The 61156-nt window shown below is 38.9% G+C and overlaps 1 protein-coding gene across 3 annotated transcripts; it reads right to left on the bottom strand.

Annotated features, from left to right (window-relative positions):
* Window positions 1-2799: 2799 nt before the first annotated feature.
* Window positions 2800-60867, bottom strand: ATF7IP2 (activating transcription factor 7 interacting protein 2). Of its 3 annotated transcripts, none has more exons than XM_039244359.1 (11): window positions 60802-60867; window positions 44974-45824; window positions 43571-43695; window positions 38348-38482; window positions 37516-37614; window positions 34836-34987; window positions 17557-17630; window positions 16379-16440; window positions 15384-15450; window positions 4905-4990; window positions 2800-4314 (listed from the first exon to the last, which is right to left on the bottom strand). In XM_039244359.1, the coding sequence occupies exons 2-11, from the start codon at window positions 45812-45814 to the stop codon at window positions 3901-3903; spliced, it is 2055 nt and encodes a 684-aa protein (XP_039100290.1). In that variant the 5' UTR covers window positions 45815-45824; window positions 60802-60867; the 3' UTR covers window positions 2800-3900. The 3 variants fall into 3 exon arrangements, with proteins under 3 accessions (XP_039100290.1, XP_039100289.1, XP_039100291.1); XM_039244358.1 differs by lacking the exon at window positions 60802-60867 and adding an exon at window positions 60470-60527; XM_039244360.1 differs by lacking the exon at window positions 60802-60867 and adding an exon at window positions 47925-47977.
* Between the last annotated feature and the right edge of the window lie 289 nt (window positions 60868-61156).

Raw genomic sequence — 61156 nt, 5'->3', positions numbered from 1 at the left:
TCTTTTGCATAGAGAGAGATGCATAATTCGCCCAAAGGGAGCTGGCCTCAAGCTGTGGCGGTAGTCACTTTAATTTGCAGGTAGTCCTGAAAATACCCTATGACCCAAGTAATGCCCACCACGTGTGGTTTTCACCGCCTGCGCTGTATCTGTACCCTTCCTTCAAGGCACTCTGGACATCAATCCCAGAACTCCCTTACCATTAGGCACTCCCCAAACAGAGTATCTCCATGAATCCAAAGAATTAAAACTGTATTGCAAAAATCAAGTATTACCTGCCTTTTGTGTTATTGTGGCCTAAATCCATTCCATCCGACTGCACACACTATGTGCTCCCAAATCCAGGGGAATAAATACGTAAATCTCCAGTACAGAACTATTATCTTCACGGATCAGACATCATTTCCCTCCACCAAAGAAAGAAAAGAACTTGCAGATGTGTCCTTGCCCCCGTGATGGGTAATAGTATCTATAGGCGTGTCCCTTCCTATCAGCCTTATTTGTTCAACTTCCTGTAACCTTTAAATAAGGTAAAGTGACCAACATTCAGAGATGGATGGACATGTCTACATATTAGCCATTACCACACATCCAGAGGGTGGTGTACCTTCCAGCTTCATGAGATTTTTGGCAGGGGAGAGATGCAACTACTTGATTTTTATCCACGTTGAAGGAAACCCAAAGAGTCCATCCCCCTAAAAAAAAAAACCCCGTGCCATTCTGGTGTAAGGCTCATGGGGAGCTGAAGGCCACTGAGAAACAGCAGACCCAAGAAGACCCCTTTGCTTTCCCCCTTTCTGCCTAAAATCGGGGCCTACATCTCACTTCGTCCTAGGTATGAGATCTTCTCTTAGGCTGGCTCTCTTCCGGTGTCCCTGATAGGGTAACAGTTGAGAATCTTGCACCTGCACTTTCCAAAAGGCAAAAACCATTAATGCTTTTGAAGCCACCAACTCTAAGATGCTTGCCATCAGCCTTCCTCCCTCGTCCTATTATTGTGAAAGCTTTTCCTTACGCTTGTGTACTTACCAACATTCCAGAAGATTTCCTGTTGGGGAGGTGTCTCACTTTGGTGAGGGCCCACCACAGTCTGGCCTGCGGTGGCAAGTCTTCGAGCGTGGCGTGGCACGTGAATGTCTACTCGGCATCAACCCAAGGGCACAGTCCTCCCCTAAGTGAAGCCCTTGTCCTGTGCTGCGGGACGCCCTCTGTTGCTGTGAGCCTGAAACGGGACCTCACAGAGGGCAGCTCAGCTCATGAAACTCAGTTCAGAATCTGGCTTTTCCAGGAGAAGTCAAGATGGCAGAGACGTAGGGGGACCCGCATTTCCCTCACCCCTCAAACACAGCAGTATTGAAGTCGAACACTTGGGATACCAGGAATCCAGTGTGCAGAGTGACAGAAAAATCACAGGGGTACAGACACGTGGTGGGACAGAGGTGCGTGTTTGTGGATTGGGGAGGTGAAATGGGCAGTGTAGGCGCAGAGTGGGGGGTCCCCTTCAGTGGAGAGTCAAAGGGAAGAGAAAGAGAGGCTGTGGAAGTGTGGGATTGTATTTGGGTAAGAGAAAATGACCACGGAAGACAGAAGAGAAGCGGTTTCTACTTTGCAAACAGCCTTAGGAGTTTAGATCCGAGTTTTCAGGGGTGCGTGACTTCCCTGGGACTGCAGCCAGCAGTGTGTGCGTCCTGGTGGGGAGGGGAGCCAGCGATCTCGGGGTGCACTGGGAGAAGGCAGCCCCTCCCTTGAGTACTTGGGAAGAGGGTGCATTGACCCCCACCAAGGTCAAAAGACCCTGCAAGGCCCTTTGTCCGCTGGGTGGAGTGGCGATATTCCAGAACCAGGTCTGCACACAATGACACACAAAGACACCGGGTTAAGTACCTGGGAGGCAGGGGAGACTGAGGCAGGACAAGCCACCCGTCATGCAGCTCTGTGAGGACGGCCTGAACAGTGTGCTTTGAAACATGCAGCTCAGAGAGGAGATTGGGTGTCATTTTCAGGGAAAATGGGTGCGGCTTCAGGGAACAGCACAGAGGCCCCCAGTGGGACCCTCTCACACCAACCCCCGCCCCTCCGTACCTGGTAACTGCTCATCTACCAGAGTGAAACTGACACTGACTGAACCAGACTGCCCCTCCTTCGGACCAGCACGGCCATGGGCCCTGGGGACCAACAGACAATTGTCCTGTGGTTTTATGTTAGTCTGTTGGGGTTTTTTTTTTCTTTCCTTTCCTTCTCTTCTCCCTTATCTGTCTACTCTCTTCTTTCTTCCCCCTTTCGAATCAGCCTCAGAGTTTCTGATTTGATTTTTGATCAATTCTTATGTATTTTTTTCCTCTGCTCTGGCTGTTTGTTTAATCAGGCGTTTTTAATTTAACACCTATCTGGTATCTCCTTCTTATTTTCCTTTCTGGATTAAGCCTGCAGTTTGATTCTCTGCCTGGTTGTTTTTTTCTTCCCGTCATTTATTTGTTTGGGATAAGATTTCTTCCCTCTGACCCCCCCCCCCCCGCCCACTCCTTTCCCCCAGGGTTACTTCAATGAACAAATCAAAGCACACCTGGTGGAAGGTCCAATCTGCCACTACGTGCAGTGAGAGAGAGCAGCCACAGACACAACAGAGTGCACACAACATACTCCAGAAACACTTCCTGAAGTGCCAGGTCCTGGACGGTGTAGACCCCTTTTTAATATGGTAGTAGTCACAGGTGCAGGCCACAGAACAAGCTCTTAAAACACAGAAAGGGCAGAATCTGACTTTTCCACTAGTAATGTTTTAGAAGATAAAGACAAGGGGACTGTAAAATAATAGCTTTATTTATGACTGAAGATGTGAAGATAGTCACAAAATGCCAAGGAAAACCATTCCTCGTTCCAGTTTTGAAATCTCAGAGCTCTGAGCTCTGAACGTTCACTATATACCAGGGAAGGACGCCTCTCTTCAACGGACTTTCCTTCCTACTAAGAGTTCAAGTTCATTTTCTCAACACCCCACCGGGCCCTGACTTCCACTTCTCCAGTCTGCTCACTGTTTCCCCAGGAACTTGTACAGCTGCAGCCTCAGGTTAGTGCCTCTCAGAGGGGTGCATGGGGCATAACTCTCGGGGCCCCTTAGTGTTACGTTCTTTCTCGGAGTAATGACGGCAGCCAGGAAATGAACAGAGAGTAGCACTAAGGAATCAGCAAATAAAGGCCTTGAACCTAAGGTGGACAACTCCACTTCCTGGAGCTGAAACAGGGGTGAATAATACTTTTATCAGAGATACTCTCTGTTATGTGTACATAGCACATGATGGAGAACTAATTTTATTATATATATCTAAATATACAAACAGATTTAGGGAAAAACTCTGGACTCTTTCCCCAAATGACTGACACAGCCAAAAAGAAAAAAAAATAGGGAGTGGACGTATTACTAGCCCTTAGGATTCGAACAGAATAAGAAGACATTTATTGTCATAAAATCTTGGGGGGGGAGGCACCCTAGGGATGACCTGCCTCGGCAGAGACCTCATCTGTCTTGTACTTACACTGACCACAGAAGCAGGTCACCAAACACTGACTGCCAGCAGCAGGCACGGAGCTGTGTCCCAGGGCTTCAGAGATAAAAAAGCAGCTGCTCCACTGTCACCAGAGGTGATGTGCACAGCACAGCTCAAGTGACATGCGTCCATGGGAGTGTATGTTCTAGAACATATCCGCTGGGAGTACTTACTGGACGCCAATCAGAAATTCATGAGAGGAGAGGTCACTTACAACATAGGGATGAGCCTGTCCCCATACACGGCTCACAGTCTGAACTGGCCCGTGGCAAGGAGTGTTAGAGGAAAACCATAAACTCAAAAATGAAAACACAAAACGGTGCGATACAAACCATAATCACCAAGGACTTTTCATTTAGGTGAGATTGTCAGGAAACCCAGGGATAGATTTTATATCACAGAATGGTCCATAGCGTCCAAAAATGTCTTTTGATTGGACGGTAAAATAGTACTTGTTGGAAATTAAAAACTGAGATAGAGTACAGGCCATCGGGAGTGGCAAAGCTTTAATTTCTCCGATTTTCTTCCAAATCAACTTATTATTCGGGTTCTCATGGCAGAGGAAGAGGTGATAGCTTTCCACAGGAGCGCACTTGGGGTTGATTTTGGTGATGTTCCAAGTCAGCGCGATGCCCCTGGGTTTCAGCACCCGTTTCACTTTGAGCTCGGTCTTCTGGGGAGGAAGCGTGTCTCGGATTTTGTCTACGAGTTCGGGCAGCAGTGCTGGCGGTTCCGGGAGGGGCGGCAGGTGCTCAAAGGACTCAGGAGCCTAAAAACACATTTATAAAGTTTAGCGAGCAGGCTCAGCGGCCTCTGCTAACTTAACCGCATGCGACGACAATTCTAAATCTACTTCCCAGTTTTCAATCCATTTATCGAAATCCTAGAACTAAAGGACAATTCAAGACTATGTAGGGCTAGAGTTGGTCTTTTCAAGCGTAAACTGCTTTTGGCGCTAAGATTTGTACACTCTGGAGTATCGCTAATCCAGAATGGTTTGGTCCCAGGCATTCTGGATCAATATTCTGGCTCATTTCCATCCTGTGTTCCCAAACACTGTGCTAGTTTACATGAATGCTGTGTGCGTACATAACACCCACTCCCCTTCCACCCTCATCGACAATGGCCACTGCTCTTAAAAATCTTTTGTTCAGTAAAAAAATAAATAAATAAATAATCTACCTCTGTTTAACTTCTATAGCTTCTGGAAGACTCAATTATTTTGACTGCATAAATAAGTAGATAGATGTATACAGCAGTACAGTTTCAAAAGCACAAGCTGAAATGGAAGCCAAATGTGTCTGCAGAGGCAAAATGGGTACTTCCCTCAATCTGGAATGAACATCCCTTTATCAGTACCTGGGCTGCATTCTGTGCCACTAGCGTTGTCTCATTTGAGGTTGAAGCCGCTTTTGTAGGGGACTCCAAGGTGGATTCTGGATTTTCTGTGAACACAAGGTGTAAGAAGTAAAATTTATCTGCTAGAATCAATTCCATAGCCTTTACACAAAGCTAGTTTACGTCTTGGGTGGTAATAATTAAATGTGCACTAAAATTACAAAACTATGATGTTTTGTGAAATAAGATGACAAACTTTTGATAAAAGTTCAAGACCCAAAGGTGCCAAATATAGTGAATTTTCCTTAAAATGGGACAAGAATTCTCCTTTTTTTTTTTTTTTAACATTTATTCATTTTTGAGAGAGAGAGAGACAGACAGACAGACAGAGGTGTGAGCATGGGAGGGGCAGAGAGAAGGAGACACAGAATCTGAAACAGGCTCCAGGCTCTGAGCTATCAGCACAGAGCCCCACGTGGGCCCTGAACTCACGAACCGTAACATCATGACCTGAGCCGAAGTCAGATGTTTAACTGACTGAGCCACCCAGGTGCCCCAAGAATTCTCCTCTTAAGATAAACGCTGAAGTCCGTATGTCAGCTGGAAGTAGCAAAAACTACACTTGGGAGAGGGCTCCTGGCTCAGGACTCTTAGAGGTGGCTTACACTCTCTTAGGCCAACAGGGTATTTGCAAACAGCCATCTGCAATCCTGTGTAATATGTGTATAATAATCCTGTGTAATATGTGACACACACAAGTCCCAGGAAAGCAAATGACATATCAGGCAGTCTGGAGATGACAGGACTCTCTGCTGGTGAGGCTGTGTCAGCCTAGAGGGCATCAGATATACCGCTGACCCTTGAACATCACAGGCTCAAACCAGGCGGAGTCCACTTAGACGTGGCTGTTTTTCACTAAATGCGATACAGTCCTGTACCTATATTTTCTCTTCCTTATAATTTTAATAACATTTTTCCTCTAGCTTACTTATTGTAAGAAAACCATATGTAAGGCACAGAAGACACAAAAAACACAAATACTATTTATGTTATAGGCAAGGTTTCCAATCAACAGTAGGCTGTTAGTTGTTAAGTTTTGGGGGAGCCAATAGTCATATGCAGATTTTTTCTTTCTTTTTTTTAAAGTTTGTTTATTTTGAGAGAGCAAAAGAACAAGTGCGAATGGGCGAGGGGCAGAGAGAGGGAGGCAGAGAATCTCAAGCAGGCTCCGCACTGCCAGCGTGGAGCCCCATGCTGGGCTTGAACTCACGAATCATGAGATTATGACCTGAGCCAAAATCAAGAGTTGGATGCTTAACCGAATGAGCCACCTGGGTGCCCTTATGCAGATTTTTTTTTCCTTTTTTTAATAAAAATTTTTAATGGTTTTTTTTTTTTTTTTGAGAGAGAGAGGGAGACACAGTATCTGAAGCAGGCTCTAGGCTCTGAGCTGTCAGCACAGAGCCTGACGTGGGCCACAAGCCCACAAACTGTGAGATCACGACCTGAGCCAAAGTTTGATCTTTAACTGAGTCACCCCAGTGCCCCCAGAGATTTTCAACTGTGTGGAGGCTGGTGTCCGTATCCCCCACATTGTCCAGGGTCAACCATAAACTGTGGACTGTGGTAAGGGAGATGGGAGGGAGAAGGGACAAAGAGGAGAATGGAAGAAAGAGAGCTGGTGAAGGGAAGAAAAAGGAAAAACAGAGAAAATGTGAGCAGAAGGGAGAGACAGAGGGTTCTAGTTGGCCCAGCACAATGTTTCAAAGACTCACCCATGTAGTTGTATATAATAACATTCTGCTTATTTTTTCTTAAAGTAAGCTCCCAGTGTGAGGGTTGAACTCACAACCCCGGGATCAAGAGCCACGTGCTCCACTGACTGAGCCAGCCAGGCACCCCAACATTTTGTTCATATTTGTTTATTTTAAATTTTTTAAATGTTTTACTTATTTCAGAGAGAGAGAGAGAGAGAGAAAGCAGGGGAGAACCAGAGAGACAGGGAGACACAGAATCTGAAGCAGGCTCCAGGCTGAGCTAGCTGTCAGCACAGAGCCCGACGCGGGGCTCAAACCCATGAACCGTGAGATCATGACCTGAGCCGAAGTCAGTCGCTTAACCAACTGAGCCACCCAGGCGCCCCTGTTCATATTTATCATTGAGTAGATTTAGCTGTATAGATATGGTACGGCTTGTTTATCCATTTGTCCACTGATGGACATTTGCTTTGGGGCTGTCATGCAAAAAGTGGCTATACCCATGTGTCAAGTCTATGTGGATGTGGGTTTTCAGTTCTCTTGGGTAAACAGCTACGACGGGAGTAACAGTATCACACGGTAGGGGCTGGTTATTGTATCGAGGAACTGCCAAACCACTTCAAAAGTGGTTTTTCCATTGTACATCCCTCCACTAGAGCATGAGAATTCTAGGCAGGTCCACATCCGTGCCCACACTCTGTATTTTCAGCTGTTCTCCTTTGTAGGCTCTCTCGTAGCTATGCTGTGGCACCTCATTATGGTCTTCATCGCCCTAGTGAATAACGATGCCGAGGACATTTTCTCGTGCCTATCCACCGTCCTCACAGCTTCTGCAGTGAAGTGTCATCTACTGGTTTGGGTTTAATTGGTTCTTTTTCTCCCTAGCATCTTAAGGGAGAAGCTTATTAGGGTTTCCATTTTAGACTTTCCAATTTTTTCTAATATAAACATTTAATGCTAGTAACTTCCATCTAAGTAATGCTCTATCTGCACCCCCCCAGATTTTGCTGTTTCAATTTTCATTCAGTTGAAAATATTTTTAAATTTCCTTTTGGATTGCTCTGACTCCTTGGTTATTTAGAAACGTGTTTGATCTCCAAATACCTAGGGGTTTTCCAGGTATCTCTGTTACTGATTAAGAATTTAATTCTGCTGTGTTGAAGAACATACTATATGGGACTACAGTCCTTTTAAATACACTGAGACGAGTTTTATGGTCCAGAACTCAATCTATCCCATTGCCATGTTTCATATGCACTTAAAGAGGGTGTATTCTGCCGTGGTTGAGCTGAGCGTTCTTCAAATGTCAATTAGGTTATGCTGGGTTGGTAGCATTGCTCAGGCTTCTACATAGCCTATCAGTTACTAAGAACAGAAGGGATGGAATCTCCAATTATAATGGCTTATTTTTCTATCTGTCATTTCAGTCTATCAGTTTCTGTGTCACAGACTGTGATGAAGTGCATACACATGTAGGTTTCCTAGGGCTTCCTGATGAAATGACTGCTTTATTGTTACGAGACAGTCTTCTTCACCCCTGGTAATACTCCGTGTTCTCAAGTCCGTTTGATGATAAATACTGTCACTTCAGCTTTCTCACGACTAGTGTTTGTATGCTTTTGCATAGCTGTCTTCTTCCATCCTTTTAACTTTAACCTATCCATATATTTATATTTGAAGTGCATCATATAATTATCTTACAGTGGGATCTTCTTATCCAGTCCAACTAGGTCTGCTTTTGAATGTAGTGTTTACTAACACTTATTCTAATTATCAATATGGCTGGGTTTAAATCTACCATCTTGCCTTTTGTTCTCTATTAATTTCATTTGCTCTTTGCATTTTTTTGTGGATTCTCTTAGATTTAAAAATTCCATTTTATCCTATCGTCTATTAGCTATTACTTGCACTTAAAAAAATTATTGCTCTAGGTATTACCATATTTATCTTTAATAACTTATTAGTCTGTCTTCAAATAACCTACTACTCAAAAGACCCTCACCACAGCATACATCCATTCCTGTGAGCATCTTATGCACCACTGTTGTCATTTATTAACTTGTATATATATTATAAGCTCTACAATATGGTATTATATGCTTTCACGTAGAACACTTTCCGTCTGCTATCATTTTCATTTGCTAGAAGAACTTCCTTTATTTTTATTTCCTCCAAAATTTTATTTAAATTCTAGTTGGTTAACATATAGTGTAATACTAGCTTTAGGGGTAGAATTTAGTGATTCATCACTTACATGTAACACCCAGTGTTCAGCATCACAAGTGCCCTCCTTCATACCCAGCTCCCAGCCCCCCACCCACCTCCCTCCACCAACGCTCAGTATTTTTCTCAATCATTAAGAGTCTCTTACGGTTTGCTTCCCTCTCTCTCTTTTTCTCTTCCCATATGTTCATTAGTTTTGTTTCCTAAATTCCATAGGAATGAAATCATATGGTATTTTACTTTCTCTGACTTACTTCACTTAGCATAACATACTCTAACTCCATCCTGTTTTTGCCAATGACAAGATTTAGTTCTTATTGATAGCTAGTAATAATCCATTGTATGTGTATGTGTGTGTACATACAGTACAGTTTGGTTTTCCATAGTTTGGCTATTGTTGACAATGCTAATAAACATCAGGGTGCATACACCCCTTTGAATCTGTATTTTTATATCCTTGAGTAAATACTTTATAGTGCAATTGCTCGGTTGTACAGTAGTTCCATTTAAAAAAAAATGTTTTATTTATTTCTGAGAAAGAGAGACAGCTGGGCAGGGGAGGGTCAAAGAGAGAGGGAGACACAGAATCTGAAGCAGGCTCCAGGCTCCGAGCTGGCAATCAGCACAGAGCCCGACGCAGGGCTCAAACCCACGAACCGCGAGATCATGACCTGGGCCAAAGTTGGACGCTTAACCAACTGAGCCACCCAGGTGCCCCTACAGTAGATCTATTTTTAAATTTTTGAGGAACTTCCACACTGTTTTCCAGAGTGGCTGCACCAGTTTGCATTCCCACCAACAGTGTTAAGAGGGTTCCCTTTTCTCCACATCTTCACCAACATCTGTTGTTTCCTGTGTTGTTAATTTTAGCCATTCTGACAGGTGTGAGGTGGTTTCTCAATGAGGTTTTGATTTGTATTTCTCTGATGATGAGTAATGTTGAGCATCTTTGCAGGTTTCTGTTAGCCATCTGGATGTCTTCTTTGGAAAAGTGTCTATTCATGTCCTCTGCCCGTTTCTTAACTGGGTTGTTTATTTTTTGGGTGTTGAGTTTGATAAATTCTTTATAAAGTTTGGATACTAACCCTTTATCAGATATGTCGTTTGCAAGTATCTTCTCCCATTCCTTAGGCTGCCATTTAGTTTTGTGGATTGTTTCCTTTGCTGTGCAATCGCTTTTTATCTTGATGAGGTCCCAATAGTTCATTTTTGCTTTTGTTTCCCTTGCCTACGGCTATGTGTCTAGTAAGAAGTTGGTATGGCAAAGGTCAAAGAGGTTGCTGCCTGTGTTTTCCTCTAGGATTTTGCTGCTTTCCTGTCTCACATTTAGGTCGTTCATCCATTTTGAATTTATTTTTGTGTATGATGTAAGGAAGTGGTCCAGTTTTCCCAAATACCATTTGTTAAAGAGATGGTCTTTTTCCCATTGGCTATTCATTCTGCTTTGTCAAATTTAGTTAACCATATAGCTGTGGGTCCATTTCTGAGTTTTCAATTCTCTACTGAGAATTCTCCACATCTGTTCCAGATGTGTCTCTGTTTGTGCCAGTACCATATTGTCTTGATGGCTACAGCTTTGTAACATAGCTCAAAGTCTGGAATGGTGATGTCTCTAGCTTTCTTATTCAGGATTGCTTTGGCTATTCAGGGCCTTTTGTGTTTCCATACAAACTTTAGGATTGTTTGTTTGATCTCTGTGAAAAATGCTGGTGGTATTTTGGTAGGGACTGCATTTCCCATTTCATTATGTCTTCTTCAGTTTATTTGATAAGTGCTCTTTGGTTTTCAGAGTATAGATCTTTTACCTCTTCGGTTAGGTTTATTCCTAGGTTATCTTATTGGTTTTGGTGCAACTGTAAGTGGAGTCGATTCCTTGATTTCTTTTTCTGCTGCTTCATTATGGCATATAGAAATGTAACAGATTTCTGTCCGTCAATTTTATACCTGCAACTTTGCTGAATTCATGTATTAGTTCTAGCAATTTTTTTGGTGGAGTCTTCCAGGTTTTCCACATAGAGTACCATGTCTGCAGATAGCATAAGTCTTCTTCCTTGCTGATTTGGATGCCTTTTCTTTCTTTTTGTTGTCTGAGTGCTGAGGCTAAGACTCTGAGTGAGTCTGGAAGTGAGAATGGTGAGAAACTATCTTGTTTCTGACTGCAGAGGAAAAGCCCTGTTTTTCCCCTTGAGGACAATACTAGCTGTAGGTCTTTTGTATATGGCTTTTATGATATTGAGGTTATATTCCATCTGTATCTACTTTGTTGAGAGTTTTTATCAAGAATGGATGCTGTATTTTGTCAAATGCTTTTCTGCATCTATTGAGAGGATCTTATGGTTCGTATCCTTTCTTTTATTAATGTGGTGTAACACACTGATTAATTTTTGAATACTGAACCAGCCCTGCAGCCCAGGAACTGGGCTTTGATTGTGGTGGATAATTCTTTTAATGTACTGTTGGGATTCAATGTGCTAGCATCTTGCTGAGAATTTCTGGATCCATGTTCATCATGGATATTGGCCTGTAATTCTCCCTTTAGATGGGGTGTTTGTCTGGCCTTGGGATACTAATATTATGTTAATAACTCTTCTTTAAATGTCTGTTAGAATTCCTCTTGGGAAGCCATCTGGCCCTGAACTTTTGTTTGTTGGGAGATTTTTGATTACTGACTCAATTTCTTTACTGGTCATGGGCCAGTTCAAATTTTCTATTTCTTTCTGTTTCAGTTTTGGCAGTTTGTATGTTTCTAGGAATTTGTCAATTTCTTACACATTGCCCTATTGGGCAAATTCTCACAATATTTTTCATAGTATTCTCTTATAACTTTTGTATTTCTGTAGTGTTTGTGGTGATCTCTTTCATTTGTGATTCTATTTATTTGGGTCTTTTTTCTTTTTGATAACTTTGGCTAGGAGTTTATCAATTAATTATTTTAAAGAGCCAGCTTTGTTTTGTTGATCTTTTCTGTTTTTGTTTGTTACCTTATCATTTATTTCTGCTCTAATCTTCATTCTCTCCCTTCTGCTAGCTTTATTTGCTGTCCCTTTTCTAGCTCTTTAAGGTGTAAAGTTAGGTGGTGTATTTGACTTTTCTTGCTTCTTGAGGTAAGTCTGTATTACAATATTCTTCCCTCTTAGTAATGCCTTTGCTGCATCCCCAATGTTTTACACTGTTGTGCATTAATTTTCATTGGCTTCCATTAAGTTTTAAATTCTTTAATATCCTGGTTAACCCATTCATTCTTTATCTTTTTAAGTCTATTTATTTTGAGAGAAAGCACAAGTAAGCATGAATCGGGGAGGGACAGAAAGACAAGGAGGGTCCCAAGCAGGCTCTGTGCTTTTGGTGCAGAGCCTGATGTGGGGTTCAGACTCACAAACCATGAGATAATGACCTGAGCTAAAACCAAGAGATGGATGCTTAACCGATTGAGTCACCAAGATGCCCCAACCCTTTTATCCTTTAGTAGGATATTCTTTCATCTCCATGTATTGTGATCTTCCCAAATTTTTTGTTGTGGTTGTTCAAGTTTCATAGCACTGTGGTCTGAAAATATGCATGTATGATCTCAATCTCTTTGTACCGTTGAGGGTTGATCTATGACCCAGTATGTGATCTATTCTGGAGAATATTCTATATGCACTTGAAAAGAACGTGTATTCCACCACTTTAGGATGAATTGTTCTGAATAAATCTGTTAAGTCCATCTGGTCCAATATGTCATTCAAAGCCATTGTTTCTTTGATCTTCTGCTTAGATGATCTGTCCATTGCTGTAAGTGGGTTGCTGAAGTCCATACTATTATTGTATTATTATCTGTGAGTTTCTCTATGTTTGTTACTAATTGATTTGTGTATTTGGGGGTTTCCAAGTTGGGGGCATAAATATTTACAATTGTTAGATCTTGTTTTTAATTTATTGTATTTATTGATTAACTTATTATTTATTTTAGAGAGAGCACACACGTGTGAATGGGGGAGAGGAGTGGAGGGGGGAAGAAAGAGATAGAGAATGTCTTAAGCAGGCTCCAGGCCCAGCACAGAGCCCAAAGTGGAGCTCGATTTCACAACTCTGGGATCATGACACCTGAGCCAAAATTAAGAGTCGGATACTCAACTGAATGAGCCAGTCAGATGCCCCACAACTGTTAGATCTCCTTGATGGACAGATCCCTTAATTATGATATAATGCCCATCTTCATCTCAGTGTTTCATTTAAAATTTAGTTATTCTGATATAAGTATGGCTACTCTGGCTTTCTTTTGGCATCCATTAGCATGATTGATGGTTCTCCATCCCTTCACTTTCAATCTGCATATGTTTAGGTCTAAAGTGAGTCTCTTGTAGGCAGCATATATAAATGGGACCTGTTTTATTTCTCCATTCTGATACCCTGTGTCTTTTGATTGGAGCATTTAGTCAATTTACATTCAGAGTGATTACTGAAAAGCTATGAATTTAGTGTGTGTTACCTGTAAAGCTGGGTGTTTCTAGTGATGTTCTTTGTCCCTTTCTGCTCTGTTGCTTTTGGTCTTTTTTCCTCCATCCCACTCAAAGAGTCTGCCCCTTTAATATTTCTTGCAGGACTGTTCTGGTGGTCACAAACTCCTTTAGTTTTTGCTTGTATGGGAATCTCTCTCTCCTATTCTGAATGATAGCCTTGCTGGATAAAGTATTCTTGGCTGCCTGTTTTTCCCATTCAGCATGTTGAACAAATCATTCCACTCCCTTCTGACCTGCCAAGTTTCTGTGGACAGATCTGATGTAAATCTTATCTATTTTCTATGATAGGTTAAAGACATTTTTTCCCTTGCTAGTTTCAGGATTCTTTCCTTGTCTGTGTATTTTGTGAATTTGACTACAATACGCCTTGGTGATGGCCAGCTTTTGCTGAATTTAATGGCAGTTCTCTGTGCTTCTTGGATTTTGATGTCTGTTTTCCTTCTTCTGGGTCTAATATGCTGTTTGTCCCAGGCACTGAACTTTAAGCACTTTTTTTTTTCTAATTTGGTCTTATTTTTTATCTTTTATTTCTCTTATTATGTTCCTGTTTACTTTTTATCTTTGAGCATATTTCTTTTTTTTAATTTAATTTTTAATGTAATCTCTACCCCAATGTGGAGCTCAAAGTCAAGATCAAGAGTTGCATGCTTCACTGACTGACCCAGCCAGGTGCCCCACTTTGGGCAGATTTCTATCAGCTCTTTCAAAGTCCTTGTTGGTGAATTCTGTCATGTCTGTCATTTCTAAGTTTGTTTCGAATAGACTGATTTTTCTATTGGCTATGATTCTATTTTTTTTTTTTTTAATGTTTTATTTATTTCTAGGAGAGAGAGAGACAGCGTGAGCAGGGGAGGGTCAGAGAGAGAGGGAGTCACAGACTGAAACAGGCTCCAGGCTCTGAGCTGGCAGTCAGCACAGAGCCCGACGTGGGGCTCGAACCCAAGAACCGCGAGATCATGACCTAAGCGAAAGTCGGATGCTTAACCGACTAAGCCACCCAGGCGCCCCATGATTCTATTTTTTTAATGTTTGTATCTCTAGGGACTTTATCTGCCCAACTGCTACATTTCAGACTGAAGTCCCCTAAGTTAGAGGTCTGATTTATCTTTTTAAGCACTGAATGAATCTGTGTTCTGACTTCTTCTTTTACTATATCTCACACCCTGTACCATGTAGTTTAGAGACAATCTGTAATCTTAATTAAAAACCAGCTGATTATTATAGACTCCAATTCATTTTCAAATTTATATTTCTAATTTTCATCACTAAATTGGAAATTGAAGAGTTTCTTAATTCTATCATGAGGTACCTGGAGATTTCAATGGTTCCAACCGTTGCTTGGGTCCACAGTTGAAAGAGAAGGAATTAGACTATATATTTCCTATGCTAATCTCCATTTTAAAATAGTATTTACTAATGCTAATAAGTAGTATCTCAAGATTTTATCAAGAGTTTCAAAAACATTCAAGTGCAGTTGTTAAGAGCTGAAACTTTGTAACTAGCCCCAGATGACTACATTTTACTTCTTTCTGCTTAAATCTGAGAAAGAGAGCACTGTTGTTACTTTTCCTCTACACTTTCATGTATGTCCTAGCTCCCTCTCGCAGTGCTATTGGTATAGCTAAAGAAAAAAGATGTCTACCAGAGAAGAGATTCATAATAGACCCACCCAACACAGATGTCTTTCAATGAGTGAATACAAACTATTATACATCTACACCATGGAATACTACTCAGCAATAAAAGGGAATACTACTGATACACAACTCTGATGACCCTCTGAGGGAATTAGGCTAAGTAAGTAAAAGAAGCCAGTCTCAAAAAGATACATATGTATCATCATAGATGGTTGTGTAAATGGATTGTGGTGACCATCACATGAATTTCTAGGTAATAAAACTGTACAGAGCTATACACACACATAAACTAACACACTAAAACAAACTTTATAAACCCATCAAATGCTTTCTGAATTGTTACCTTCCATCTTTGTTAAGAAGGAAAGACAACTCCTTTACCTGTGTTGCATTTTGATTGGGCTTCTTTTGTCAGATCGATCACAGAATCAAATTTCTTCTCTACGTCCTGAAAAGTTGTTGTTAAAAAAACAAGATTTTGCCTCCATTGCAGAACATATTTTTTAAAAATAAAATAAATTATTTTAAATTACCATTTAAAAGCTACAGACTGAACATTTTATAAGTCCTTATGGTTTAATTTAATTCTACTATGAAAGAGAAGCTCAGGAAATACTATATGGTATTTGATAGTGTGACTAAGAAATGTCTGAGTTAATTTGGTAAATAAGTATGGATGTGAAATATGTTTATCAAGAAGTGTTTGCTTTCATCTTTTTAAAAAATTTTCTCTTTTTTTTTTTTTTTAAATTTTTTTAATGTTTTATTTATTTCTAGGAGAGAGAGAGAGAGCGTGAACAGGGCAGGGTCAGAGAGAGAGGGAGTCACAGACTGAAACAGGCTCCAGGCTCTGAGCTGGCAGTCAGCACAGAGCCCGACGCGGGGCTCGAACCCACGAACCGCGAGATCATGACCCAAGCGAAAGTCGGACGCTTAACCGACTAAGCCACCCGGGCTCCCCTAAAATTTTCTCTTTTTTTAATGTTTATTTTTGAGAGAGAAGAGTGCACGAGCCTGAGTGTGTGAGAATGGGAGGGGCAGAGACAGAAGGAGACAGAGGATCTGAAGTGGGCTCTGAACTGACAGCAGAGAGCCCAATCCTGATGCAGGACTTGAACTCATGAACCATGAGATCATAACCTGAGCCAAAGTTGAATGTTTAACTGACTGAGCCACCCAAGTGCCCTGTTTGCTTTTTACTGTTTAAGCTAGACTGGAACCTGGGTATGTCAACTAGTCAGACATTAATTTCACAGAGAATGAATCTCCCAAAGGATGACTAACAAAACTAAGTCATCCAACATGTAGCAACACTAAAGTTCACAGAACTAACATACTCAAATAAACAGCATTCAGAGACGATATTTATTACCTACCTTCCCTTCTGTTTCAGCATCAGATGAACTGTTAGAACTTTCTGATGTAGTTTTTCCAGTATCTGAAAGACAATTATTAAAAAACCAACATTTGACAAATTTATTACAATATTAAATATTTATGAACTTTGTAATATATGAAAGCTAAAACACAATAATGAGGATGCTCATTAACCATTTACTACATAGCCAACAAAAGTATTCAGTGGACATACCTATTTCAGAGACCAAGGAGCCAGTTCAAACAAACAAAAATCTAATTTTGGTTCAAAAGATTTTGTTCTTCTGTAACTTTACAACTACATTAGTAACTCTTTTTTGAAAATCCATCTGGAAATCAATATGGCATTTGAGGAAACAGACTTGGAAATGTACACATTTTTTATTCACAGTATCTCTAAACTACACCAGAGATGGCTGAGGAACATTCTATCCAGAACCAGTAAAAAATCTCAGATAAATGCTTACTATCCCTTGTAACTATCTGATTCACACTCTTAACAGTCCAAACCCTGAGGGCAATTCGGGAGATACATAAATGGAGCCAAAGCTTTCTGAAATCACAATGCAAATACTCTAAAATAGTAAAACATGAAAAGGAAATGGATAATTTTGAATGAGAACTTCTGGGCTAACAAGAAAGCCATTTTAAGAGAGAGGAAATTTACTAGAAATCTGAGGTTAAAGATTTTTACAAATGTGCAACAAGACAGAAACTTTAAAGAACAGAGTATTCTCAAAAAACTAAAAGTTAAAATATCAAAGATGCAAAAGGACAGCCAAACTTTAAATCTTAAGTGGACTGTAAGGTAACTTAATAGGTAAAACAAAAAGACAAACAAAAAACAAATCTCTACCACCAACACAGGCCAGAGCAAACATGCAAAAATTATGTACATGAAAGGGTAAATAGTCTTATAACTAACAAAGCCATTAAATACAATAAACAAATAAAAGGCCATAAGTTGATAAACATGAGGTTAAAAAGAAACTTCTATTATATGAAGGAATTATTTATTTATTCAGATATTAACCACAGATATAAATTAAAACATTTTTGAAAGTAGAATTAAAATATTTATTTTATTGAAAGATAATATTCAATTCTCTATTTGAAACAAAAACTGACTTTCAGGCTTTCTAATTTGATAGATCATAGTTTAATCAACTTAAGATACCTGTTGGATTTGATGTAATTGGAGCTGTCAAATTAGGACTTTCCACAGAAATCAACATAACACCATCATTGTTACTAAAATGATAAAGAAAATTAAAAACAAAAATAAACTAAGCATGCATCATTAGGCTGAAACATGTAATAGATGGTCAGAATTCTGACTTAACATTTCATAACTGACACACTTTAACAATTGTGGGCGGAGGGGAACAGAGATGACAAAACCAAATACCCAAGAATCCCTGTGTGTTGCCAGTTACACAACCCAAAGCGTCCATTAATGGATCCTTAAAACTTACTACAGACCTATTTACAATGAATTCAAATATACAATCTACAAGTACACAATATACATAAATGTTCAAAACATACAAAAGTCACTCTAGCACATATACTTGCCTTCATGAAAATGAAAAGTATAACTGAAAGAAACCCATTAAGACTCTTACAGATACAGGGCTACAACAAATAAGGCTATTAAAAAATTAGTTCTGCCACTATTCTACATTTTATCACTATACTAGAAATATCTACCACACATTTACTAAACACAGTTGGTAAATGATGCTGATTATGGTTACAGAATATGTCTTCAGCGCCCATCTGACCGTGACTCCACTTTCATGAGTTTATATTATTTTTTAAAGTTTATTTATTTGAGAGACAGGGAGAGAGAGACAGGGAAAGAGAGAGAGAGAGAAGAGAGGGAGGGAAGGAGGGAGAGAGAATGAAGGAGGGGCAGAAAGTGAGGAAGAGAGAATCCCAAGTAAGCTCTTGGCTGTCAGCACAGAGCTCAATCTCATCAACTGCCAGCCAAAATCAAGAGTCGAGTACTTAACCGACAGAGCCACCCGGGTGCCCTAAAATCAAATAAGACTAAACATAATTCTTTTTTCTTTTTTTTAAAAAGCAGGCTCCACACTAGGCATAATTTCCCACAGGGCTTAAACTCACAACTCTGAGATCAAGACTTGGGCTGAGATCGAGTCGGACACTCAACCAACTGAGCCACGCAGGGGCCCCTACTACTTTCATGAGTTTGATATTTAAAATCAGTATCTCTGTTAAGAAAATCCTGACAAAAATTTCATTAACCCCATAAAATTGTTAGATGAATTTTCTATGCAGTTATACCACTTTCTAAATTAAAAAAATTTTTTTATATGTTTATTAGAGAGAGGGAAGGGACAGAGTAAGAGTCACACATAGAATCTGAAACAGGCTCCAGGCTCTGAGCTGTCAGGACAGAGCCCGATGCAGGGCTTGAACTCACGAACCGTGAGATCATCACCAGGCCGAAGTTGGATGCACGGTTCACTGACTGAGCCATCCAGGTGCCCCTACACCACTTTCTTATAGATGTTTTAAGTTTTAGCTTTTGTACTTAGGTCTATCATCCATTTGAAATTATTTCTGTATATGGTGTAAGGTAAGAGAGGAAGTTCACTTTTCCCCTCTGGTTATTCCTGCAGCAGTTGTTGAAAAGACTATCTTTTTTTTTCCAACAAACTGCCTTGGGATCTTTGTTGTAACCCAAGGAATGATACGCATATTCTCTAGCCTGTCCCCCGATGTGTAAGTCTATCTTAAACACCACCGTCTTAATGACTATAACTTTATAAAAAGTCTTAAACTTAGGTACTGCGTGTCTTCCAACTTTGTTCTTTGAACACTGCTTTCATCTTCTAGGTGTTCTGCATTTTGTATAAATTTTCAATCAGCTTGTTACTTTCTATTAAAAACACCATCAGGATTTTGACTGAGACTCCATTAAAAGTATAGAACAAGGGGCGCCTGGGTGGCTTAGTCAGTTAAGCGTCCAACTTTCGCTTATGTCATGATCTCGCGGTTGGTGGGTTCGAGCCCCGCGTCGGGCTCTGTGCTGACTGCCAGCTCGGAGCCTGGAGCCTATTTCAGAGTCTGTGTCTCCCTCTCTCTCTGGCCCTCCCCTGGTCACGCTGTCTCTCTCTCTCTCTCTCTCTCCTAGAAATAAATAAAAATATTAAAAAAAAAGTATAGAACAATTTGGGTGACATGGTATTAACAGTGAATTTTCTGATTTGTAAACATGACCTATCTCACCATATGTTTAGGCCTCCTTTAATTTCAGCAATTTCTTGTACTTTTAAAAATTAACAGACTACTTTTTAAAGAGCAGCTTTAGGTCTATAGCAAAATTAGGTGGAAGGTCCAGAGAGTTCCCATGGACTTTCTGTCGCTAACTAATCTCCCACCCACAACCTCCCATCAAAATCCTATACCACGGTGGTATGCTTCTTACAGATGATGAAACTATACTGACACATCATTACCAGTGTCAAAGTCCACACTCCACAACAGGGTTCACTCTTTGTGGTCAACGCTACATGGGTTTTAACAAATGTGTAATGATATACATCCATCATTGTAGAATCATAGAGAATAGTTTCACTGCCCTAAAAGTCCCTGTGCTTCACCTGTTCTTTTCTCCCCACTAACTCCCTTGTGTATTTGATCCCTTTAGAGTCTCCATAGTTTTGTCTCTTCTAGAGTCATGTAGTTATTAGTATCTCAGATTGACTTCTTTCAGTTAGTAATACGTATTTAAGTTTCCTCTGGGTCTTTTCATAGTTGGAGAGCTCATTTCTTCTTCAGTATGGTGTAATATTCCACTGTCTAAATGTATCGGCTTGTTTATCCATATACCTACTGAAGGACATTTAGGATGCTTCCAAGTTTTGGCAGTTACGAATAAAATTACATTTTGTATGATTCTACTTTCTCTCCTTTCTTAGCCTATCAATTATACTACTTTTTTAGGTGGTTCCCTTAGAGTCTACAGTATACATTTATAACTAACCCCAGATTCCTGTCAAATAAGACTATACAGGTTCACAAGTAATGCAAGTACCTCCCAATAACAAAATATTCTTGATTTCTCCTGCCTGTTCCTTGTATCATTGCTGTCATTCACTTCATTTAAACAAACACACACATTCATAAATACATTGTTGCCATTATTTCGAACAAACTCTTGACAAATCAATTAATAAGATGACTAAAACTTTCTACTTTATCTTTGCTCATTCTGTCTCTGACAATCTTCTTTTTGTATATCTGATTTTCTGACTTACTTTCCTTCTCTGAAAAATTTTTAACATTTCTTGCAAAGCAGGTCTATAGGCAACAAACACGCTAAACTTTTGTCTGAGAAAGTCTGTATTTCTCCTTCACTTCTGAAGGAGAATGGCACAGAGTACAGAATTTTAAGTTGGCAGATTTTGGTCTCTCAACATTTCCCTCCACCCTCTTATTGTTTGCATAATTTGTAAGGAGAAGTTCGATGTAATTCTTATCTTTGCTCCACTATGGGTAACATGTTTATTTCCTCTGGCTTCTTTCAAAATTTTATCTTTGATTTTCAGAATTTTAAGTATCGGATGCCTGGGGCGCCTGGGTAGCTTAGTCAGTTAAGTGTTCACCTTTGGCTCAGGTCAGGATCTCGTGGTCTGTGGGTTCGAGCTCCATGTCGGGCTCAGTGCTGACAGCTCAGAGCCTGGAGCCTGCTTGGGATTCTGTGTCTCCCTCTCTCTCTGCCCCTCCCAAACTTGCACTCTGTCTCTCAATAATAAACAAACATTAAAAAAAAAAATGTTGTTTTTTTTAAATATTTATCCTATTTGGTGTTCTTGGAGATTGCTGGGTCTGTGACTTGGTATCTAACATCAATTTGGGAGAAATTCTTGGTCATTATTGCGTCAAATATTACTTTTATTCTTTCTCTCAGTCCCTGCCCCCCCCCTTTTTATCCTTTCGGTGTTCCCATTATGCTTATGTCACTTCCTCTGTAGTTGTCCCAAATTCTTGGAGATTTTTGTTGTCATTTTTCTCTTTGCTTTTCTGTTTTCAAGCTTCTTTTGTCATATTCTCAAGCTCAGTGATGCTGTCCTCAGCGATGTCTATTCTACTAGTAAGCCCATCGAAGGCATTCTTGTTGCTGTTTCAATCTCAAGCCCTTCCTTTTCACAAAATTTCCATTTCTCTGCTTATATTATCTACCTTTTTGCATTTTTTCCTACCTTTTTTCATTAAAGCCCTAAGCAAAATGGTAGTTTTGCAAAATTCCTGATCTGATAATTTGAACATTTCTTACTCTGCTTCTGATGTTTATTTAGACTCTTCAAATCATGGTTTTTGCCTTTTGGTGTGTCTTGTGATTTCTTTTTTGTTGCTGCTGTTGTTGAAAGGTGGACGTGATATCCCGGGTGAAACAACTATGATAAACAGGCCTGTAGTAATGCAGTAGTAAGACGGGGCAGGGAGGGGCAGGGAGGGGCAGCTTCCACTAGTCCTGTGATTAGTCTCGGCTTTTAAATAAGCCTACAGGGCCCTGGAGTGTGAACTTCGCTACTGCTCCTAGTCCCCCACCCCCCTCAGGCGGGACTGGACAGCTGGAGCAGGGTATTTACTTCCTCCAGATGGAAGGTCAGAGGGAGCAGGAGCTGGAGATTCCTCCCCCCCCCCCCAGTAGGTTAAGTTCTGGCAACGGTTTCTCTCTAGGACTGGCCTTGTTAGGAACAGAGTGCTCTGGTGTATTTCAAAGGTTCCTTTCACAACCCCCCTCGACAAGCACGAGGGGATTTTTCTCCAATGTTCACCATAAGGACCCAGCAAAGCCCCGGTGGGGTTCCTAACTCCTGGTTCGTCCACACTGAACCTCCAGCAATTACCCTGGCACTGGTACCCACGGGTTTCTATTCTAGTTCCTGGATGTCGTGTTTCTGCCTGTTTGTCTCTCCAGCTGAGGATGGGGGTGGGGACAGTAGTTGGCGCTGTGACCTTACTTCTTCTCTAGTGGTACTAAGAAGAGCTGCTGATTTTTCCAATTTGTTCCGCTTTTTACTTGTCGTTAGAATGGAGTGACAATTCCTTGCATGCTGGATCACAAACCTGAAATCTACTTCGTGACTTTGACATTAGGCCTTACACACATTTCAGTAATCTTAGCCCTATGTTCTTTCACATTCTTGTAAATATGTGGATGGATTTTAAATTTGAAATTCCAACTGTCTGTTGCCTGTATAGAGAAACACTGTATTAAATAGTGGGACTTACGTAACATACACACACCATATAATAGAGAGGAACAGTATGATATACACACGCATATATACCCTTTATGGAAACAAAGAAAAATATTTTATATGACCCACGTATTTATAATATCCAGCACTCTTCATCTCTTCACCTTTGCATAGATCCAAATTTCCATTTGGTTTTATTTTCCTTCTGTCTTTAGAACTTCAACATTTCTTGCAGTGCAGGTCTGCTGCTGACACAGTCTCCACACCCCTACATTCACCTTTTTTTTTTTAATGTTTTTTATTTATTTCTGAGAGAGAGAGACAGCGTGAGTAGGGGAGGGTTAGATAGAGAGGGAGACACAGAATCTGAAACAGGCTCCAGGCTCTGAGCTAGCTGTCAACACAGAGCCCGACGCGTGGCTTGAATACACAAAGTGTGAGAACATGACCTAAGCGAAAGTCGGACGCTTAACCGACTAAGCCACCCAGGCGCCCCGCGTCTCTTAGGTTTTTTGTCAGATTTACAATAACTACCTTTTTCCAGTCCCAAGTCTTTGCACTTTCTTAATAGTGTCTTTATATGAATTGACTTGTTATTTTCAGCGTAGGCTTTTTTTCCCATAGTTTCTACTTTTCTGATGCATGTTCCATCTGGCTTTAACTCTCTCTCTGTCTTTCCTGAGTATTGTTAAAAGTATTGTTTTTTTAATGTCCCTGTTTTAGAACGCCACCATCCAGATCACCTGTGTAACTGTTGCTATTGTTTTTCTGTCCGTTTCTGGTCATTTGATTCTGTCTTTTGGCATGCGTGATAATTTCTGAAAAACTGGTGAGGCTCTGGAATAAATACCGTACACAAGGTTTACTCTGCCCTCTGGCAGAGTAGGACCTCGTCACCTAAGCTCCTCAGGGAATGGTATAAATTGAGGCTTACTGTGAATGTGACAAGGCTCTTTCTACCTCTAGTTCACTCGGGCTCTTAAGACATAGCCCTCCGTTTTGTTGTTTTGTTTCGTATGGAATAAACATATGTGAAACTTAAAAAATAATTAAAAAAAGAAAAAAAGATATAGCCCTCCATGGATTCCTGGCTAAAAGCTTGGAGTGTTCACTAGGGTCCCTCCACCTTCGTGGGTCTCCAAATTGTAATCTTTACTGCTTTGGCCCAATGAAAAAGCCAAAAATTCCACTCCGTTTTTTAAAGTCTTTCTGCTTGGTTTCTTAGACTCCTAAATAGCACTGTATTGTGTCTGATATACTATAGTAGCAAGTAGAAATATTTAAAAATGAGAAATACTGGGTTGCTTGGGTGGCTCAGTGAACCCCACCTTGGGGATAGAGATTACATAAATAAGTAAACTTAAAAAAAATACTAGAAATATTTTACAAATGTTAAGTGCAGAATTTTGAGATTGATAAGAGATTTTGACTGTATTGTAATGAACATCTGAAAAGAATTGCTTATGGTTAAGCAACAAAATAAATATAGTTATCAATCTTTCAACCATATGATGACTATTACTAGTAGCAAAAAATACATACAAAGCAGTTTTGTTAGAGACCAGAAGTGGATAGAAGAATAAAATATTATTAGTAAAATTTAAATCTAAACATTTGTTTTTATTTACTGAATTAGAAATGATGGCTGTTAGACTCTTACTGATAAATTTGATTGGGAAAAATTATTGAATTAAATTTGCTTTAAAATGTGCATTTAAACCAGTTGATTTCCCAGAATTAAAATGATTGTGTAGGAAATGTCAGCTTCTGCCCATGGAGTATTAGTTACTACAGGAAGTGTTCTTTTGTTGTCAACGAATAGAAAACCGAACTAAAAAATAAAAAGAATGTGTACACACATTGTTCAACAAGGAGCCTAAGACTGTGTTTCCTGGGAAAAGGGAAGCACCTTAAACGCACCCTACAGTGTTCAGGCTTCATGCTCAGAGGCGTTGCATGGGTTCAAAGACAGGCAGGAAGAGCCTTATTTATTTTTTACATGTTTATTTATTATTTATTTTGAGAGAGAGAAAGTGAGCAGGGGAGAGGCAGAGATGGGAGGGAGAGAAAGAATCCTAAGCAGGCCCCATCTTCTGCACAGAGCCCAACATGGGGCTCGATCTCACAGACTGTGAGATCATGACCTGAGCCAAAACCAAGAGCCGGATACTTAACCTACTAAGCCACCCAGGTGCCTCTGAGGTCTTAAGCATTTAGATCAGAGATTGGGGAGTCTGAGTTGGCTAGAACTGTGAGGGAGAACAGTGACAAAAAGAAATGGTGTAAAGATAGAGATCTGATGATTTGCAAAGGAAACCTCTTGAGTCATTGGCTGAGTACAGATCTGTGTGTGCAAAGGATATAACTTCAAGAGGCTGGGAATAGAACCATTGAAAAGACCAAACATTTCGTGGGTATTGTACAGGGTAGGAACATTTTGCTTTACCACTGGCTATAATGAAGAAACTTAGAATATGAACAACAGGTAGCATCTTTCGTAGCTATAGTGAGGCTGACTGAGTCCTAGACTAAAGTCTGCAGTGGGCCTACTCCCAAAAAGCTAAAAGGACACCGAGGATGAAACTAATCCTGAATATTTAACTGCATGCCGGAATAAAGTCCAGCATTCTTTGAAAGAATGAAACCTCATCTGTCATTCAGCCGTGTAAATTTTACAATGTCTGGCGTCTTTACCAGGGATGCAAAGTAGCAAAAAATACAATTCATAGCAAGGAGAAAACTGAAATGATAGAAACAGACCTAGAAACAATATGTTTGATGGACAACAACCTGAAACAGCTATTATCAATATAGTGTTCATGTCTTGTGATATAAAGGAAAATGGAAGATGTAAAAAACAAAAACACAAAAAATACTCAAGTTGAACTTGTAGAGGTGAAAAAGACAGTAACTGAAAAGTACATTGATTAGGATTAACAACAGAAGAGATCATTATTGATTTAAAGAAAAAAAAAGCCCAGTGAAATAGCAATAGAAGCTATTCAAACAAAAGCATGGGGACAAAAAAGACTAACAAAATCAAATGAACAGAGCATGAGAGACCTTTGGAACAGTATCAAGCAGCCTGATATTTATATAATTGAAGTATTACCAGGGCATAGGGTGGGGGAAAGGGAGAAAAAAATGTAACATCTAAAAGTTTCTCCAAGTTTGGTGAAATTTAAAACTTATAAATGTTTAAAAATAATAGGTGAGGAATCATAAATGAAAACCACATCATAATTAGAGTGCTGAAAGTCAATGGTGACAAGAAAATCTCTTTTTAAAAAATGTTTACTTATTTATTGTCTGAGAGAGAAAGAGGGCATGTGCAAGTGGAGAGAGAAAGGGAGACAGAATCCCAAGGTGGCTCCGTGCCGTCAACACAGACCCCTATGCAGGGCTTGATCCCATGAACCTGGAAGATCATGACCTGAGCTGAAATCAAGAGTCCTACACTCAACTGACTGAGCCACCCGGGTACTCCAATGTCAAGAAAATCTTAAAAGCAGCCAGAGAGAAAAGACTCATTACATAGAAAGGAACAAAAAAATAAGATTAGGAGACTTCTTGTGCACTATGAAAGTAGAAGGCATGAAAGTAGAAGGCATTTCTTTCTTTTTTTTTTTTTTTTTTACAAATAGTTTATTGTCAAATTAGTTTCCACATAACACTCAGTGCTCATCCCCACAAGTGCCCTCCTCCATGCCCATCCCCCCCTCCCCCCACATCCATCAGTCCTCAGTTTTTGTCAGCATTCAAGAGTCTCTCATGGTTTGCCTCTCTCCCTTTCCCCCACCATTTCCGCCCTTCTTCTCCCCCTTGTTCCTCCGTCAAGTTCCTCCTAATCCTCCTATACGTGCAAACATATGATATTTGTCCTTCTCTGCCTGACTTATTTCGCTCAGCATAACACCCTCAAGGTCCATCCATGTTGCTACACATGGCCAGATTTCATTGTTTCTCATTGCCATGTAGTATTCCATGGTATAGATAAACCACATCTTCTTGATCCATTCATCTGTTGATGGACACTTAGGCTCTTTCCATGTTTTAGCTATTGTGGAGAGTGCTGCTATGAACATTGGGGTACATGTGCTCCTATGCCTCAGCATTTCTGTATCCCTTGGGTAAATTCCTAGCAGTGCTATTGCTGGGTCATAAGGGAGTTCTATTGTTAGTTTCCTGAGGAACCTCCACACTGTTTTCCAGAGGGGCTGTACCAGTTTACATTCCCACCAACAGTGTAGGAGGGTGCCCGTTTCTCCACATCCTCGCCAGCATCTAGAGTTCTCTGATTTGCTCATTTTAGCCACTCTGACTGGCGTGAGGTGGTATCTCAGTGTGGTTTTGATTTGTATTTCCCTGATGAGGAGGGATGCTGAGCATCGTTTCATGTGTCTGTTGGCCATCTGGATGTCCTCTTTGGAGAAGTGTCTGTTCATGTCTAGAAGGCATTTCTAAAGCACTGAAATGCAGACATCTCTAAAGCATTCAAAGAAGAATGACCTATTAAACTTTCTACACTCCCATGAAAATATCTCAAACACGTAGGTGGAAACAGATATTTTCATACTAAAAAGTGAATAGGGGCGCTTGGGTGGCTCAGTCAGTTAAGCGTCTGACTTTCGCTCAGGTCATGATCTCGCGGTTCGTGGGTTCGAGCCCCGCGTCGGACTCTGTGCTGACTGCCAGCTCAGAGCCTGGAGCCTATTTCAGAGTCTGTATCTCCCTCTCTCTCTGACCCTCCCCTGCTCATGCTGTCTCTCTCTCTCCTAGAAATAAATAAAAATATTAAAAAAAAAAAACAAAAAAAAACCTAAGAGACGCAACTCAAAGGGAAAATATGCAAAAGTCTTAGTGAAACTTCATAAAAGGTATCAAAATGGCTAACAAACATAAAACTGTACTTAACTTCATTATCAGAAGGAAATACAAATGAAATACAGGATGCTATGAACATACCAGTGTGGCTAATGCAAAAAAGCAGATAATATCAAGTGATGGCAAGGACATGGGAGAACTAAAACCTTATTATCCTTTCTAATGGAAATGTAGCTTTGGTATGATTTCCGGTAATGTGTTTGGTAGTATCTATTAAACCCGAAAAAACATATATACTCTAGGACCTATCAATTCCATTTCCAGGCAAATGTCCAACAGAAATGTACGTCTGTACATTCACCAAAACACATGTAAAGGAACGTTCCTAAGAGCACTACTCATAATTCCTCCAATCTGCAAACATCCAGATGCCCATGAACAGCTGTGAATAAGTAAACAGAGGTATATTCATATGATGAGCATGATACAGAAATGAGAATTAGCACATTACTGCTGCTCAGCAAGGTCACGGATGACCCTCACAACATATAATGCTGGACAGAAGAGGCAGGACACCAAAGTACTCCCTGAGTCTGACTCCATTTCTATAAAGGTGGAAACCAAACGAAAACTTAGGCTAAAAGTGCAGAGAGTGGGTGAGATTGGGGACTAGGAGTGATGCATAGGGCACAAAGCAGAATGGACACCACTGGTTTGACCCAGGAAATATTTACAAAATGTTCTTTTTTGGTCAAAATTTGCCAAGCTATACATTTATCTTCAGTACAGTTTTTGGGCATTACGTCAGTTAGCTATTTTTAAATATTATATGTATAAATGTGTGTGTATATAAATGTAGAAAAGTGTGTGTATATAAACTGTTAATATTTACCCTGAGAAACTAATCTGTGTATCTGCACACTAAAGACTGGAATTCCATAAAAAAACACCTGGTATTCCATGACCATTTAAAGATACATGACTTTCATAGAATTCTATTGATTGATATCAATGATGGCTGTTTTTTTAAAATATTTGTTTATTTTTCAGAGAGAGAGAGAGAGAGAGAGAGAGAGAGAGCACAAGTAGGGAAGGAGCAGAGAGAGATAGGGAGAGAGAGGGAATCCAAGCAGGCTCCAGCTGAAAAGAGGATTAATAAACTGGCAAATAGGTCAATAGGAAATATCCAGACTGAAGCATGGAGAACAGAAGACATGGCGCCTACAGAGAAGCAAGTAATTGGAATACGGGAGGGGAGAAGATATGGAATGGTGCTAAAGGAATATCCAAAGAGATAATGGCCAAGATTTTTCCAAAGATAATGGAAGACATAAAATCAGATTCATGAAAAACTGTGAGCACCAATAAGATAAATTAAAAAACAAAACAAACACTAAGCCCCCACAACTAGCATCATAGTACACCAATAAAAACCAAAGGTAGAATATCTCAAAAGCAAAAATAAAGATATGATCTTCAAAGAAGCAACAGTAAGACTGAAGCTAACTTTTCAACAGAAATGACAGAAGTCAGAAGACACGTAATGACATCTTGAAAGTTCTGAAAGGAAACACCTACCTACAATTCAATACCCATGTTAAAATATCCTTTAAAAATAAAGACAAAATGGGGGTACCTGGGATGCTCAGTCAGTTAAGCATCTAACTTCCACTCAGGACATGATCTCACAGTTCATGAGTTCGAGCCCCACACTGGGCTCTGTGCTGACCATGTGGAGCCTGCTTGGGATTCTCTCTCTCCCTCCCTCTCCCCCTCGCCTCACTCCTCCCCCACTTGCACATTCTTTCTCAAATAAATAAACTTAAAAAAAAGGACAAAATGGCATTGTTTCCAAGCCAAAACACCTGACAGAATTTATCTTGAGCAAAACTAAAACAAGAAATAACAAAGAACAAAATTCTTCAGGGAGAAGGAAACACAAGAAGAAATGAAGAACAACAGGAGTGGCAAATATGTGGGTAACTCTAAATGAGTAATGACTGTAGAAGATAGTGATACCATCTTGTGAGATTTAAAATACAGCTGACTTTGAACAAGGGTGTGAACTGTGCCGGTCCACTTACACAGGGAAATTTTTTCAATAAATAACATATAGTATTTCTAAGTGTATTTCCTCTTACGATTTTTAATATTTTTTCTCTAGATTACATTGCTATAAAAAAACAGTACATAATCTATAGTACATACAAAATGTTTACTTGATGGGCGCCTGGGTAGCTCAGTGGGTTAAACATCTGGCTTCGGCTCAGGTCATGATCTCACGGTTCGTGGGTTTGAGCCCCGCATCGGGCTCTGTGCTCGCAGCTAGCTCAGAGCCTGAAGCCTGCTTCAGATTCTGTATCTCCCTCTCTCTCTGACCCTCCCCTGCTCACGTTGTCTCTCTCTCTCAGAAATAAATAAAATATTAAAAAAATTAAAAAACAAAGAATAAAAAACCCCAAAATGTTTACTTGACTGTTTATGTTAAGTGAGGCTTCCAGGCAACAGTAGGCGGCTATTAGTAGTTAACATTTCTGGGGAGTCAAAATTTATGTGTGAATTTCTGACCGTGTGTGGGGTCGATGCTGCGTTGTTCAAGGTCAACTGTAATGTAAAATTAAAATGTGTGAAAAAACAAAAGATGCAGGGAGAGCAGTAAATGGAGTTACAGGCTTCTAAGGTCAAGCCCTGCCTAAAAAATGGTGGAAGTAGCAATTCATACTAGATTCTAGTCAAGAATCCAAAGCATGATCTTTAGGGCAATTTCCAAAAGGATAATGAAAGATCTGTAATTAACAAGGTAATGGGGAAAGACAAAAAAGATTAATTCAAAAGAAGGCTAAAAGAGAGACTGACACACAGACACAGACAAGGGAAAAGGACCGTAAAATAGATGGGATGAAAGGAAACAAGTAGTAAAACTGTAGTCCTGAACCCACGTATTTCAGTACGATTACATTAAACATAAATCTAGATTTTCTAATATATAGGCAACTATTTTCAAACTGGGTTTAAAGCACATGTTCAATTTAATAATTGAAAAGCTAACACCTCTGGAACCACCACTCAGGTAGACACATTTTATATAATCAGCATCTCAGAAACCCATGTGCCTCTATCCTGTATTATAAATCTCTTTCATTAATAGAATTTGTAGTGCTAATTTGTGTTATTCTTCAGATTCACCATCTAGCCTTGACTTCCTACATAATGTTCTTTTTTTTTTTTTTTTCTGGCTATATTTGACCTTCATTTGAATAGAATCCAGACATTCCATGTTTTTATGGGAGTAACTCATAGTGTCACGTGTGTTCCTCATTTCCACTAATGAACAGAATTCCACTGTGTGGATTTACTGCAATTTATTGTTCTGGTCAACCGTAGATGGGCTTTTTTTCCTTCTAGTTTTTGACTATTATGGAAAATGCTAATAAACATTCCTCTACATATATCCTATTGCACATTTAAAGAGTATGTTTCAAAAGACGGGACTGTGAGGTCAAATGATAGTCAGATCTTCTATATTTCTAGATTAACGCCAAATTTTTTCTAAAGCATGATACCAATTACTCTTCTGACAACAAAATGTTAAACAAAATCAATTCCTTTATTGCAAAACCTCTCCAGTACATCTGGTGTTGTCAGAGTTTTAAATGTTTTACTTTTCCTTACCTGATAAGAAATGGTATCTCATTGTGGCTTTAATTTGCATTTCTCTGATTACTAATGAAGATAAGCACCTTTTCATATGTTTATTTAATGGCCATCTGGAATTCCTCTTTCCTGAAATACATGTACAAGTCTTTTGCCCATTTTTCTTTTGTATTATCTGGCTTTATATTCACTGAAGTTCTTTTATATATATACCCTGGGTACTAGTTCTCAAAAGGTTCTCTTTGCTGTCATGTGTCTTCTCTAACTTGATGGCCTATCTTCTCACTAAAATTATAGTGCCTTGAGAGAAGAAGTTTCTAATTTTAATGTGGTACATTCAAAAAACATTTTAGTGTCATCAATTTTTTATTGTATTGCAAAGGTATTTGTGTCTTAAGAAATCTTTCCTTATTTGAAGTTCACGGAGACATTCTATAGTCCCTTTTAAAAGCTTTAGAATTTTCCTTTAGCTATTTAGTTCCTTAATCCATGTGAGACTGATTTCTATGTATAGTCAGATATAGGGATCCAATTTCTTTCATATTTCTCTCAACAAGAATAGCCAAGTGCACCAGTTCCTAAGTCCATCATTTCCCAGATGAGGTGCCACATACTGTCCATCACACATCACATACACACATGTGCACAGGTTTCCGGATTCTCTGTGACACTGCTCATTTGTCCATCACTTGTCAGTATTTCATTATCCTCAGCACTGCAGTTTAGTAGTGTCCTGACACGTGGCGGCAAATTCCTTCCTTTTTGTTTCTCTAGTTGATGGATATCTTGAGTCTCTTAATCCACTGCATTTACACACAGATTTTAGAATCAAATCATCTTGTTGAGTTCCATAAAATTACACATGGGGGAACTGACTGAAATTGCACTCTATAAATTAATTTGAACAAAGGTGAGAACATTCTATAAATACTGTGTTGCACAACCCCTACACATAGGACATCTCTCCACTGAACTTTTCTTTAATCTCTCTCATGGTTTTGTTAATTTTCTTCCGTTATTACATGTCTTAGTGAATGTATTCCTACTTTAGCTAGTGCATATATTTGGTGCTACTGTATTGGTATGGTATCTTTAAAAAATATCTTTTAATTCTCTAATTGTATCAGATATCCAGGAATATAAATGATTTCTTATACATCTGAAATGGTCCATGTTGCTAACCTCTTATTAATCCTAATAACATATCAGTAAATTACATTGCATTTCCTACATTATATACCTACCCCAGTCATCCAAAGATAGTAATAATATTTCTCCATTCTTTTTAAATCCTCTTTATTTTGACCTCTTTTTCTTTCATTAGCCAAGAGATCCAGTATAATGTTAAAGTGATGGCCATAGGCATCCTTCTATTTTGTATCTCAAGGGAAATACTTCTAATATTTCAGCATCAGATATGTTTTGGGGTTTTTGTAGATATTCTTTATCAGATTAAGGATGTTACCCCCCTATTCCAAGTTTGCCAGGAATTTGTTTTTTATTCATAAACAGGTATTTTGTCAAATCTCAAATCCTAATGACTCTGGTCCTGGCAAATTCCATTCACTGAGTTTTTTACTGTCGAACCAACCTTGCGGCATTCCTGTGACAAACTCAGCTTCTATAGACTGTTGGGCTTGGCTTGCTAGTATCTTCTTTAGGATATCTGCATCTATCCTGTGGGTAAAAGTGGACTGTAGTTTTCCATTTCTGTAAAATGTTAAAATTGACTTTGGTATCAGAATTACACTAGATTGTTGTATCTAGTCTCAGAAAATGAACTGAAGTATTTCCTCTTTTTTTTTTATTCTTTGGAAGAATTTTAACACTGGTGTTGTTTCTTTCCTCAGTGTTTTCTAAAACTCACCACTGAATCCACCCATCAGGGTAACGTTACACACATTTGTTAGCATGGCTGCCTGGACAAGTTCCATAAATGGCAGGTTCTCCCTTTGTTATAGAGCAGAAGGTAGATTGTTCAGATCATAGAAAAAGCAGTTGACAAATATGCCATATTGGTCTACAAAATGCTTTTTTAATGGGGTCTTCACTTTTCAACTTCTCTCATTAGCATTTTTCTTTTTAGTCACTTGACGAGTTTCAGCACGCACGTTAAGAAGTGGTAACAACTGGGGCACCTGGGTGGCTTAGTCGGTTAAGCATCCGACTTTCGCTTAGGTCATGATCTCGTGGTTCGTGGGTTCGAGCCCCGCGTCGGGCTCTGTGCTGACTGCCAGCTCGGAGCCTGGAGCCTGTTTCGGAGTCTGTGACTCCCTCTCTCTCTGACCCTTCCCTGCTCACGCTGTCTCTCTCTCTCTCTCTCTCTCTCTCCTAGAAATAAATAAAACATTTAAAAAAACAAAAAACAAAAAAGAAGTAACAACAGGGGCATCTGGAGGGCTCAGTCAGTTAAGCGGCCGACTTCCACTCAGGTCATGATCTGGCGGTTTGGTGGGTTCTAGCTCCGTGTCTGGCTCTGTGCATTGACTATGCAGACCTTGCCTAGGATTCTCCCTCTCTCTCTCTCTGCCCCTCTCCCACTTGCACTGTCTCTCTCAAAATAAATACTTTTAAAAAAATTAAAAAAAAAAAAAAGGAGCGGTAACAACAAAGATTCACTGAAATGGAATTCCTGCCTTCAAAAACGAAATAAATGCTTTCTTCATAGCAGCTTCCTGGCTCAACACTAAAATGAAGGCCTCATTATCATGGAATATTAGAGTTTCTTCTGGATGTAAATTCCCAAATACCAAGAATCTACTGCAAATGGTGTAGATTTGTGATGCTTCTCCTTCACTGTGTCATCTCCTTGAGTATGCGTGGTTATTTGAGGGAAAGGATGTCGTTCCTCAAATAATGGCCATCCTTTAGTTAATTTATTTTTGGTTATATATTTGTGTCCACTTAAAAGCTGGAGTATAATTTAAAATGTAAAAGTAAAACCTTAGGACATTTTAAGGAGTTAATGTTTAGAATAAATAAATATCATAAAGCTCCCAAACTGTTCCAAATCACCACAACAAAGTAAAGAATTCACCAAAGTGCCCCCCCACCTCCCACCATCAATCTAGCCCGGAATCAGAAATCATTTTCTTTGTTAAATCCAATGATTTCTTCCCTACCAGCTCCAAATCTTTTAGACTAGGTCAGGGGTTCAGGGTCTTGGATGGTTTATTTAGACAAGTAAGTTAGCCTGTCCATTCTAATTTGAAGTTACCACAACACTGCTTTCAACCTCAAGGAAACTAATCATTTTAGGCACTGTTTCCCCACTCTTACCTTCCTACCCTTACTCTCCTCTGTAATTTTTGTAAGCCACTGTTTTACAGGACCTTGACTCTTCCATGTATAGAACACAAACCGTGGGAGTGATCAAGTGACCACTCTGACCCTCACACTAAAGCTGGAAAAGACCACAAGGGAAAACCCAGTCCCCTAGTCAATTCTAAACTTTACTTAGTTTTTTTGTTTTTTTAAGTAAACTCTACCCACAATGTGCGGCTTGAACCCACTACCCAGAGATCAAGTCACATGGTCTCCCGACTGAGCCAGTCAGGTGCCTCTAATTTAGTAAAAACAAACCATGTATAACAACAATGATAAAAGGCCTGAGTCATCAATTCCGTTTCTTCACAACAGACAAGAATGAATCTGAACAATTTAAGCTGTTTTATGCTTGAGAAATGTATGTTTACCAGCACATACTTACATAAGTATGGATTTTTATAGAAATGCCTACCTTTTAGAAACAGCATCATGTTCTCTTAAATTAATCTTTTCACTCGCATTTTCTGAAAGGTTAGAAGGCTCAGAGCTCATAGAAGTCTTTCTTTCATCTGGACTGCTGATGCACTCTGGATTCTTATCCAAATTCGTCTTTGAATTTGTAACCTGTTAGTTGGGTGAGGGAAAAGCAGTAAAGGAAGTGGAGTGTTACCACTTGTATTCTTCCCAAATTGACAGGTAAACTTTCACTTGGAAAATGTTCTCAAAATATTCTTGAATGCATATGGCAAAACATATGTTAAGTTATATGTATTTCAATGGCTAATGACAACAATGGCAGTTTCTCTGCCAAAATGAATTTAAAAACTACTTCTAAGAAATAAAAACGATAGTTAACAAATGAACATCTTAGCTTGAGGGGAAAAGAAAAATAAATACCTAAGTACTTAGACAACATTTTATGCCTACTAGAATACATTTTAGGAACTCAGAAACAAACTTTAACAAGCAAAGTTTTACTTTCATTATATTTCTAACAATAAGTGAAAACCAGAAATAAATCAAATTTCCAACTTGTTCTTCCAGCTGGTGAGTTTTGCTTAAAATGTGGAAGCTGAAGCACTTAGTACATGCTTTGGTTGAGAAATTGCAGTATTTTTTTTTTAAAGTTTATTTTGAGAAAGAGAGAGAGAGGGAAGAAGAGAGAGAGCATTTGCTGACAGTGCAGAGCTTGATGTGGGACTTGAACTCACAAGCTGTGAGATCATGACCTGAGCTGAAGTTGGACACTTAGTTGACTGAGCTATTCAGGCGCCCTGAGAGCTTGCAGTACTTAAAATATTTGTGTTTGTTGGGGCGCCTGGGTGTCATTATTCACCACTATCAACCACCACGGCAAAATTAACACAAAAGTGACATTTATTGAACATTACACCCAACATTCAAGTGTACATGGAATATTCACAGGAAAATGAATATTCATGAAATATTCATGGAAAAGCATATCTTGGGCTATATATTAAGTGTTAATAACTTTCAAGACTGATATTTTACATGGTATGTTCTCTAATCAAAATAATTAAATTAGATATCAATAAAAATGATACAAGGGAAGTTAGAAATTATTTTCAACTGATGGAAAACAAAGGTACAGTACATCAACGATTATAATCTCTGTAGTTAGAAGTGCAACATCTAATCACTGAGAAGGCGCTTAGAAAATATTTAGAAAAAGCACTGCTTAGAAGGAAATTTATAGCTTTAAAATGTTTTCTGGGAGAAAAAATATTAGAAAGTAATGTTCTTTCTCACTTAAGAAGCTGGGAAAAGAAAAAATTATATCCAAAGTAAATACAGGGAAGGAAATTATTTTAAAAAAACAACGGAAAAGAGATTAAGTAACAGAGAATTAATAAGATTTTTACTTATTTATCTTCTAACGCAATTTATTTAGCGAGAGAGAGACCAAGAGACAGAGCATGAGCAGGGGAGGGGCAGAGAGAGAGGGAGACACAGAATCCGAGGCAGGCTCCAGGCTCTGAACTGTCAGCACAAAGCTTGATGTAGGGCTCAAACTTACGAGCCATGAGATCAGGACCTGAGCCGCAGACACTCAATTGACTGAGCCACGCAGGCACCAAGAATTAATGAGATTTTTAAAACTCTAGCAAGATGGATCAAGAAAAAAAGAAAACACGAATTACCAGTATCAGAAATGAAACAGAGGGCATCACTACAGACCTACGAATATTAAAAGGACAAGAAAATTTTGTCAATAATTTGTCAACACATTCAACAACTTAGATAAAACGGTCACATTCCTTGTGAAGGTAACTTACAAAACTGATATGAAAGAGAAAAATGTAAATTGCCCCACACCTCTTAAAGAGTTGGTCTTCCTATAAAGAAAGCTCTTGCCTAAAGAGTCTTCAGAGATGGATTCATTCAAACATTTAAGGAAGTAATAAAAGTTTTACACAAATGTTCAAAAAACAGGGGAGGGAATGCTTCCCAATTCACTTACTGAGGCTAGCCTGCATAAATACAATATCAAAGAAAATAAAGACACTACAAGAAAAAAATTCAGTGAATGTACACTGAAGATTAGATTCAAATTTTATATAAAAAAATATAAACAGATACGAAACTCCAATGATACCCTTGCTGAAATACTTTAGAAGTATACACTGCAAAGTGTATTTTGATGCAAAATACATTAGTATTTGAGAATGCGACAAATATAGAGATGGCTTAGGAGATGGACTGAAAGATATATGACACAAATCAACATATTAAAATAGTAAAGGTAGAATTTAGGTGCCACGGATACAAGGGTTCACTGTTACATTTTTTCAACTTTGCTGTAGTGTATGTTTTAAGTTCTTTATCATGATAATATGGTGGGGATGGGGGCAGTCTAGGCAATTACAATTCACCTTTACTCAATTATTTTACTTTTTTATTTTATTTTATTTTACTTTATTTTATTTTTTACCTCTTCACTCACTTGATGAAAGAAATAATAAGGGGCATTTGGAGGATACCCTGGAGGGTATCTTCTCCAGAGAGAGCATCATAGGAACATTCTAAAAACAAACGTATTGTCTTTAAAGCTGACATTTGCTTTCTTAAAATCCAACTACCTATAATGTGGGTCATTGAGATAATTAAAACTCCTATATGTTCATACCAACCTTACAGTCTGTATTATTGGTTAATACATTTGGTTCCAAGCAATTCTTTTGAGATTGCAGTATTACTTTAATACGTCTCTGAAGTTTGGATATTTTTGCCTAGAAGAAAAAGAGGAAAACAAATCTGAAACCAGAGTACAAAATACTATATAGGGATGGAGGGAAAACTATGTATTTGCCAAAGCAGTCTTATAATACTTAGGCATCCACTCAGATAAATGAGAAATTCTTATATAAGCAAAGATTTAAATCATGTTTGATGCTGATATGCTATTTAAGAATGTAAGATAAAAACGCCCAACTTCTAGCTGAAGCACAATAAAACTAATGTTGGCACAAACACCAACCAGGCAAGTAACATTAGAAAAGGAGAACAAAACAAAAACCCTCAAACGGTGTGAAACAGGCTCTACAAGCTCCAATACAGAATATATTTTGAATTAAAAGAAACTGCTTATGTATTAAGTCTGTCAATTGACACAAAATTACTGACAACAGAATAATATTCCTAAAAGTATCTAACAAGGGCCAATATTGCTAATAGATTCTATTGCCCATTGATCTTAAACAGGTACAATCTACATCTCTAATCAACACGATTCATGTAAATAGTATCACAAGAATTACTCAGAAGTAAATTCATATATACTATACATGAAAACGCATATATACTATATATAAATTCATACATACATATAGTATACATAATATAGTATATAAAGCTTGTGGTCAAGGATCAGATTCGGGTCTACTTTATGGTCTCCCTTTCCTAACGTGTAAAATATCACCACATTCTACTTCCAAATTAAATCAAATGAAATTAGAAACTTACGAAGAGTTCATCAGCTATTGCTTCATGTTTATTCCTGCACTGTGTCTTCCCAATGCGTTCAGTCAATTCTTTCAGTTTGTTATCAAATAGTTTGTAACTTACACTATTTATCTCCTGTCGAATCAAATGTTTGACCTAGAATTAAAACAACAACAAAACACCCCGTGTTTCACATTTAAAAGCAATTTTATTTTCTACTCCTTAAGAGTGCCTGGGGCACCTGGGTGGCTTAGTCGGTTAAGCATCCAACTTCGACTCAGGTCATGATCTCGCAGTTTGTGTGTTCAAGCCCTGCATCGGGCTCTGCTGACAGCTCAGAGCCTGGAGCCTGTTTTGGATTCTGTGTCTCCCTCTCTCTCTCTGCCCCTCCCCTGCTCGGACTCTGTCTCTCCCTGTCTTAAATAAATATTTAAGAAAAAACCCAGCTTTGTTCTTTTCTGGATTTACTGTAACCAATAAAATATACTTTTTTCATATTTTTATGTTTATATGTATATCACTATAGGGGTAAGTTTTATAGAAATTTGAATATCAAATTTAGCCAAACATACCCATAATATGGATATGTTAGAAAAAATTAAATTTATTCTCCCAGTGCTAATTTTAGTTTCCTATAGTTTCTGCTAAATTCCATAATACCTATTAAAGGAAAGGTAAAATGCTATATCCCATTTATATTTTTTAATAAGCATAACTGACACCTGTATTCCATAAAAAGGCTCTCCACTTGTCTGAAAACCAGAGTCCAGTGAACGTGGTTGGTTGCTCTGTAGCAGATATGAAGCAAATTATGAAAGTCTGAGCCTTGACCCAGCCATTAACAAGCTATATGACCTTTGGGAAGTCCCAGCGTCTCAGCTTCATTTTCCTTGTCCACATACGGGTAGGTAATACAATGGTGAATGAGTGATGCTCACAGGATTTTTATAATACAAAAGGCTAATATGTGAAAGAGCTCCAGAAAATAGACAACAGTGAATTGACATAAAGGAAATAAATATGCAAGATAATCCACTTTACTTGCATAGGTTTTTTTAGGGGGTGATTTTCCTATTGTTAAAATTGAAAGAGGCCAGGAACAATTAGGAACAACCAATGCTGTTGGGCATAAAGCATATGAACAGTCTGTAGTAGCTATCACATAAAACCTTAATGCATTTCATTGCCTGGCTGTTTTTTAGAAAACAGAATGGCCTATTTTCAGGAAGCATAATTAATCTCAATGCCCACTGTTATGAATATATATATTTTGTTCAACCATATATATTTGAAACATCCACTGTACTTTTTTGAATTTGTAACCCTCTGTAAGCTGCTTTCATAACACAGTAAGTAGTCTCTTTTAATAATAAGACCTGTCACGATACACTGAAGGTATTTATTGGTAATATTTATATTTTTCCCCTAAATTCTTGCTTCTTGGTTGTCCGAAATTAGAACATAGCTTCTATATTAACTCTTTTATGCTGGTATCATCTGGATGATACTCTGGTATTTTATTTGATTATTCCCAAGGTTTTTCTTTCATATTCAACATTACTCTTCAACATTATCATCCACTTGATTTTTTCTGTAATGCTTAACATTTCTTCAATGATCTTCTCAACATTAGGTATAACTGTCATGTTTACTTTCAAACTGTTAAGTATTTGATTAAACCAGTAAGTGCTCAAAGTATGCATATTATGTAAATAAGTGCTCAGAAACACATACTATTTTTCCTGACAGGCGTTACCTGTTACCCATGTGTGGTTTTTATGGGTTTCTCCATGCCTGCCAGTTCAATGGCTGGGGCCAACAGGTAAAGCTCATGGTTTTGGTTTTTGTTTTTTTAATTAAAAAAAAATTTTTTTTTAAACTTCATTTTTGAGAGTCAGAGAGAGACAGCACAAGCAGGGGAGGGTCAGAGAGAGAGGGAGACACAGAATCCGAAGACAGGCTCCCGGCTCTGAGCTAGCTGTTAGCACAGAGCCCGACACGGGGCTCGAACCCATGAACCACGAGATCATGACCTGGGCCAAAGTCAGACGCTTAACCAACTGAGCCACCCAGGTGCCCTGGTAAAGCTCATGTTGAGATGATCTTGGAGAAACTATCTAAATGCCTTGAATATGGAAATACTGTTTTGCTAATAAGTGGAGACGACACAATGTTTGCGTACCTTCCCTGGTGACCAAGAATCATTATGGGACATTTGTTAACATCACAGATTCCTAGGCCCTACCCCGAATTCACCAAACAGAATTTCCTGGAAAAAAGGCCTGGAAAGCTGTATAATTAACAGGCACCACCAGTAATTCTTAACACATAAGTGTGAGAAAAGAGTAGCCTAAAACAACAGTCTTCAACTATTAGTGAGCTCAATAAAAACCACGATTTAAATAAGTAAGTTTTCCTGGTGATTCAGATTGAGGCAGACACTTAAAACTTGGTTATTTAAAAGGACCAACTGCCCACCTACGGGTGATTACTCTTGGTTAGAGTGGTGATGTTCCTCATAAAGAAGGAAGATGTAATAACCTCCACCAAGTACCTCATAAATGTCTTCTGTTGATGGTAATGTGTCCAAAGTTATGGTATCAGTTGGAAATCCTAGGTATCATTTGCAAATGGCAGCCAAGGTTGCCTAAAGATTGGAGAAAGACTGGCAATTGTGCATTTCCAATCTGCCTCAACTTCCTAAGATGAGGAACTCCATTTATCTATGGGTAGATGAATAACCTGGACTTTAGAAGAAAAACTCCTCCACTTCACCAATTTAATTGAAATCAATGAGGCCAAGATCCTTAAGAATCTCAAGAAAGAAGAGTCAAAAGCTCTGGGACTCTCAGGCAAGAACAATGTCAGAATGGTAGGCCCTATTCCACTGGGAATCAAACAGGAAAAACAGATAGTTATGGTTTAGAGAATTAACTGTTTGGACAGGAATTAAAATATCAAGTGATAAAGGGATACAGGTATGTTGTTCCAAAGGGACACATGCACCCCAATGTTTATAGCAGCACTATCAATAATAGCCCAAGTATGGCAAGAGCCCAAATGTCCACTGATGGATGAATGGATAAAGAAGATGTGGTATATATATGCAATGGAGTATTACTCAGCAATCAAAAAGAATGAAATCTTGCCATTTAAAACTACATGGATGGAATGAGAGGGTATTATGCTAAGTGAAATTAGAGCAATATATCACTTGACTCATATGAGTACTTTAAGATACAAAACAGATTAACACAAGGAAAGAGAAGTAAAATATAAAAACAGGGAGGGGGACAAAACGTAACAGACTCGTAAATACGGAGAACAAACAGAGGGTTACTGGAGGGACTGTGGGAGGGGGGATGGGCTAAATGGGTGAGGGGCTTAAGGAATCTGCTCCTGAAATCATTGTTGCACTATATGCTAACTAACTTGGATGTAAATTTTAAAAATAAATTTTAAAAAATATGAAGTGATGGAAAGATAGCTATTTAGAGAAAGGTAAAAGGAGAGTAATTAGCTAACACCCGAGATATCTCTGAACAGAGTGCAGGAAACTTCTGGCAGTGAGATGGAGAAAACCAGACAGCACTCCTTAAAGCTCACTTGGAAGGACCATCTTCTGTGCCAACTCAGACCAAGTGCTTTGTGAGACAGGTAACAGTAAGGAATGAAAACTATAATCTTTCCATATCAGTGAAATCAAAATAATTCAGATTAAATTTCGTCCTTACATGTCCTTATCAGAACTTACTTCTAGGGGTGCCTGGGGGGTTCAGTTGGTTGAATGTCCCACTTTCGTTGAGGTCATGGTCTCACCCCTCGTGAGTTTGATCCCCGCGTCGGGCTCTGTGCCGACAGCTCAGAGCCTGGAGCCTGCTTCAGATTCTGTGTCCGCCCCCTCTCTCTGCCCCTCCCCTGCTCTCTCTCTTTCTCTTTCAAAAATAAACAAACAGTAAAAACAGACAGACAAAACAACAAACTTATTCCTAAATTCAACTACTAATCATTGGGAATAAGACACAGCTGGAATCCCCAACCTTTTTCTTGAGCTAGATCTATGCTTACCATAATTCTGCTACCCCTTTCCTAAAAATAATAGAGTATGTATATATATATTTTTATGAGTGTTTCCTTTGGTTTTCCTGGAAGAAAAGACCAGGTAGAGAGGGAAAAACTGCTGACTGGCTTTCATGCTGGCTCTGCAGGAGTCTTTCAATAAGGTTTCCATTCATTTATTATGTGAATATTTATTCATACATATTCCATTACAGTTGACAGACCTTAATCTACCACATGACGACTTTTAGTTGAACAATTCCAGTGGTAGTAAAACAGCAAAATATGATCGTTAACGCTGGTCCTCATTACAGGACCTATTAAAATCAAAGCTCATTTGGGCGCCTGGGTGGCTTAGTGGGTTAAGTGTCCGACTTTTGCTTAGGTCATGATCTCGCGGTTCGTGGGTTCGGGCCCCGCATCGGGCTCTGTGCTGACTGCCAGCTCAGAGCCTGGAGCCTGTTTCAGTCTGTGACTCCCTCTCTCTCCGACCCTCCCCTGCTCACGCTCTCTCTCTCTCCTAGAAATAAATAAAACATTAAAAAAAAAAAATCAAAGCTCATTACACTTAAACTCAGAGTTGATCAGATGTAGGTAACTGTGGAACAATGAAATAAAATGGGGAACAAATGAAAGTGAAACGTGCACTTGACGATGCTGTACAGCAAAGGGTCAGATAATGCAACATATCTGTGTAAACCTGGAAATCAGCTCAAGAAAACCTGAATGCAACAGGACTTTATGAGGAGATTTCTGGGTTGTCAGAGACTATGACGTGGTGGTCAATTGTGATAAGGTACACAAACAGCTGTAGCTGCAGATCTGAGAACCCCAAGACCACTATAAGAGAGATTGAATTATTCAGCAAAGCTTAAGGTCATGCAGTGTGTGACTTTCAAATAAATTTAAATGTAATATGACTAAAAAGTCCATTCTCTTTCTTCTACAGCACTCTACCTACATACGATGCTATAGGGCTATTTTCAATTAATTAGGGATGTTCTGGTAATGTAAACAATTACCGTTTCCCTAATACTACCATGTGTTGACTCTGTTTTCATATACCACCTCTGCACAAAGTGACCATCACCTGTACTACAAATTATTGTGGAGATCAAGTAACTTTTACCATTTTTTTATTCATCAGAAGTTTCTGAAGCAAATATATAAGCCCCAATTTTTTACCTGTTCCAGAAACGCTGTTTGCTTTTCCAAAGCTACACAAATATTTTCATTGATTTGCTCTGAAGTTTTGATGCGCTTAACAGTTTCTTTGTTTTCCGGAAAAATCCTCTTCTTTTGATTATGGCCTCGGGGAGATGGAAAGATCAGAGGTAAAACTATTCCTTCTAAGAAAGGAGACAAGGGAATTCTCTAATCTAGTGACCAAAATGTGATCAAGGCAACATTTTTTAGCAAATGTAATTGTATAAAAACTTCCGACAAACAAATCCTTAAAGAAAAAAAATGATTATGTTTTAGAGTCTTAGGTAGGATTCTCGTCTCAGATACACCTTCCCTCCAACCTTATTTAATGCCTATTAAAATACCAACAAAAACTGAATTATAGCATTTAATCCTCTAGTTACTTAAGTGCTCTTCCAGTATTCTTATAAAGTTACTTAGGCAGCGTGACATATTTTTAATATGTGATCCTATTATTATTTATAAATAATTTTAAATCTATCTTGTTAAATGATCACTATGTAGCCTAGACAGGAACACAAATAAAATTTATCCTACAAAATCAGTTTTTCCTTAAATTTCATTAACCTACAAAACAACCTACTTCTAATGAAATTTACTTTTGCTTTTGATTTTTGTAAGTCTAGAACATCAGTGGTTAATTATGTGACGTTTTTTGGTCACTATATACACACACATATGTATATTCTTGTGTGTATATATCCTTATTATCTATCAGCTTATCTTGGCATATGATTTGCAAGTCAATTCTATGGAAAGAAATGAGTTCACCAATGATTTAAAATATCACTCTTGCAACTAGCCTCCTAAATTAACCTAATAAATAAATCTTCAAAATAAGAAGAGATGGAGGAGTACCTGGGTGGGTCAGTCGGTTGAGCGTCCGACTTCGGGTCAGGTCATGATCTCACAGTTTGTGGGTTCAAGCCCTGAGTTGGGCTCAGAGCTGTCAACTCAAGAGCCTGGAGCCTGCTTTGGATTCTGTGTGTGTGTGTGTGTGTGTGTGTGTGTGTGTGTGTCTGTCTGTCTGTCTCTGTCCCTTCCCTGCTCGTGCTCTGTCTCTCAAAAATAAACATTAAAACATTAAAAAAAAAAAAAAAAGAATAGATATAGTGAAATAAACCAAACAACTGCCTTAAACCACCTTTTGGTTTTTCTGTACTCCTTCTTTGCCAGTATTTATTTCCCTTTGGATATGGAGAATACTCTTTCCTCTCCTCACCCTAAATGGTTCAGAAACAAGATACTCTAAAACAATTATTATCATCATTTACTTTTCTCCTGACTATATGTACTCTATTCTTTCTGCATCTGAGGCTATAAAAAATCCTCCAAAAGGAAAAGGACTAATTTCTCCAAAAGAGGCATAAGTATACACTTACTGTTATTACTATCCATGTCAAGTGCTGACAGCCACGTTGAGTCTACATTTTCACTATCTGAAATGCTGGAGTGACAGGTTCTACAGGATTCGTCACTTTTCAAAATGTCAGCAGGACAGTTACTGGAGATGACTGAATTCACCAACGTAGGTATTTTATCAAAAGGAACAAAATGAGTTTCTGAACTTAAAATGTGACCTTGTCTTTCATCATGTGACTCAGAATTGGAGTTTGTTTCTGAATGGGAAAGGATCTTGTTGATTATCTCATCATCCAAGGTGCTGTTTCCTGTAGACTTTGGTATGTCAACCACACCACTCAAACTGGACGGACAACAAATGGAGTTCATAGTACAATCCTCTTCACGTTGTTCAAAATAGGACATTGTTACATCTGTCTGACATTCAAAATGACTTTTTGAAGTGTTTTGTGAATCTTTTGTCTCCTGTGTAAAGAGTTTCCCGGAAGATTCTATTGTTTTTGTTGGCTTTGGGGAAGGGCACACAACTTGTTCTTCAATGTATTCCGATCTTGTTTCTGAATCAACAGTTTCTAATGGTTTTGTAACATTCTGACACAATACTTTACTTTTCGGTGAGCATACTGAATTTTTGTTAGAGTCCAGCAAGGAAGCAGCATTTTCAGACCGTCCATATTTGCTACTTATGGCACCGGTATTTGAATTCTGATTACCACTTGACATATTACTATTCCCAGTTGCTGTTTTCAGTGCTTCGACATTCTTTGACCTACTCAAGATTTCTATTTGCTTCCGGCAACTTGCAGGCATTGTTTTTTTGGCTTTTAGTATCTTCCGCTTACTTCTATCTGGACTTGCCATCTTTCATACCCTAGAATTTAAAATACCATATTTAAGTACTTCTCTCTAATAGACAAAAGCTTATTTATTTGGAGTATTAAAATTATGTTCAGACTATCTCTGAAGATTTAGATAATTATATTTCTTGAAAATTACATCCATTTTCATCTGTCACTGTAAATGTACAAGTAATTTTAAACTTTTTCTATAACTCTAAACTATGTAAACTCAAACTTTCTATTGCCAGTAAGCCTCTACTTGATACTAAGCCTGATAATTTTATCTGGCCACTTTTTGTGGTATCACCTTATTGCCGTAACTATTAAAGTCTGGTTTCAACAATCCAGACAGGTCATACTTTACATAATCTAAAGACTGAATTGCATTTCTTCATAAAAACAAAACTCAATGTTTTGCAAAGAATTTTGCACTTTCCCCACATAGTAGCACCTTCTTAAAGCCTTCCTAATGTTCAAATTTCTAAAATAAATGGTACCGTGGGAGTAATTCCCAATAGTCAGGAGTATAACATAAATGCTAAAGATACACAACATGATGCCAGTTCAAACAAGAAAGCCAATTTCGGTTTCTTAACAATTATCTCTCATAATTTAAGAAAAATCTACATAGCAGAGAAAAAGATCTTTGTGTTTCTCTCTCAGTATCTACATCAAGTCTGATCTAAACTGCAAGTAGGTAAATGGTTTAAGGGAAAGAATTCCACCAAGTGACCAGGCAGTCAAAGGCATAATAAAAGCAAAAGAATATATATATATATATATATACATATATATATATACATACACACACCTGGGCATGATGGCCCAGTTACCTAGCAAACTATAGAGAACTTATTAAACTGAAAGAATCTAGGGGCACCTGGGTGGCTTAGTGGGTTAAGCGTCCGACTTTCACTTAGGTCATGATCTCGCGGTTCATGGGTTCGAGCCCCGCGTCGGGCTCTGTGCTGACTGCCAGCTCACAGCCTGGAGCCTATTTCAGAGTCTGTGTCTCCCTCTCTCTCTGGCCCTCCCCTGCTCATGCTGTCTCTCTCTCTCTCTCCTAGAAATAAAGAATAAATAAATAAATAAACTGAAAGAATCTGCGGCTTTATAAGGCACAAATAACACAGTCAAAACTCCCTAAATAATTTTTTCATTTGCAACCTTATTCTTAGTTGAAGCTTTTGTTTATCTTTTTTATTATGATCAGGAACAGTTCCAGGATTTGTGAGACCTGAAGGTTGAGGTGAATAGTTATTTAGTAACAAGAAAAAAAAATCAGAACAAATTGAAATAAAAAAAACTCATGTATAAATAAACACCACAAAATCCAGAAAAAATCACACACTCATTAATCAAGGGCCTGATACAATAGATCCTGTTTTGCCTATCTATTTGCCTCTTCATGAACATAATTTTTGCAGTATTTCCCATAGAGAGAATGAACAAACGAAGGCTTTCTTCTAGAATGGTTAATTTTTTTTTTAAATGTCTATTTTAGAGAGAGAACACAAGCAGGGGAGGAGCAGAGAGAGAGGGAGACACAGAATCTGAAGCAGGCTTCAGGTTCTGAACTGTCAGCACAGAGCCCGACGCGGGGCTGAACCCAACAGCTGTGAGATCATGACCTGAGCCAAAGCTGCAGCCCAACAGACTGAGCCACTCAGGCATCCCATTTTTAATTGATAATCACGATGCATAAAACAATCAGCTTCATATAAAGACATACTTCTTGTTGATACTGCTACAGCTATGTGCCCTATAAACACAAAAATTCTTATTTCAAAGGCAGAATTCCTATCAAAAATGAAAACAAAGTATGGTGAATTAAAACAAATTTTAATGTTTATTTTTGAGAGAGAGAGAGAGGAGGAGCATGTACGGAGGAGGGACAGAGAGAGGGAGACACAGAATCTGAAGCAGGCTCTAGGCTCTGAGTTGTCAACACAGAGCCCGATGTGGGGCTTGAACCTGCTGATCATGACCTGTGTTGAAGTTGGATGCTTAACCAACTGAGCCACCCAGGTGTCCCTATGGTGAATTTTTAATTAAATATGCTGTATTATTTTTCTAAAAAAGAGAGAAGTTCTTTTGACTGGAAATCCATGAGAACTATATCCTCTACTTACATTTTTAAGCATGTGGTAATTGGAAATTTTTTTCCTGACTGCCTTCTGGCTTCATAAATTTCAATTCATGGCTTCTTCACTCCTCACATATTTCAGGTGCCAGGCACTGCAGACCACATTCCCATCACAATCTGGCCAAGAGGCAATAATTACCTACACTCAAAAGTGACTATGAACCACAAATGTATCCTATTAAACACCCACACTAAGGTATCCCTAATCACAAACCGCCTGAAGCTATTCTACTGCCAGGTGACACAGAGGTAAGGAGACATCAAGATGAAGAGAGACAGTAGTCTTAAATGATTACAGCTGAAATATCTTATTTTTATAAACCTTAAAAAACTTCCAACTCTGTGAATACGTTGCTATGGCCCTTTCTCAGGGCCTTTAGAAAAGGCCCAACTAGTGAAAAGCCCTGAAAACTTTGGGGGAAATATGCCTCTACATGTGATGCATACAAAAGGCATGTAATATCCATTAATTATGAAGTACAACAACTTGAAAATACTGAATATCTTTTGGGGTGTCTGCTGGCTCAGTCAGAAGAGCGTGTGACTCTTGATCTCGGGTTTGTGTGAGTTCAAGCCCCACACTGGGTGCAGAGATTACTTAAAAAAACAAAATACTGAGTACTTTTGAACCACCCCCCATTCATTCAATCAAGTACTACCAGTAACTTGCATTTACCTAAGTTTTCCCATACCATGCCTCCTCCTGGTTACTCATTCTAAGATAATTCTTTACCTTAAATTTTGAGTTTATACTTCTATTACTTTTCATAAGTTTCACTATAAATGTCATGTGTAAACAGTAATTTTGCTTTTGAGCAAACTATAGTTTTCTAACACTTGTTCCTTCATGAATACCCAAGACTCATCCATGCAATTATATACAGCAATAATTTTTACATTTTAGTGGCATTATAACAAAACTTGTTTATTTACTTCTCTATGAAGATATGAATCACTTCCAGTTCTCTTTCTTAGTAATACTTGTTTCAAGGTGCATATCTGTAAAAATTTTTTGAGTGGATCTGTTGGGTAGCAGTTAAGATACGAACACATGTTCAACTTCCCAAGATAGCCAAATTATTTTCCAAAGCAGGTATACCAATCAATTGCTCTAAGGGCAATATATGAGAGTTTCTACCATCCACATCACCTCAAGCCTTTGGTATTTCCAGACTTAATTTTTACCAATCTATCTGTCTACAGATATGTATCTGTCTTTATTTGCAGTTCCCTAATTACTAGCATCTTCTTATGTTGATTGGCTATACAGCTTTCCTTATCTGCAAAATTCCTGGTTATAGCTTATTATTTTTTTGACTGGGCTTTCTCTAAAGCTTATTTATTTATTTTGAGAGAGACAGAGACAATGTGAGTGGTGGAGGGGCAGAGATGATCCCAAGCAGGCTCTGTGATGTGATGTCCCCACAGAGCCCAAAATGGGGCTCAAACTCATGTGACATAATTACCTGAGCAGAAATAGAGAGTGGGGATGCTTAACCAACTGTGCCACCCAGGCACCTTGGGTTGTCTTTTCTCATTTACATCTTAAGAGAACTTATTATATTACTAATAATAATCCTTTGTCAACCATTTGTTGAATGAGTTACAAACATCTTGGATCTTCCTAACTTTTATGTTGACAATTTTCTTTCTTTTATGGTCAAAGTTTAATCTCTGTTGAGAAATCGTTTCCTACCCCCAAGGCCGCACTGGTGGTACAGAAGCCTTCTTCGTATTAGGTTATCTCAGGACATGGACCTGTACCATGGGTGCGTTAACTATAAAAGTACATAATATAAATGCATACCTGAGTGAGTATACAATAGAGATACTTGCTCAGTATTATTTTTAAAGTTTTTGAACATGAGAAGATGGGTCATTAATTGTGCAACTTGCTAGTTGATAAAACTTATGGCACTAAAGAGACCTAAATCACCTGGAAAACCTCTGTATCAGTATGCTTAGGAAAAAATAATACTGCCAGTAAAAGGCTCAGTAATACTGCCAGTAAAATTTAAGTACTGGTAACTGCCTAAAAGGTAGACTATAGTTTACATGTTGTAAACAGTTTTAGTGAAATTTATTATAAAGTTTAAAAAACGGTCTAATTGGGGGAATCCCTGCCATCACCAGAGCTCGATTGTCTTCAACCTCGAATCCTTTGCTGTCAAATATACTGCACTGGACACACACCATTGGAGCCATGGTGCTGTCTGCAGCACAAGGTTGGAAAGAGAAGTCATCTGTATTATCGCTAGTTTTAAAGACCTTTCTTCTGTAATTTAAGTCTGTAATCCATCTAGAATTGATTTTACAATGTTCTGAAAGGACGGAATCTAATTCATGTTTCCCTCAGGCAACTAATTAATTGTTGGACAGTATCCTGTTAATTTTGAGCTTTAAATATAATGCCTCTTTTATTTATCTGACTTAACTCCTGCTGAACATACTGTTGTTCATCCCATCAATTTTAGATGTTACTTGTAAAACTTCAAGTATTTTAGTCTAATGGATCTTTTAGTAGAATTTAATCAAATTACATTTAATATAAATGCCATTAAAGCTTTAATTTATGTTGTTATGCCTTTCTGATTTTCACAGCTTTTTGCTGTTATGTTTTCCTTTCTGTTATTTGTGATCTCCATATTATGCTTCACTATGAAAATGTCTCTATTTTTTAAGTTCTACCATGTGTTCCGATTACATGGATTCTAGTATATTTAAGTTTTCCAAAAGCATTTCAGCCAATGTTTTAGAAACCACTGAAGTACAAAATAAAACAGTATTATTTGAACATACATTATTAAAAAAAATATTTAAGGGGTGCCTGGCTGGCTCAGCTGTAAGAGTATGTGACTTGATCTCTGAGTTGAAGTTCAAGCCCAACACTGGGTATAGGGAGTATTTAAGAAGTATTTGAATTTTACATCCAAGATTTTACCCTACTTTAATGTTATATATACTTTCAAGAATAATTTTGGATATTTACATTCTGCTTCAGAGCCAAAATTGGCTATTATGAATAAATCGGCTATAAACATGCATGTGTCAGTTTTTGCATGGACATGTTTTCATTTCTCTTGGGCATATGCCTTTATGGAATTGCTGAGATATACTGTAACTCCATATTTAACCTTCTGAGAAACGCTGTTTTGCAAAGCCTCTGGACAAATTTACATTTACACCAGGAAAGTATGACAGATTTCGTTTTAGTATCACTTCTTCAACACGCACTATGATCTCTTTTCTAATATACTCATCTTGGTGAGTGATGTGGTACATCATTTTCATTTTTATTTTCCTGATGGTTAATAATGCTTATTGACCACTTGTTTATCTTGTTTATTCAGATCATTTTTCCACTTTAAAATGGGGTTATTTCCTTTTTTTATTATTGATGTACAAGAGCTCTTTGTATATTCTAGATTTCAGTCCCTTTTCACTTATGACTTGAAAACTTCTCACATTCTGTAGGCATCTTTTCAATTTCTTGATGATATGTTTTGAAGACTTGAAGTTTATATTTTTGATATGTTCACTTTAGTTTTTTTAATTCATTGCTTGTGCTTTTGGTGTCACATCTAAGGAATCAATGCTTAATCCAAGGTCATGAATATTAACTCCTGTTTAAAATTTTTATAGCTTTAGTTCTTCAATCTATTTTAATTTTTATACAGTGTGAAGGGGATACATTTATTCTTTTGCATGTGGACATTTGTTCTAACACCATCTGAAAAGGCCATTCTTTCCCCTACTGAATTGTTTTGGTACTCTTGTCAAAAACCAATTAATTTAAATTTTTTTTTAATGTTTTATTTATTTCTAGGAGAGAGATAGAGACAGCATGAGCAGGGGAGGGTCAGAGAGAGAGGGAGTCACAGACTGAAACAGGCTCCAGGCTCTGAGCTGGCAGTCAGCACAGAGCCTGATGCGGGGCTCGAACCCACGAACCGCGAGATCATGACCCAAGCGAAAGTCGGACGCTTAACTGACTAAGCCACCCAGGCGCCCCAAAAACCAATTAATTTAAATGTTAAGGTTTATATAATGGTTCTCAATTTTATGCCACTGACCCATAGGTCTTTCTTTATGCCAGTACCAGAATCTCAACTACTATAAATTTCTGGTAAGTTTTAAATTTAGGATGAGTCCTCAACCATTTATTTTTGGGTGGGGGAGGTGTTGTTTGGGCTGAGTTCCTTAAATATGTATATTAATTTCAGAACCAGATTAACAATTTCTGCAAAGAAGCCTACTGGACTTTGATAGGGATTGTGTTGAACCTACAGATCAAGAGATCTATTCAGGGAATGCTGCTACCTCAATTCTACCAAATATTCTGATCCATAAACATGGAAGTCTTTCCATTTTTTAGATCTTTAATTTCTTTCAAAAGATTTTATAGCTTCTAGAGCTTTGCAGTTCTTTTCGATGCTACTGTAAATGAAAATTTTTCTTAATTTCATTTCTGGGTTATTCATTGCAAGTATATGGAAATACAACAGAATACTGTATATGGATCTTCCCTGCAACATTGTTGACCTTGTTTTTATCTCTAGTTTTTTAGAGGTTTCTTTAGGATTTTCCACAAATAAAATCCTGTCATATGTCAGTAGTTTTATTTCTTCCCTCCCTGTCGTGATGCCTTCTATTTCATTTTCTTGCCTATCCCGACTAGAAGCTCCAGTACAATGAAGAACAGAAGTGGCAAGAATAGATAGCCTCTGTAGATTTTTCACAGATGTCCTTTATCAGGATAAGGAATTTCCCAATTATCTCTACTTTGTTGAGTGTTTTTTCATAAAGGAGCATCGGATTGTCAGAAAATGTTTTAGCCTCTATTAACATAATCATATGGCTTTGTTCTCCATTTCACTCATACATTTTTATATTTTTGGATTTAAAACCAACCTTGCATTCCTGGGATAAATCCCACATGGTCATTCTTTCTCTGTGTTGCTGGATTGAGATTTTTAGTATTTTGTTGATGAATTTTTTATCTATTCATAAGAGTTCTGTAGTTTTCTTGTGATGTCTTTGATTTTGTTATCAGAGGAGTACTGGCTTCACAGAATTAGGGAAGTGTTCCTTACTGTTACATTTTTTAAAAAGAATTTGTAAAAAATCGGTATTTTTAAATGTCTTGTAGAACTCAACAGTATACCCATCTGTTACTGGACTCTTCTTTGCATTATAATTCAATCCTTTTAGTGGTTTTAGGTCTGTTTCAATTTTCTATTTCCTCTTGAGTCAATTTTGTTCATTTTTGTCTCTTTAAGAATTTATCTATTTCAACTATTTGACGAGTTTTTCTAGAGTATTCTCTTATAATTTTTTTTTTAACTTCTGGAAGGTCAGTATTAAGGCTGCCTCCTTCATTTCTGATTTCAGTTATGTAAGTCTCTTTCATAGTCAGTTTAGGTAAAAGTTTGTCAATCTTTTTGATGTTTTTGAAAAACAACTTTTGGCTTCCTTGATTTTCTCTAGTTTTTATTAATTTCATTAATTTCTACCTTACTCTTTATTATTTCCTTCATTCTGCTGACTTAGGTTTAGTTTGCTCTTCTTTTTGTATTAAGGCTAAAAGTTAGGTTATTGATTTGAGATCTTTTTCAACACTGGCACCCATCACTACAAATTTTCTTCTAATAATTGCTTTAATTTCATTCCAAAGTTTTGGCATGTTAGATTGTTTTAATTTATTTCAAAGTATTTTCTAATTTCCTTTGAGTTCATCTTTCACCCATTGGATATTTAGCAGTTGTTGTTTAATTTCCACGTAGTTGTGAATTTCTCAAGTTTCTTCTTGGCATTGAATTCTAATTTCGTTCCACTGTGATCAGAGAATCTACCTCATTGACTTCAATCCTTTTAAATTTGCTGACATTTGTTTTATGGCATAGTATGTTTATACTAGAGAGTACTCTACGTACATGAGAATAATGTATTCTGCTGTTATCTTGTTGAGTGTTCACAAGATGTCTCTTAGGTATAGTTGGTTCATATGTTATTCAAATCTTAATGGTCTCCTACCCAGTTTTCTAATTTTTTTTAATGTTTTTTATTTATTTCTAGGAGACAGAGAGAGAGAGAGAGACAGCGTGGGCAGGGGAGGGTCTCAGAGAGAGGGAGTCACAGACTGAAACAGTCTCCAGGCTCTGAGCTGGCAGTCAGCACAGAGCCCCACGCGGGGCTCGAACCCACGAACTGCGAGATCATGACCTAAGTGAAAGTCGGACGCTCAACCGACTAAGCCACCCAGGCGCCCCTCCTACCCACTTTTCTATACATCATATAAGTGCTGTAGTGATCTCCAACCATTATTTTTGAATCGTGTATTTCTCCCTTCAATTCTTGTCGATATTTGCTTCATATATTTTGGTACTGTTATTAGGTACACGTATAGAATTGTTATAAATTCTGGAGAGAACAGCCCATTTATTATAAAATATCTCTCGGGGCGCCTGGGTGGCTTAGTTGGCTAAGTGTCCAACTTTGTCTCAGGTCATGATCTCACGGTCTTGGGATTTGAGCTTACAGCTGGCTCAGAGCCTGGAGCCTGCTTCTGATTCTGTGTCTCCCTCTCTCTCTGCCTGCTCACATTGTCTCCTTCTCTCTCTCAGAAATAAATAAAACATTTTTAAAAATTTATACTCTCTACTAGTAGTATATTTTGTTCTAAAACCTATTTTGTCTGAAATCAGTATAACCACTCTCTTAAATTTTTTGCACGAAAAATCTTTTTCTATCCTTTGATTTTCAACAGATTTGTAGCTTTCAATCTAAAGTGTCCCCTTTAGACAGCATATAGTTGGATGCAACTTTCCCTCCAATCTGATAATCCCTATTTGTGTTTGTTTAATCCATTCATATCTGACATTAATACTGATAATTCGATTTATGTCTACATTTTATTTTTTGCTTTGAATATCTCACATCTTTTGCTTCTCTATTCCTTCAATGTCATAGGTATTAGCTTAAAATGCATTGTAAATGGTATTTTAAAATTTCATTTTTCTGCCTGTTACATAGAAATATAATCAATGCCTTAATTGATCACATCTCCAATTCATTAAGATTCACTTGTTTGAATTCTCTATGTAAATAATGTCATGAATTTTTCTTGCTGATCCTTGTCTTTTTCTTCTGATCTTATGCATTTAATAAGCCTCCAGCGTAATATAAATAGATATGCTGTTAGTTTCTCTCATTATCAAACTTGGACAAGTTGTGGCATATCAATATATCACCACTAAATATGATATTTGTAATAATTTTTAGAGATAAACTATATTGGATTAATTACCCTTCCATTCCTAGTTAAGATTGTACCAAGGATGGGTTTTCCATTTAATCAAATGCCTTTATCTATATAGATGATCATATAATCTCATTTTTTCAATTAATTTGCATTACATTGTTTGTTTAGGAATCTTGTATCAATGTTATGAGAGAGAATAGTCTATAATTTATTGGGTTTTGATAAGATTATAGTGGCCTCATAAAATTTGAACATCTTTTCTATTTTCTGAAGAGTGTTTGCAAACGGTATTACTTCTTCCTTAAATGTTAGAAATAATTCACCATAATGCCACCTAGGCTTGGAGTTAGCTTAGTAATAAAGGTTTTCAATTATAAGACACAGAAGCATTCATATTTTCTTTTTTTACTTTTAGTTCTTCCCCTTTCAACAGAATTTCAAATTTGTAAAGTTCTTCATAATATTCTCTAATTATATTTGTAACATCTATAAGATTTGTAGTTTTTTCTTTCCTTTTTAAGACTGGGGGGGAACAGCTCAGACCAGGTTCAGACTCTGTCTTATCATGCATACCAGCTTCTTAGCTCATCTGGGCAGATGTCAGGGCAGTGAGTGAAGTCAAAGTACATGGGCACCCACAGGACCTAGAAATTGGTTTTAGAGCAAGCCTGGCTCAGTGGTCCAGCAGGCTGAAGTCACTCTGGTCCTTGACTGTCTAACACGTGCTTCTATCTGCTGTTGTGGCTGCCACTGCTCCTTCCTTGTCCTTGTAGCCAGTCAGGTTGTCACTGAGGCTGGTGTAGCGTTTCCATTCTTGATATTAGAAATGTGGATTTTTTTTTCATCATTCTTACTGGAAACTTATCCATTTAATACTTTCGAAGCACTGACTTTTGGCTTTCTTGGCTTTCTATTGCAAGTAGTGCTTACTTCCTGTTGCCATAATTCCATTTTCTTCAGGCTTGATTTGTTGCTCTTTTTCTGGCCTGAGAAGAAAACTCAGATCTTTAATTTTCAGCTGCTTTCCTCTCTTCACTTTTTGCATCTGAAGCTATAAAACCTTCCTCTAGTTCTGCTTTAGTTGAGTCCCATACATTTCAATAAACTGATCTTAGTTTTATCATTTGGTTCAAAATACTTCCAATCACTGTTATCATTCCTTCTATGATCTGTGGGTGATTTAGAAACAGTGATTAATTTCCATTTAATTGCGGATTTCCTATTTATGTTTTTGTTGAAATTTCACTTAATTGCACCATAGAGAATATCTTCCAAAGTGAGTTATCTTCCAAATGATGTTTGTCGAGGCTAGGTTAATGGTCATTTTTTGAAAAGTTCCATGTATACTTGAGCAGACACTGTATTCTAACACTGTTGAGTGCAATGTTGTTATATGTAAATGCCAAGTAGTTCGGATGTTTTCAGTTGCACTGTTCACAATCTTCCAGCTATTAAAAACAGTGATTGTGGATTTGTCCACTTCTTTTGACTTAATCAGTTTTCTTATATAGTTTGAAGCTGCGAGTACATAGAGTTGAGTTTATTTTCCCTATGCCTGCTGATGGATTGGTTTTCTTCATTATAAAATCTCTTGCAAAGCTTCTTGCTCCAACAGTATCTTAATACATTACAAACACTAAATAAACACCAACTGTATTTTTTAAAAATCCACTGAACCAAACTTTTACCTGCCCTTTACTAAAAAGTAAAACTTAAAAACCAACCAACCTGAACTAGGCTACATAACCTCTTCAAGGAAATATAGTTCAGAGCCAGCATTTAATCCCATGACCTTAAAGATTCAAAGAAACCTTGTATCACAAGTACAAATCAGATAAGAAATTTTGAAGAGAGAGTTATCTTACGGGCTATACAAATGGTCAACATATTGACAAAACTTGGCCAACTTGTGCCAGGTGACAATCTCATAATGAGCATGACCTAATTACTACTCTAAGTATGGTCCATGGACCAGCTGCACCACCCACCTTCTAAGTGCTAGCAGAATTCTGCTTTTATTTAAAAAAAAAATTATCAATGTAAAACCTTAATATCAGTTATACAGTGCTCATAATGAAACGTAGTTGCCTGTCAGCACTCCTTAATGCTCAGTGGCAATCAATTTTAATATAACAACCTTATTATATTTAAGTATTTTTATTTTTTTTTCATTTTTAAAAAAAATTTTTTTTTATGTTTTATTTATTTCTAGGAGAGAGAGAGAGAGACAGCATGAGCAGGGGAGGGTCAGAGAGAGAGGGAGTCAGAGACTGAAACAGGCTCCAGGCTCCGAGCTGGCAGTCAGCACAGAGCCCGACGCGGGGCTCGAACCCACGAACCGTGAGATCATGACCTAAGTGAAAGTCAGACGCTTAACCAACTAAGCCACCCAGGCGCCCCAATATTTAAGTATTTTTAAATATGTTCACACTATTTCCGGAATTACAAATTCTAGCAATTATCAAGTTCCTATATATTTACAAATGAGATTTAGCTCTTTCCTACACCCTACACATTTTTTAAAATCCCATTTGTAGCTAAATCAATATATTTGTTAGAGGCAAATATTTTCTACATAACCAGGTAGATCATCACTGTCAGCATGGAGCCTGATGTGGGGTTGGAACTCATGAGCCATGAGATCATGATCTGAGCCAAAACCAAGAGTTGAATGCTTAACCTACTGAGGCACCCCCAAAGTCATATTTAAAGATCACCTCTTCAAAAAAGCCTTCCCCTGGGGCACTTGGGTAGCTCAGTCTGTTAACATAGGGCTCTTGGTTTAGCTCAGGCTATGATCACATGGTTCAGGAGTTTGAGCCCTATGTTAGGCTGTGAGCTGAGAGTACAGAGCCTATTTGGGATTCTCGGTCTCCCTCTCTCTCTGCCCCTCCCCCACTTGGGCTTGCTCTGTCAGGAAAAAAAATTCAAACAAAAAGGCCTTCCCTCAAGATTACGACTTTCTTACCTGAAGAGGCCATTACATATATTTTGTTATAAGCTTTGAGGGCAGAGATGCGTCTTATTTTTATATCCTCAGCAAGGCAGCTTTCATACAGCTTTACAAAATGCTGCTTAAATGTGTACTTCACTTATAAAAAATTAACCTAGAGGGGTGCTTGAAGTGTCCGATTTTGGCTCAGGTCATGATCTCATAGTTCTTGAGTTCGTGCCCTGCATTGGGCTATGTGCTGACAGTTCAGAGCCTGGAGCCTGCTTCAGATTCTGTGTCTCCCTTTCTCTTTGCCCTTCCTCCACTCACACTCCATGTGTGTGTGTCTCTCTCTAATAGAAAGCCAACCAGGGTTAGTCTCTCCCTAATTAAAGTACCAAAATGGGCCTCAGCAATTTTTGCCATAGGGAGTTTGTAAGCTATTTCTTACCAGCAGCACTGTATACAGTATAGTCTCCGAAGTGTATTAATGGTACTACATTTAGTAGTTACCTACAGTGCATCTACACAATTAATGGTTGGGTGGCTCAGTCCTTTAAGCATGGACTTCAGATCAGGTCATGATCTCATGGTTTGTGGGTTTGAGCCCCGCATCAGGCTTTCTCTCTCTGCCCTTCCCCCATTCACAGTCTATCTCTCTCCTAAAAATAAACATTAAAAAAAGATTTTTAAAAATGGTTAAATTTAGTAAGATCAGTCTATGAACATCCCTTGTATCCCAAGAAACTTAATCAGGAGTTCAAAAATTCAAACTAATCTGGTTATCTCCCCTACCCAGAGAGTCTTAGTTATTTCTCTCCAAATATTGCCTGACTACAATCTTTTCTGTCATTCAGACTGGTAAAGCTCAAGAGCGAGAAGTCACCGGAGTCTACAGTAATGTATTTTAAAGGTATGAGTCAAGGTTTAATTAAAACTCAGAGAACAGAATATTTAAATGATGTAAGGCGACAGAATAAAACAGAAAACAGAATATAGTTCTTTTTTATACTTAATCTCAATGAGAACACTGTACACTTAAAGTTATAAAGTTTATTTTTATTTGTAACTATCCAATATATTACTTAAAATCTGATTACATGAAATGAAATACATCTGTACACACCCGCTATGAGCAAATTCCATGATATACAGAAAAGATGCGGGGTCACGTATTTCCACACCAGAATTCAAGATATTAAGTAGCAAGGAAATACAGTGGACTGAAAGCAGAGATGATGTACAAAAGTCAATAAGGTAAACAGAGCAGAAAATTAAGATGCACCTAGACACACCGGTTCTTAAGAGCCACAAATCATTTCCAGGTTAAACACTGTTCCTGCATTTCTGTTGACGCAGAAGTCAGTCTTGGCATGTGGTCTATACAAATCTGCAGATAAAACTGAGAGTTTAGATTCATTTGATTAGGGTCACACTCAGCATCTCTAAAAACCCTACTTTAGGACAGACGACCAACGCATAATTCCAAGCTGAATTCAGTGTCGTTCTTGATTCAGAGGCTTCATTCTACATTTTTAAAAGCTCTCCGTGACATAAATTATCTTTACCTTGACTGTTCTTCACCGTTTGTTTCGCAAATAACTACGTCGCTGGTCCCTTTGCTGGCTACAAATAAATACACAAGCGTGTCACAAAAACTGTTACTAAATCCTGCACTGGAGTTAACAGTCTGCGTACATGGACAGGACGCAAATTCTTCCGTTTTCCTTCTAAGGGGTTGGAATTATTCGGTAGGCTTCTCTTTCTAGATCTTGGCCACACGTTGGTCTTCAGGGCCGTGCACACGAGCCTGTCCCAGAGCCAGTAACGGTTGCCGACCCCTAACGTCAGAAGCGTTGTCTTCAACACGGCCACACCGAAACACGGCCACACCGAAACGCGGGAGAGGTCAAGTTTTCCAACTACCGCCAGGCTGGGGTCCGAGAGGCCAAGCAAACTAAGGGCTTCCGCTCTCTAGCGCGCACATCCTTAGACTTGGCCAAAATGCGGGGAGGCCGCAGATCAGGTTTCGGCCGGAAGAAGAAAACGGTCTTTGATACGTAAACGTAGACATACCCGTTTGTAAGCGCGCCTAACAGGCGGAGCGCGTGCGTGGGCGTGAGAGCCACCTCCGCGAGGACTCGGCGGCAGCGTCCCGGGCAGGTGTCCGGCACGCGTCTGCGCCCCGGGGTCGCAGGTGGCCCCTCCGTCCCCAGGCCCACTTCCCAACGCCACGTCTCGACGGCAGTCCCCCCGCCGCCCCGATGCTCCGGCGCCGGGCACCGCCTGCCCCCGCGGCCCCTAAAGTAGTCCCGCCAGGCCTCGACCCCGTACTTACTCGGAAGGATAAAACTCTGCGGCGGGGGCGGCGTACCTCCGCAGCCGCCACTCCCACCCACGCGGGCCGCCCGAGGCCCCGAGCGCACGCCGCTGCCGCCTCCCGCCAGGGGAGCGGCCGTGGCCCCGTGCGGGCGTCCTCCCGGCGCCGTCGCAGCCCCGGCCGCTCTGCGGGCGCCTCTCGCTCGGCCCCGCCGCCGCCGCTACGGCTACCGCCCCGCTCGCGCGGCGTCCCCGGGCTTCTGCGCCGGCCCTCAGAGAGGCGCGGCGCCGCGTAACCGCCAACCCGGCCAACCGCCGCTCGCGCGGGGCTCTCACCCAACCGCAACGTACCTACGGCGGCGCCCCGCCAGCCGCTTTCCTCAACAGAAGACCGACGAACAGTAACCGCCGCGCCCAATAACTCTTCCCGCGCCGACCCTCGGAGGTAAGTCGCGCGCGCCCGCCCCCGTCGGGCTCCGGGCCAATGGCAGCGCGAGCCTGCGGCGGCCCGGCCAATCGGGGGCGTCCGGGGGCGGTGGGCGGAGCGAGGGGGCGGTGACCGAGAAGTGGAAGTCTGCTGCGGGGTGCCTCAGGCTCGCCGCGGGAACGCCGGTTCCTGTCACGCAGTCGTCCTTGGCAGCCGAGTGGCGGAGTCGGTCGGTGGTTCTGAGTGACTCGCGCGACACCGTAGTTTTCTGAGACCTGT

This window comes from Hyaena hyaena, unplaced genomic scaffold (genome assembly GCF_003009895.1).
Source record: "Hyaena hyaena isolate Hyena2069 unplaced genomic scaffold, ASM300989v1 scaffold_238, whole genome shotgun sequence".
NCBI classification, from domain to species: Eukaryota; Metazoa; Chordata; class Mammalia; order Carnivora; family Hyaenidae; genus Hyaena; species Hyaena hyaena.
This window is presented reverse-complemented; position numbering and strand designations above follow the sequence as displayed.

What these genes read in the sequence shown, in the direction of transcription:
- ATF7IP2 (XM_039244359.1), bottom strand. Translation starts at nt 45,814, where the DNA reads ATGGCAAGTCCAGATAGAAGTAAGCGGAAGATACTAAAAGCCAAAAAA. An exon ending in ATGCTGAAACAGAAGGGAAG is followed by an intron (nt 15,451 to 16,378) that starts GTAGGTAATAAA and finishes ACAACTTTTCAG; the next exon opens with GACGTAGAGAAGAAATTTGA. An exon ending in TGGCACAGAATGCAGCCCAG is followed by an intron (nt 4,315 to 4,904) that starts GTACTGATAAAG and finishes ATGTGTTTTTAG; the next exon opens with GCTCCTGAGTCCTTTGAGCA.